This window comes from Melopsittacus undulatus, chromosome 3 (assembly GCF_012275295.1).
Source record: "Melopsittacus undulatus isolate bMelUnd1 chromosome 3, bMelUnd1.mat.Z, whole genome shotgun sequence".
Lineage (NCBI taxonomy): Eukaryota > Metazoa > Chordata > Aves > Psittaciformes > Psittaculidae > Melopsittacus > Melopsittacus undulatus.
The window spans coordinates 117,011,980-117,084,068 of record NC_047529.1 but is presented as its reverse complement, the minus strand read 5'-3'; the positions used below and the strand labels follow the sequence as shown (position 1 = coordinate 117,084,068).

The window sequence follows — 72,089 nt, the reverse complement described above, 5'->3', positions numbered from 1 at the left end:
CTGTATCCCAGTTGGAAATCTGTGGAGTCCCAAAGTCAGCAGAAGGAAAGTGCTGCTGGAAATAATGTTTTCCAGTTTCTCACTCATTTATTCCTGAATGCAGAGTTACACACTGAGTGGTATTGGGCCAAATCATTCGCTTCAAGAGTCAGGTTTATGATCCTGGTCCAACAACTGCAGACTTGAGGGTATCTGGTAGATCACTCTTACCAGATGTAGTCCTGCAGTCTCTGTCAGAGGGCCCAGGCTGTCTTTCCTATGAGGAGCTAAATAACAGTCACAGATTATTTACACCAGTGCCAACAACTTGATAATGGAAACCTTAATATAGAAAAGTCGGGTGTTTAATGTCCTAACAAGGAACACTTTGTGTGAGAAACTAATCGGAATGGACGTGAAGTTGCAAATCTCATTGGCAGTGCTCACAAAACTGCTGCCAACAATTCCTAGGGTAAGTTGTAAACTGATATCCCAAATCACTAAACCTCATTACAGTTCTTAGCCATCTTTCCATGGCTGGAGCAGTAACATCTTTGGGAGATGCTTCAGAGGTTGTGTTTTAATGTCAGTGCAATGGGTTAGAGCTTTTATCTGTTTGCCTCTTTGTTTCAGCATCGCCACACCTGATGTTTTGCTTGCCTATAAGTAATCCACAAGGGTAGGATACCCTAGAAGTGGACATCAAACTGCTTCCTTTTGGGATTTTCATAAGGCTCCTGGTTAAAACACCCATTAACATAAACCAGAACCAAACACACACAGAACGTCAGGTCTGTGGGAGTATTGAGCTGTCTGTTTTCATTCCAGCCTGAAATACAACCAGAGGAAAGCCACACTCACACACAGGGAGGTGTGGGTGCATGCACAGACACCCCCCCTTGGAACACACCATTAAGTACAACTGCAAGAAAGAACCAAATGTTCAAACTGAAAGTCTTTATATTGATAAAATCAAGATGGTTCATTTAAATGTCAATATTATGTTCAAATACCCCATGAAGTCAAAAGGCTTGGGATTAAAAGCTCTTTTCCTCAAACGAAAGCTCTTGCACATGCTTTGTATTTCGCCCCCCTCCCCAGTGGCATTCTCTGTCTTCATTAACATAGCCTCTTTAGTCATAGCTGGTTTAATACTAAGATTATGGCTAAGGTGGAAGAGAAAATCCAAATAGGTTTGGCATGGATCATGCCTTAAATGTGCAAAGAATCCATTTACAGCAAGGGTCAGAGAACTCAGAACTGTGAATTAACCTCACATAAAGTGTTTGCTGCTTCTGAGAGAAATCAGTGCAGAGTTCTACTCAGAAAAAGCAAGTAATTCTATAGAATTTAAGCATACACAAACATACACAAAAATGTACATAAACAATGGCACTGAGGGATATTAAACAGATCTGGTCTTAAAATGGAATGATTTCCCATTTTATGTATTATATTATTATATATATTATATATAAATATATATAGCTATTATATCTTTATATATCTTTATGTATATATTATGTATATGTTATATAGAGAGAATTTCCCATTATATATATACATATATATACATATGCATGCACACACATAAAAAAGTGGTACATGTTCCATCCCTGGCAGTGTTCAAGACCATGTAGGACAGAGCCTTGGGTGACATGGTCTAGCATCAGATGTCCCTGACAATGGCAGGGGGTTTGAAAAGCAATGATCTTAAAGTCCTTTCCAACCCAAACCATTCCGTGATTCTATGATTCTATAGATAACTATACTATACCTCGTACATACACTTCCATTCTATTACTGTACTTGTCTTTCCTTTAACTGGGAGCTTCATGTTCTTTAATGTATTTGCCTTCCTACGGCCCTCAAAGTTTCCAGCAGCTTTCAATTGCCAAAGTGGCTCCACATTGGTGCTATGGGAGAAGTTCCTCCTGTGTAGATAGTTTGTTGAGACCTTCAGAGCTTAGGGGATAAAGTTCATCTAATACATGTCATTTAGTTGTACGGCTGCTGGCAAATCTGCTGTCGCAAGGGGTGACAGGAAACTGTTGTTAACCTGTGCATAGTTTGTATATTACTGACTTATCCCTTCTATGAAGGTCTCATTGAGCTGCAGTCACGTTTGTGTGCAGCTGTCTGCAAATGGCAGACTCATAGGATCGCATGTAAGTGCTATCAGCAGAATGGGTTTAGTAGGAAGCCTACGACACATCTGAGCGGATCAGCTGCACTCCCTGTATGCAGGGGAAGGATGAAGCTGTAGCTCACACTGTCACAATGACACCATGGGAACAAAACAGAAATAGTCGAGATTTGGAAGTTTGCTCAAGATCTGTCCCTCCTGGTAGCATAGAAAACTGAGGCTCTTGTGGTGGTTGTGGGCAGGAGGATCTGATGCTTCAATAGAGCTTAGACATTTTAAACATGTGCTTGTGAAACTACAGCACAAATAGAACTGATCTGATTCAGCACAGCTCTGCAAAGTCGTGGTTTGCTTCCTCATGCATGTTTTTCGTGCCATTTCCTTACTGATGTGTTTGCTCCTCATGGCCTGAAACTGGCTTTCCAAAGCACTACTTTGGGGGAAAATCACTGCTTTTGTGTTTGGAAAATGAACAGCCGGACAAAGAGTTCTGATTGTAATGTCACTAATTCACAGACATTCACTCCTCACCCTCAAAAAGGGTTTGCCCAATGATCCAGACTCCTGCATCCCACTCTGTTAACTGCATCCAGGAATCAGACACGTGGTGACATGGGAGACTCTGCAAAGGTTTGAATGGCAAACTTGAAGACAATTTGAATGGCAAACTTGAAGACAACTTGAATGGCAGTCCATACACATCCACACAAACCTATTTGTGTGTACGAACAGGTTTGGTTTCCCTCTAGCTTCAAATGCTGCCTGGGCTTTCGTACCCAGCAACAGAACTGAACATCCATCCTCTGTGCTCAGTGTGCTGCTGGTTTTGCTACTGGGAGGTGAGGAGGAGGAGGGTTGAGGCTGGACCGGGTGCGAGGGAGCTGAGGAAGAGCTATGGGAAACCACCCACCCCCAAAACCACATCCCCTGTATAAAGTACTGCAGGTTCATTAATCCCTTCTCATTCCTTCAACCCCTTTTAGCATTAAATTCACTTTCAGAGGTTTTTGAAGGCTGCTGTAAATTCGAAGGTGTTAAAGCCTTCTGAAGACACATGGAGTGCTTGTGTTTGTGGCTCCGTGTGACAGGTTATTTCACCCCCAAAACCATGGGGAAAGCAGCTGCTACAGCTGCACAATGTTACAGTCAGACATGGAGGCCACCAGACCTGAGATTTATGGTGTCTTTATTCACCACAGCATCCCGATTCACCCTCAGATGCCATCTGCCTTGTGCAAGAGTCAGATGTACGATGGGAGCAAGAGAAGTGTGCGAGTGTGCAGCAGCATCGTGTTGTGATGTGTCCCCGGTGCCAAGGAGCAAGTGAAGCCTACATGGGTCATTTTAACGCTGACATTTCCCATCTTCCTGCTGCTTTACTTAGCACAAGTGAGGGGCTGCCCCATGGCAGGGTTAGATGGAGCTGAGGAACAATCCCTGCCCCACAGGATGCTCAGGGCAGGGCTGCAGTCACCATCACACCCCATAGAGACGAGGCCCCATTGCCATGGCTTAGGGGTGATGCTACCGGTACCACTGCCCCCCGAGGGCCGGGGCGGCGGCTCCGCTGTGTCTGCGGGCGGAGCCATGCTCGGAGCCCTCCCCTCCGCCTCCGCCCCACGCTCCCGTCTCCGGGCCCGGCCGCGCCGGGAGCTGCGTGCGCGGCGCTTGGTCCTGCCCACCGCGGATCATGGCGATTGACGGTAAGTAGGCCAATAACGGGCGCCCCTCGCCCCCCATCGCCCCCTTCCGCTCCCTCTCCTCCCCCGGGCACGGTGAGGGGGGCGGGTTCGCACCGAGCCGGGCATCGGCCGCCGCTTGTCTCCGGTCCCTCCGCATCCCGGCGGCTGCAGCGGAGGGGCCGTGCGGTGCGAGGGGGAAGGCGGATGCTGCTGCTCCCTGCGGGCATCCATCCCTCCATCCATCCCTCCATCCATCCCTCCATCCATCCATGTATCCATCTATCCATCCATCCCTCCATCCATGCATCCATCCATGTATCCATCTATCCATCCCTCCCTCCCTCCATGCATCCATCCATGCATCCATCCATCCATCCTTCCTTCCTTCCTTCCCTCCTTTCTCCGTGGGGGCGGCGGGGGCTGAGCCGGCTCGGCTCCGATACGGACGGCCCGAGGGGTGTCCGGAGCAGCCCGCAGCTCGGCTGCGGATACAGAACGTGCGCAGCGATGTCCATCCTTGTAACCCGGAGAGGCTTTGGAGCTGCTCTGAAACGGAGCATCCCTACCCGGCCCGGAGCCTCGGAGCGGTGATGCCCCGAGCGGTTGTTGTCCGGTTGTCCGGTTGTTAACAGGCTGTGCTTGTGTCCGCAGATCTTTCTAGTCATCATCACAGCAACAAAGCAGCAGTGAGCTGTGATAGACACTTGTTGGGGTTGTTTGGAGATGATGGTTTCAATAGAGAGGGTTAGAATCATTGCACGGTTAGGGTTGGAAAGGACCTTAAGGTCATCCGGTTCCAGCCCTTTTGCCATGGGCTGGTTTCTGAGCTTCGTTTTGCAGCTTTCCCCCTCGATTCTGTGTTTTTACACCTCGTTAAAATTCCTCTTTTTAAAGCAAAAATAAACCCCCAGAACTTAATTTCCATCCAAAGAAGGTCCTGAAGTGTGCAGCTTCCTCCACTTGGTTTCTTCCTAAAGCATCTGTTGTTGTAACCTGAGGAACGCAGGAAAACGGGGGAAGAATCCAACTGTGCTTGTTTGTTTTGCATGTGGGATGCTCCTGTGCTGTCAGTATCCTTGAATTAGCAATTCGGGCCTCTGTAAGGAGAAGTTGCACTGCGCAAGCAGAGCTGTGTGTTCATCCTGCTTGGAAGCTGTGCACTTAGAGAAGTGCGTAGTGTACAGTGAGATGTGGAGTGGGATTGAAAGGAAGGATCCAGTTGTGCAAGTGAGCTGGTAGGTTTTGGCTTAGTGCTGAAGACAGGAAATGCTGTAGGCTGTAGGCAGGTGTGCAGCATCCTCTGTTTTCAACCCATAGCTGGTTGCTGTAGGTTTGTTAGGGGGTATTACAGGTTTTGTTCCATCTCCCGGTGTTCTCTCCCTCCTTGGTTGTACTGTTTAGCAGTGCTGTTTCATGGCCAGCAGTGTTTAGAGCTATGAGTTTCATTTGGGTGAATACTGACTCTTGAAATCAGGATTGAACCAGAGGGCTCATAGTCTAAAGTGTCAAAATACAGACTTTCCATTGTGTCCAAGGACGTTTGTAAACACATTTAAGTAAGCAGAAAATACTCTAAGTCTTTTAAGACCCTGCAGTTGTCCAGATTATTTTTTAATCGCTTTTTGGGGTAATTTTAATGGGAAATGAGTAAGAGTGAAAACTTCTGATTGAAGAATAAATATGAAGTGTGAAGCTCCCCTCAGTGACATGGTTTAGTGGTGGTCTTCACCGTCCTGGAGTAATGGCTGGGCTTGGTAATCTTAAAGGTCTTTTCCCATGTAGTTGATTCTACAGTTCTAATTCAGTTCTGGCTCAAAGGAGACTGAAGAATTGTACTTCCAGTTCTTATTCCTGTGTATTTATCTCCCAAAACATAATGTTTTAAGATGTGAGGTTATTTGTTGGTTAATATTTCCACTTTTTCACAGGGAAAGGTTAAATTCATCTAATACAGGCAGTATGAGCATGGGAAGGATGGCAAATATGGTAGAGTAAGGCTGAACTGGAAGCAGTAGTAAGACCAGACTGATAGACAATCTGAGGTTAAGTGCATGCTTTCTCTGAGGCAGAGTTGCACATTTTGCACTTGAACATGGTTTAATGTGGTTTTGGCTATAGAGAAGTGTAAGTTTCTCAAGGAGGGGAATACATTTAGAGTTGAACCTTCACAGACTGAGTTAATTCTTGTTGGTCCTGAGCTTTCTGACAAGGTTTTCCTCCTCCTCATTCCCAGCTCTTTGGTTGGGAGCAGGGAGCTGTGGCTGCTTGTGCTGTGCAGGGGTTTAGGGGCTGCTTGGCTGACCATGTGTTTGGTGGGGCCTGTGTATCACATGTGTGTCTCATACATTGAATCTGACCTGGGGAGCAGTTTTAGCTTGACTCCCCAGTTACCTGGGATGTTCAGGTGTCACTGCCGCAGGTACTAGAAGGGTGTAAGATAATACAGAGATCCTCAAGTTAGCACTGACCTGAATTGTCAGTAGTGCTTCTGAATGCAGGTTGGTAAGGGCTGAGCAGCAGCAGCAGCATGAAATAAAGCCTGAACATAAGAAGCTGTATTTCATACTTATACCCACTTTTAAACACATTTGTTAAAGGGGGGTGGATCAAATGTCAGGATATCAGAATCTGTTTAATGCTGCCTCATGCTCATTCGCTGTCTGTAGTGAAAACTCCTCAGTACCTGCTATGAATTGGCATCACAAGGATGATTCCCTGCATTATTTGCTGATGAGAGTAAAACCCTGTGCCATATGCAAACCCACCAGTCTTCTGATGGGATTTGTGTTACACAACCATCACTGTCATGTTATAGATCTACTGAAATAAAGGAAACTAGATGATCTGTAAGGTCCCTTCCACCCTAACCATTCCATGCAGAAAGCTGTCAGGTCTGTTATTTCCTTCTAGAACACAGAGTAGGCTACCTCTAGAAAGGAAATCATCTAACCTCTAATGCTTTACAGACTTCTTTTTGACAAGCTCCCTGTGGGCTGAGATGGAACTATCATACTTGATTGAAGAACAGTTGATGTGTTCACATTGAAATGCTTCTTGAATTCTGCTCATGTTTAATGCTTAGTGCTTCTGCAGATTGGAGCTCTTGGTGTTCAGGATGGGCATGAGGAAAGCAAACACACAGTCACTACCTGATTGAAAACACAGATCCTCATCAGTGTGTAGAGAGGAAAGTCTTACTGTCTTGTGGACAACTTTGAGCTGCTTTAACCATTGGGTCATGTCTTCTCTTCACCTTACTCACAGCCTAATTCAACTACAGCTCTTCTGGCTTTTGTAATGAATGCTTCTCAGTATTGTTGGTTCTGGTGCTGACAAATATCATTAAAATGAGATGTTTTCCATGTGAAAAAGAAGTTAATGTCTGTTGTGACTTCCATGGTCAGCTAACAAAGTGTTGTCAGCTGAAGTGAGGACAGGTGGATGGCTTCATCCTTGGGGTAAGAAGTTACTGGCTAGCAATGGTTTTCAATGGTGCTAGCAGGAGGAGTTGTGCTGAGAGCTGATTGCTGACTTTTACTCTTGAAAACTTCTGGTCTTGAGCACATCTGCTGCTGATTTGGTGCTTATTTCTGTTATTAATGGGTTAGACAGTAAATGACTGTTCTTAATTCACCTGCTTACATCCACCATCTGTTGCATCTGTGTTTGCAAGTGTCTCATTCTATGAAAGCACTTGTCATATGGAACCCATTTGTGTTTTAAACTCTTTTTATTGACTTTTTTTGGCCTTTCTCTGGGACTTCTGTGGTGGGACAGAATTGCACAAAACTGACAAGATGTGGGCACATAATAAACACATAAAGCAGCAAATCTGATTTAACGTGTTTTTCCTAGGAAATTCAAGCATTGTTTGCTTTTTCATTTGCTTTTTGACTCCTTCCAAGCATTCAGCTTTAACCATTTCATGTTTTACATATGCAATATCCTTTGTAGAATACATTGTGAAGAGGGTACTAAAGGATGTGGAGGTCTTTCACCCCCTGGGTGAGGATGGGCTGATGAGTATGTTGGGTATGCTGTTCTGTGGAAGTCTTTCCAGTTGGCTCTCTGCTCATTGAAACCCAGATTCATTCTTTAAAGTCACTTCATGGTATGAGGCACTATTTCATGGACTGTATTTGTTGCTATAAGTAAGCCAGAACACTTTCATTATGGTTGTCTTTTAGAATAGGTTTGTGATATGTGAAACAGCCTGAGAATGGGTTTCCTAAGTATCTTGTGTTCACAGCAAAAGCGTTAGTGTTTCCACATGCTCCGGACATGTTAACATTGAGAGCACCCTCACAGGGAACAGCTTCTGCCTTAGATCTAACCTGAACTTGCCCTGTTTCACTCTGAACCCATCACCCCTTGTCCTATCACTATATGGCCTTCTGGATGAGTTGAACACGGACCAGCCCTGTGCCTCTGCCCTGTATCCAGTGGTCTTAACCCAGTATGGGGGAGATGAACAAACTGGAGAGACTCCATCAGAGCACTGCCTGTGCTGCTGGGGGGCTGGAATACATGTGTAAGGGTATCTAAGAGGTGAAGGTGTGTTCTTCAGGTGTCAGCTACCATATTGGGTTTGCATGGAAAGGTCTTTGGGGGGGGGGAGGCTGCAGAGGTGGCTTCTGTGTCCCACAGAGCCAGTGGGCTGGCTCCAAGCACTGGCCAAGGCTGAGCCAGATGGCAATGATGGCAATGGTGGCAATGGTGGCAATGATGGCAGGGCCTTTGGGATAATATACCTGGAAAAGGTGGGGGAAAACTGCTGTGTAACACCAGCAGCAGTGGGAAGAGAAGGGGGAGAATATGGGAGAGAAACACCTTGCAGCCCATGGGGAGGCAGCCATGCCCCACAGCCCATGGAGGTTAATGGGGGAGCAGATCTCCACCTGCAGCTCATTAAGGTTAATGGGGGAGCAGATCTCCACCTGCAGCTCATGAAGGAGCCGAAAGGAGGGTGTGACTGTTGGAGGGTTCATTTGGAAGGGATTCGTGCAGGATTGTCTCCTATGGAGGTTCCCCATGCTGGAGCAGGGAGGAGTGTGAGGAGTCCTCTCCTGAGGAGGAAGGAGCAGCAGAGACAAGGTGGGATGTACCATCCACAGCCCCCATTCCCATTCCCATCCTGTGGCACTCAGGGGGAGGAGATGGAGGACTCAGGAGTGAAGTTGAGCCTGGGAAGAAGGGAAGGGTGGGAGGAAGGTGTGTTAAGATTTGGTTCATCTCTCATTCCCCTGCTGTGGTTTGCTCGGTAACAATTTAATGTCCCCCAGTGGGGTCTGTTCTGCCTGTGCTGGTAACTGGTGAGTGTCTCTCCCTGTCCTTGTCTCGACCCACAGCCTTTTGGTGTATTTGCTCTGCCCTGTCTGGCTGAGGAGGGCAGTGACACAGCAGCAATGGGGGGCACCTGGTGGGGGTACCAAGGGGTGTCCTGACTGGCAGTGAGAAGTGCTCTGGGTGAGAAGGGTGAAACTTGATGTGTTTCAGCTGCCTCTGTAAAACATGTGGCTGTTCTGTTTGTGCCAAGTGGTTGAGTTTGATTGTAGGGCCACAAAGTGGTGGTTCTTGCTCAGGAAAACCCATAAGTTGTGTTGGATGTGCTATTCTGAAAGGATTCTGTTTTCCATTGTTTCTTGTGTTACTTCTGTTTGAAATGGTGAAGAGCTGTATGTCCTCAGCTGGGTTTTTGTGTTCTCTGATTGCATTTTGGACAAGTATTACATAGGTTTATATGCAGAGTCACCTGGAGCTTTAAACTGTTAAGGAAGAGATTATGTTCATAGTCAAGATGGGATAGAATTAATTACAATTTGTATCTAAATCAAATGTTAACTAACTATTAGAGTGAACTACCACTGTAGTCAAATCACTTAAAGTAACATTCAAAGCCTGCAATAGTTAAGGTGTTCGTGTCACTGAACCATTGAGATTTGGGGGCTAAATGGCACAAAACCAGGCTTTTCAGACCAAAATGCTGCATTAGCAGTTGACCTCTTGCTATCATGCAAAATGCTTTCATGTTTCCAGTTTAGCTTCTTTCAGTGACCAGGTTATTCAAAGCTGAGGGACCTCTTGGCAATTGGAAAGATGGAAAACCTTGGGTTTGTTAATCTGTAGTAAAAGTGGGGTGTCAATAGTGTGTTTAGAAAAGCACTAGGGAAGAGAAGAATCTGCCCAGGTCACTTGAGGATAATATTTCATGTGTTTCATAAATGGGTTGATTTAAAAGAGAAGAGATATTGTCTTGAACTTTGTGTTCAGAACACATAGGTCAGTTGGTGTGTTTTTATCTAACCACTGATTTCCATCCCAAAGCAAAAAAACCCAGTAGGAAGCAATGTAAATCTAACCCTAAAATGAGTTGTTTATGATGAGATTTCAAGCTGGTGGATTTCACTGTGTGCAATATATAGTTAAAACCTAAAGCTGCTGCTGTTCTTAGTCATTTCCAGGTGAATCTGTATTTTTAACTGTCTCGGATCTGTGTAATGAAAGAATCCTGTATTTCAGTCATTTTAATCCTTTCTTCATTGCTGGTTTTAAGCCTGTTGGGGGAAGAAAATGTAGGGAGAGAAGTTGCAGTCACTTCTAGTTTCTCTTCTGTAGCCTGCAGGTCATGGCAGTGACTTTAAAGAAGATTGGAATCTTCTCCCAAAGGTTGGGGTGTATTTAAAATGCTTTGTTGTAAACACAGGTGTTTGTAATTGTTTTTACTTAGTTTCTGTTATGTTTTCATTCCAATATGTTTCCTGAATGGAAATGATATTGTCAGTTGCTTAAATACACTGAAAAGAGAGAATTATTGTATGGGTGTTGTAATGGCAATGACTACGAAACTCACAGGATACTCAGTGTCACTAAGACTTGATTTCCCATTCAGGAGTCTCTTTGAGGCCTGTATTTTACATGACTGAGCATGAAAAAGGTATGCTGTCATAAAATGAGGAGTATTTTAACTTCAGACCTCACAGACATTTGATTTTGGAATAAGTACATTTTACTCCCCTTTATTTGACACCTTTTGCCTTTTTTTTTTTCCTTTAATACATTAATTTCCTACACTTCTTGAAAACATAAATCTGGCTACAAATACACTTCCACAACACTGTTATCAATTATGAGTTTTGAGTACTACTTTATGTTATAATAGCCCTTACTGTATGGCACAATCGCCTTATTACAGAATGAAGGAGAGTAATAAGAGCTAAATAATGTATTTCCATGGTTTTGAGGTGGAAGGGATTTTGTTATCTAAGGCTTGTTTTAGTGTGTTGTGAAGTGTTTGGAGCCTACTAGTGATTCATACATATGGAATTTAAATGTATGATTGTGGGGTGCATCATTAAAGAGGATCATGAATACTCTAAATGTATTCAATGTAAAGTCATCTTAATGAAGAAAGCAACTCTTCCAATAATTTGTAGATGTCATTAAAAGAATCTCTTGAGCAGTTCTTTGCCTGTTCCTTCTTCTACAGTGCTTAGCAAGAGCTTGTTTCCTGTCCCTTTCTGTATCACGCCTTCCTCTTTCCACATGGTTGGCTCTTTCCTTTGTGGACCCATTCATTGTCCTCACTGGGTGTGATATGTGTTGGTGTTTGTTTAATAGCTCTAATGCTAACATTAAAATGGTTTTTATTAAAACATTTTTCTAGCATCAATTTTATTATGGCTTCCATTTATTTGTTTGTCTTGTGATTTTTATCTGTAGAGATTCCATGTGAAACTCTTCAACCTGCACCATCATTAGTGGTATTAAGCCAAAGGTACATGTATTGTGTTCTCCAAAAGATAGAATGTATACAGGGAAAATGTGTTAAATCAGTCTTTTCGGTTTAATGAATGGCATGGCTTGACAGCTTTTGCCATTCTGCTCTTCATCAGCCTTATCAAGAAGCCAAATACTGACTTACTAAGAAGCCAGTCTGATACTCTCTTCTAATGATTTCTTTCCTCACAGGTGGAGAACGAACTTGTGGTGTACATGAGCTGATCTGCATACGAAAAGGTAAGCAATGATATGGGAAAGTGAACTTGTTAACCTTGTGGGTAGTCCTGATGAGAAACCTGCTGTGTAATGGTTCTTGATCTTAGTTCTGTATCTTTGTGTTGTGAAATCTTTTTGATCCTGATGCTGTCAATGAAACAAAAAGAATGAAATGAAATGTGAAATTCCAAAATCAAGTTTGGTTCAAAAGAAGGAGAAATGTGCTCGTCAAATATTCATTGAATTGTATGGAAGCTTGTAATGTTCAGCTGCCATAGGAAACCACAACAGTTTGATCTTTGCCTTGTCCAGATATCTGTAGGCTTCTTACTTTTGGTAGTAGGAGCTGTGTGGATATTTAAATGACTGCTGTGAAGGACTGGCAATCTCTGCCTGTGCCTTCACTTGATATCCTAATGACAATTTGTTGAAAGCAACTGTATCAGTAATGAAACCAGGAGCTGGCAGAGCATGAACCAGAGCTGTGCTCAAGAGAGGACTTTCATAGGTTTAAAGCTGAGCTACAATGACTGAAGTTGGGGTTTGACAGAACAGCTCTGGTGATACAATGATTAGGTACAGTTGTGGTTTGCATCCCTTTTGCAGCCCTATCCCCCTTTCTGCATCATTGCTGTTGAATCTCTGTGATCTGAAAGCTGATCTTAACCAAACCCCAGAAAGGTTCTTTGAGGATTGGTTCCTTGAACTGACTCTCCCTTAGTGACAGTGCTTGCAAAAGGTGTGCTTGGAGAGGAGGAAGACTCTTGACAGTAACTGTTAGCCTGGCTCAACAGTGTTGTCAAACCACATCATACCTGGGAGGGAGAAGTTTTGTTTGACTTCTGAATAGAGCTCAGTTTCTATTGCATTCACTTAGGTTTTAGTAAAATAATGTTATGTTTGAGCTCCATTTGTCATTGATACAATACTCTGTTTTGTTTGGACAACATGAACCTGGTGTTTTACATTGGTGGTTATAAATTAACCTAAGGATAAGTGAGTAAAAGAGAAATGTCCCCCTAGTCCCATTTATACCTGCAATATGTTGGTTTCCTTTTTTCCTTCATATGAGTTTCCATGTGGATTCTAACCTATGCCCAGTCATGTTACTGGTGAATTTCCCCTTGTAGTGTGGGGAGCGGATGGGTTCTTCTGTCCTCTCTCCTTACTTGAGGTATATGTATAAAGCAGAAGGTGCTTGCCATTGTACTACAAATCTTCCAGTCATGTAGTGTTCTGGTTCTTTTATCTAAGACTTTACATCACCTGATAGGCATTTCAAGATGTTTTATTGTCTGCTCAATGGCTGGGCTGCTCGGATCAGATGTTGCAGCTCTGTCCTTAATGCCACTGGATACTCATTTCAAACTTATGCCGGGTCGAGTTGAAAGGTTTTGTGGTGTGGAGATGTTCCTCTTTGCCATCTCTTGGTTGTGCTGTGAAAGCTGAGCCTTTTGTTTTGCAGAGATTACTCAGTTAAAGGTTTGCCCCTTTTTTGGCTATTTTCCTAATACAGGGATGTTTTTGAGTCAGGAGAGTTCCCTTAAGGTGTTCGTCTGGTTACTTGCTATGGACATTGAAAGAATTTGGGGAACTTGGGATCAGGCTTTGGGAGAAGTATCTTTTCTTGGCTATGTAGTGCTCTGTAGCTAGGTGCCAGTCTGCCTTGGAACTGGCTTTTGGTAGGTGCACCAATACTTTAATTCAAGCTGTTTTCAGGTTCTGCTTATAGAGACAAGAGAGACTTGTGATGAGTGTTTACAATATTGAGCTATAACCGAAGAAAACCCTTTTATAACACATTCTGACCCACATAGTACTCAGTGTATGGCATGGAAGTGGCACTGAAGCAGAAAATGCATAGCCATATTGTTTATAGTGTTCTCTCACCTTTCCTAGTTGAGTGTTTTGGAAACAATGCAAAGTGATGCTTCCAACTCAGCAATGTGTTTCTTATTTAATACATGGAGATGGAGCTGAGTAAGGTCTGAGTTGCCCAGAGTTTTAGAAATGATTTATTAAGCCTTTTTTCTTCTGCAAGATGCTCTTTCTATTCTCGTGACAGCCTCACATAGGAAACTATTCAGCAAACTGCCTTTGTGCCTAATACTGGAACAGAAGTGCTCTTCAATATGCAAAAGAAAGAAGTTGCAAAAAGACAATGTCTTTGGCTGCCAGCAAAAGATGTCACTAGTAATAATAGCTGTGAAAAGATAAGAAGGTGTGAATTCTTGTTTTGGCAGAGGTGTGTTTTGAGTAGAACTATGTCCTCTTTAATGTTCTGGTCAACTGTCCTCATTCATTTGCATGTATTGGAATGTGAAGTTGCCAACTGAATTTAATTCAAATGCAAAGAAAATCATATTTATTCATGAGTTTCATTTTATAAGTGGGAACATTGTTTTATTGAAAGTCAGCTGTCTCATATTCAAGTTCTATTACTGGTTTCATGATGGTCTACACTAAGGAAGTGCTTCTGCAAAAGAAACAAACCAGATTTCCCCCTTTTTCCTGTCATTCAGTGGGCAGAACATCAGGAGAAAGGTAATACCACAGACTGTAGCAAATTTAAGTAGGTAACCTCCCATTGGTGTAAAACGTGATAAATAGATGTTGTTTCTACTCATTGAAGGGTTCAGATCTGGACAGTCAAAAGTGAAAGCACACTTTTGTCAGAGATAGGAATAAAACCTTCATTTCAAAGTATACACAATTAAAGCTACTTTAGTAATACATGCAGAAAATAGCAATTTGTTCATAAGTGTGCACTAGTTAATTTGAAATAGGTAAATATGTGGTTTTCTGCCCAGACTAGCAGAAACTCGGTGTCCTTTATCCCATTAACACCAAACTGGATAGATTTAGGAGATACAATAAAAGTATGGCTACATGTTAACTTTGAAAGTATATATACTAAATATATATACTATATATTGATTGATGGCTTGGCTTCGTGAATGAAGATTTGGGAAGGGTTTACCCACAATTACTACAAGTGCAATGAGGACTAAAAGGGCAATGTGGGATATATAATTTATATATACTAAATGTATATCCTAAGTATATACTAACTTCTGCCCTCTGTTGAAGAGCTGACCTGTGTTTATACATTTCAGACTAGAAAAAGACTTAGTATGAAGTAAGTATATTTCTTTGAGATTACTGATGCCCATACAGGAAGCACAGTTATGTTTCTGTGTGTCCTGGAGTCTTCTGGAAAGCTCCTGGGCTCAGTAACTCCAACTATGGTAGTCCCTTCCATAGCAAGTCTTGTGTGTAGGAATTTTGCTATATCCAAAGTCTTTCTTAGACCGTGGATGTTTTGGAGCTCAGGGCTCCTCTTTCTCTGCATCTAAACTGATCTCCAGAAGACGGTTTCAGCATGGTATTTAAACAGGAATGGGAAGGAATCCTGTAAATGACAATCTGCAGAGGCAGTGCTAGAGTTGCTGCAAGGGGTTTTTGCTGTTTATGGATGTGATGAGTTAACTTGCTGAACCCAGCCCTTTTTAACGCAAACTATAATATATGGAGTATATTGAACTCTGTTTGATGTAAATATTTAGTCAAGTAATTGAATTGCTCTTAGTAAAATGAAATAAATTGAATTTTTACAATTAAAATGCATTGTAGACTTTCTTCCTGTGTGGAGGAAGTCCTGGAATCCAGATGTTAAAACACTTTGGTTTTCTATTAGTCCTGGTTATTAGATATTAAGGGGGAAAAGAAGTTCTCATTTATCTCTGTAGCACTGCAGATTATCCTTCAGCCAGTGTGAAATGACACAGGCCAGGTGGCTTTTATTCCTGATAACCTTCCACTGGAGTAAAAGTGCCACAGTAGCCAGACCAGTGTAGTTATCATGATACAGTAATACCAGTCAAGTTTTCCATGGACAAAACCACATTTATTTTTTTACTTAATGTCAGGTATATGACATTTTCTTTATAAATTCACCTTTAAATGGCATCATTTATCACTTCAGAGAATGAGTTTTCTGTTTTCTCCAGTATTCCTTTGCAAGGTTTATAAATAGGATCTCGAAAGGGCATCGTTATTCCAAATAGAAAGTGAAATGAGCCCTTCCATCCTGATTTCACTCTGTCAGTCTTTCCAGACTTCTGAAAGGTTCCTGTTGCTAAAACTGGCTCCTAAGTTTCTTATTTAGGAAATGCAGTGCTCTTTTCAGTTCTGTTTTGGAATTCAGTGGCTGTTTCTGTCTATGTTCTTTGAGAACTGTATATCAGAGTAGCATAGTGGATATCGAAAGTGCTGAGATACAGGTAGCTTATGGAACATGTGCTTGTGCTGGAGAGTGCATTATCTTGCTGCGTAGCAGTGCAAGATGCAGGAGAAACAAACACATAGGAACTTCATAAGACAAGCACTGTAAGGTATATTTAACACAATATGCTGACAACCGTAGTCATTGTCAGTGGGCTAAGTTAAGAAGTCTCTGCTGCAGAAGAAGGGCAAAATACAGTTGGAATTGAGGGGGTAGCATCTTTAGACAGAACGGTTTCAGTTTTTATGTTACCTAAATGTAGCTAAAAATACAAAACATTCATAGATGAGATGTAATCACACATCTGAGCCAAACCACTTGGCCTGATGCTTGTTTTGGCCCAATAGGAAAGAAGCAGGTACATTTGTGAGGAGGAATTACACAGCCTGCAGGTTGTATATGAGAGAAAGAAGGATGAATGCAAAGTAAACCAGTAAGTACAGGAAATACGTTTGTGAATTTGTCTTTTGTCATGTTTAATCAAATGGTTAGAGGGAGTTTTCAGTTCACTGTCATTGATTTTTTGCAGAAACATTAGGTAGACAATTTCTGTGGTGAAGGTTCTTCTGGTTTTATATGGGAAAGTATCCCAATAACAATGTCAGCTGCCACATAGAGTTTATCTTGGTTGTAAAACAGTGCAGTTGGTCAAGAATCAAGTCTTCTAACACAACTCTGGATGAAATATTACCCCTTGTAGGTACTTTTGTCCAGCTCTGTTCACATGAACTACGACAGCAAACAGGCAGATAACTGCTAAATCATGGTGACACTTGGTGTATTGAGTTTACCTTGTCACAGAAAAGCTGTTTAGAAAGAGCCATGAATCTTAGGTAGCCTTCAAGTTGCTCTTAGAAAAGAGACCATCCTGTATAAGTAGTCGTGAAAGAAAAAGATGTCCACACTTGAACTGATGCCCATGAAATACAGTGCTTATTCCTGATGAGCAGTCAGTCAGACCTGAGTATTTCACTTCTGAGCTGGTATCAGAGGGGTTGACTTGTTCATTTCCATTATGACATGAGTTGTCTGTGAGAAATAAAGATGTGCTGTGAGGAGATAAATAACTGGAGCATGGAGAAAAGGCAGCCCAGGCGTGAACCTTATGTTTTGGCTCAGTAACCTGTTCAGCTCCATGAAAACACCTTATCCTCTTGTGCAAGCTGGGAAGTTACCAAGCGACAAGCAGCAGTGAAGGGTGTTTGGATGAAACTGAGTCGGACAGCACAGGTTGTGTTCATGTAATGTCAAGATGTAATGGGGTGAAAACTAAGAACAATCAATAGTTCTTCCTTGGAGCTAAATCCAAAGCAACAGGCCTCATTATTTAAAAGATCTTAAAGTCTAAAATATCTTAGATCAAGTTGTAAAAAACAACCACCCCAAAAAGGGTTATAAATAAAAACATGGTTACATTTGTCATTTCAAGTGGTTTTGTGCTCAGATCTTGAAGGTGACAGGTTCTTTTGGTCATAGCCCTGGATGCTTAATTTGTGCACAGGAGAGATACTGTTGCATTTGTAAATGAATAATTAAAACCTCCCTAAGATAACTGTGTGGCTTTGGACATCGCTGCCTAATTCAGCAGTGTGATGTGGAGGGTGAGCGCTCCAGGAATAATTGACTGGATATTCAGTATAACTGGGGGGATAGATCCATATTAAAAACATTAAATGCTTTTAATTTAATATTTAAAAGATTCAATGCTTTTAATGTGCCTGGGGATGTTATTTGGGTGATTTGTGTTTAAAGCTGCTGTTATTTTCTGAAGAGTTTGAAACATCCTTTGGAAAAGAGAAACTGTTTAATAACAGGGGAGTTGTTGTCTGAAAGAAGATGCTAATTTGATGCTTGAGATGAGGCAATGGTAAGTTTCTGTGTTCTAATAATTCTAACCCTAGTGCTGATGCTGATAAAAGGGAGTTAGAGTGATGTTAATGTAATACCTCTGTGATGAGTATAACTTTTCCATAGCCACTCATTCAATTAGCCTTAATAACTTTGTAGGAAGACATTTGGTCTTTTAGTACTCCTAAAACTGGGTTATGTTATTATGAATTTCAAACGTTCATTGCTGGTTTTCTTCAGAACTGAGGGTAATGATGAAGTTGATAAATTGAACATTTGAATTGGAGAAATGACTTTGAGGAACTCTTGCCTTTCTACTGGGTTATGATTGTGGGAGAAACCACTGGGAACCTCGGAGGGTTTTCAAGCTGCTTTTCATGGTGCAATCAATGCTCAAACTGATTGGAATTTATGACAGTGTGTTTTGAATCAACATAATTCCTCTGTGGCTCAGATGTATTTTATATGCACAAAAAAGACCTTTCTGTTTCCCTGTCTGCGAAGTGGAACTGCTCGATGCTTCGACTGTGAGAAACTAATTGAAGGCCTAATGTGATGTGTAAAACCTTCATTCGTAGCTGGGAATCTGTACCCATTTACATGTGGCAAATTGAAGTCCAATTTGATTTATTTTTTCCTTCTGGCTTTATAATGGTAATACATTAAAGGGTTTTAACTTAATAATATACTTAATGTGTGAACAAGCATCCTGAAAGTCTTTACATGGATGCAAATTGATATGGAAATGTAATTTTGGAGTCCTGTGTTCACACTGAATTGCATCAATAATTAAGTAGTCTCGCTGCAGCTAGAGTTTCATTCTTTTTGTAAGGTACCAGCCAATGCTGGGTTTTACACTCCAGAAAGATGTCATCAGATACTGTGTTTCCATAGGGAATGATGCAGTTTGCATACAGTGTCTTTTTTAACTACTTAGGACCCAGGAAGCACTCAAGCCCCAAAAGCATTGTGTTTTCAATGATGCTGAATTCAGGCCCAGTGCCTTAGGACAGCCTGCTCCAACAATAAAGCAGTTGTCTTCATAGATCAACTTCTGTGATCCCATTTTCTTTATCTGCCTGGTCTTCCTCATGTGTCCTCACACTTTCTTCCTCCTGCCTTTTCTGCTGCTGCCTCTGTCTTTGATAGGCGTTACAGAGGAATGGAGATTCTCCTGCTCTTAGCCCAGTCTCTAGGCTCATTTGGGTTAGAATCAATAATTCAAAGAACACTGGATGTTGTTCCACTAGCTCCAGACATTCCCTGTTGTCCGTATGCAGCCTTGGGAGGGGAAGGAGCCTCCCTGATGGCAGCAGAACCCTGGGAGACTTCATCTGTTAAACCTTGGGGTCACAAATGAGTGTACACAAACAGAGGTGTTTGGCCCATCTCAGAGCTTTCCTGTATTTAGGGAGATTACATGAAAATGGTAAATGGACAATGGACCACAGCTAAATGAACACCTGACACATGCCAGATGTGCCTCACTTTATCAGGGAGCACTAAGTGCTTTTAAAGAACTAAAGAACACCACTTAAGTGGTGAGGTTTCTTCCTTCAGCTTGTGCTTGGTCATGCCTTAACTGTTGTGTTGAAACTTAAAACCAAGCAAAACCCCTTCAAAGCAAGGCAGAATTGCCATAAAGTTCAGCTGTTACAAGTGATTTGAATGAAATTACGGGCAACTCCAAGCAGATTCCTGCAGGGAATATCAGGTACTCTTAGTAGGACCTGTAACCAACGTCTTTTGTGAACAAAGGGATTTCCCCCCACGCTATTTATTCATAATAACAAAGAAGTTTTAGCTTCCTTTCCACTCTGGTGCAGAATAGAATTGCACTTTCCTCCCCTTGTTGCTCTGCTTGGTGCATCAGGACATCTCCATCCTAAAGGACTGGTGAGGAGCTCTTGAACTCTATGGAGTTCTGTATTTCTTCTGTACTGTCTGAGACTGAAAATACCAGAGGCGTGCTCCTCCCTGCTGTACTGTTTGTTCTGGCCCTATTGAGCAGTTATGCTGTGTTATATTTCATGTTCTTTCTTGGACTTTAGTGGGTTGGAAGGTAAAGGTCACATCTTGAAGGTTTCCAATTATTTCTGGCTTTGCCTTCAGTTCTTCAGAAGATGGTTTTTCCAACCTAACCCAGTTGAGAATTGCTTGTGCTTTTCCTAGTTTTCTGATATGATCCAACCAAATAAGGAAAGCTTTCACTCAAGCTTGGTTTTGACTAAGTAGAGGCTCAGTTTTATCCTTTCGGGACATCTTTGATTGCTATTCTGGCATTTCCTCAGTCCTTTTGTCAGAATGGGTAGTTCACAGTTATCGGAAGGCTCCTTTTTGTGTGAGAATGGTCAGGGTTCTAGGCACAATGTTACGTGATCTCTTCTGCTCAGAGGTAAAAAACAAAGCAAATCATCAGTTTCAGATAGGTCTGGGTGTCCAGTTCAAAACAGAAGTGTGGACCTGACCAATTCCTTATAAGGATTGGGAAAGGTTTCTTTTCCAGGTGTTAAAATGCACCTGTACACTCATTTATGGCCAGCATCACAAGCGCAAACGTTCCCTGTCCTCCCACAGCACAAGCTGAGGAGGTTGTGGAGCTGTGTGTGTTTCTCAGTCAGCCCTTCTACAGATGCATGAGTCCAGATTTACAAAGGGAATATGCAGACTAATTTCATTTGGAAGGCTCATGGGAAAGTAATTCACACAGTTGAGCCCTCTGTTCAAAGCAGGACTAACATTAAGGTTGGATTCTAGAATAGATCTAAGCAATCTGTTTCAGTGATAAACCCCTCCCAGTCTGGGATATTTTCCCTCTCGTCTCCAACTGGAATTTTCCTTGTTGCCACTTTGGACCTGTGCCTCTCGTCCTTTTGTATTTGTATTGCATCTCTGAGAATGCAGAAGCTGTTGCCAAGTGTTGTTTAATCCCACTCCCTTTTACATGGTGAAAGATGGTGTCGCACAGCATTGTACTCCTCAAGGGAAGTGCCAAGATCTTGGCAAATGGAATTCATAAATCTGATAAATCCTCATAAATCTTTTATAAATAGAAAAATTTCAACCCCCACAATGGGATTTATGATAGGGAGTAGAGGCTAGCAGGAATGGCAGGAGGAAGTGATGTGTGAAATCCTGGCTTTCATCCAGGTGAATACAGCCACTTTCGATGCTGCAAGATGCATGTCTGTGTGTTGAGGCCCCCAAAACCACTTTAATATTAAGGTGTCTGTCCCTCTTTAGAATGCAGGTTTGAGACATGTCTGATATAGGAGGCTATACAGTTTACTAATTGATCAGCACGTTATTAATAAACCAAATAACAGATTGATTGCCTGATACATATACCACTGTGAATCACAGTTCTATAATGCCTTGCCCTACTGTTAATTGCAACCATACATTGAGTTCTATCTCTTTTTCTTATAAATTGCACCCAAATGTTATTAAAGTAGAGATCTATAACACTTTGCTTTAACCTCTCACACAAATTTACAACTCTGTTGCCTTCCAACACCTCACATCAAGTCTTTCAGATGTAGTCCAGTGGGTTGCCAAAGGTAGTCAAACCTCCAGCCCCTTCCAGGAAGGATGGATGGATGGATGCTCTTGGCTTCTCTCCAGTGTGCTCCATCAAAAACCAGCCTTGGTATCTGATGATAATCCCTCCATCTTCTGCAGAGACCTTGCCTTGTTACGGGTCCTCCCTTAGGTTAGGACCAGATACCTTTCTGTTCTTTGGAAAGAGGATTAAACATTAACTCAAACTTAAGGGGCGTGGGGTTTTTAGTTGTATCTTGCACATATATTTGGAACTTCAGTAGTGTTTATTAATGATCAATTCTGATAATATAACTTCTACAAGACTTCTGAAAATGTGTTTCTTTCTGTTTCTTTTAGTATCTCCTGAAGCAATCGGATTCCTGTCTGCTGTCGGAGTGTTCATTGTTCTCATGCTGCTACTTTTCCTATATATCAATAAGAAGATGTGTTTTGAAAACGTTAGTGGTTTCCCAGATCTTGATTCAGGATACACTACAAGAAAGAACTCACAAGAGAAACTTTGTAAGTATCTGAAATGCTCTGTACTAAACTTAATTCTGAGAACACATTACAAGGATGTGTAGAAATACACAAATGATCACTTGACTCAAGTGATGAAAACACGGAATGTTGACTTTTCCCATGACTCTGTAGTATGTGGAAAAGGCAGAAACCACAGAAATTCAACGTCTGTATAACCAAAGGGTTGACATTTACTTATGGGAAGTTACTTCTCTTGCACTATGAGAAGACTCTTGAATGGATTTTGGGCATTCCATAATTGGGTACATGAAATCTTCTCAAGTGCATTTGTGAATGGGATTATTTGTTTTTCACTCAACCTGTTCAAAGCCTTCACCAACCTATTGGAGAATGGGTATTTGGGGGTGAAGAAGTTCCCATAAAGTGTGTTTTAGGGCAGCTATTATGTTAAAAGCTTGTTTTAGTGTGACATTAATGGAAGGACGTAATATAAATGTCTCACAACTTCTTCCTTGCAGGTTAGAATTAAACCCCCATATTTCCACCTCACACAGTTGTCTTATGTCTGAAAGTAATGAATTCTGTAATGGCTAGTTGATGCTCCAGTCGATGAACGACTATGGTTTTGCTGTTCATTTCAAGACACTTAGCTGCTTTCGTTTTATTTTCAATGCATATTGAATGGAAAAAGCAAAGCTGCAGCTTCCTCTGTTAAATGTGTGGAGTTTGAGATGGGAGCAGCACTAAGCTCTGAAGTTGAACTTGGAGAAACAGGGTTGATCCGTTTGTGAAGCGCAGAACCTTTCGGGATTAGAAGTGGTGCAGAATAGGTTGGACAAATGGCATTTTTCAGACAGCTCCACCAAAACCTGAGCCTTCCCTCTGTGTCTTCTCTGGTGGACACGCTCAGCAGTGCTGTGGATGATCTGACCAGCGCTGTGGGAGAGGTCGGCTACAGCGTGGCTGATTCAGTCACAGAGCAAGTGACAAACATGCTAAATGGCCTTCGTGCAGAAGGTGAAAGCACCAAGACACAGACTGATAAACCTGTGGAAGAGGAACATACACCATCGTCAACTCATTCTGAGGAAAGCCTTGTGAAAGGGAAGAGAGGTACTGCAGAACACACAGAGACTCATTATTCTAGCTCATTAGATTTTGTAGTAGAAGATACAGGTCAGGATGGAGTATCTGACCATGGCATGGACAAAAACCAGTGCAAATTAAAAGGTACAGATAGCAATAATCATTTACATGGTACAGAAGTATCTCAGGATCTGAAGACAGTAGGAGGACCTTTTAAAAGGGGAGCAGTAGGAGGAAAGGAGTGTTTTCTAAATGATAAGTACTTAAAGGATAATAACCTGAAAAGTAATAAGTTTCCTATGGTGCAACCCGTTGAGGAACAAGGTAATTCCCTACATGCAGTACCAGCTAATTCTCAGAATCACTTGAATAGAAAAAGCAAAGCTCGGTCAGGTGGAGTGAATGCTGAGGATTCTGACCAAGTGCACGCTATGAATGCTCCCCACGATTCAGAAACAAAACTTGAAGTACAGAAGCAGACACTAGCAGGCTCCAGCTTGATGAAGATGCACAATGAGCACCCCAATGGCATTAATGAAGGCAAAGAAAAGAAACCAGAAGCCTTTTTGGGCAGAAAAGGAAAATCCCTATCGAAGGGTGAAGAGAGTGTGGCAACCCCAACTGCAACAGCGGGTCAGAAGAAAAGCTCAAAGCAATCAGGCAGAGGGCTGTGTAATAAGAAGACAGCAGGAAAAGGTGAGGAGGCCGCCAGCAAACTGCATTCTTCAGCCTTTCCTGAGACTTCTGATACTTACTACTTTCTTCCCCTCATTTACACATCTAATAATAGTGCTTCCTGTGGATGAATGTAGGCTGTTTTGTCAGTACTTCTTTCTCTAATTATATTGCTGTTTCTTGGAAGTTAACTACTTTTTAAAGTATGATTTAAAGGAGCTGGTTAAGAACTGCCTTTCCTATGTTCTAACTTCTCTATATACAGTTTTCCTCACTTTTCTCTGCAGCGCCTGGTGTGGTTTCTTTTGAGACCTATGGATTAATACTGGACATGGACACTTGTTCTGTGGAAGTGGTTTTCATTTGTGTGTTTTAAAAGCACTGCAAAAGAAATAACTTCCGTTGCATTGATGTTGTGGTAGATGTGCAGAATGTGTTTCTGGGATATGCAAGATAATGATTTCAAGACACAAAACTCAATGGGAAGAGGCAATTAAGTGATTTGAAGTATAGAAAGAACTGAATGAGGCTTGTCTTAAAGTTGCAGTCTTACAAAGAAAACCTGTGTGTTGTTGATATGGATACTGTGCACTGGCTTCAACACCCAAGCTTAAACAATATGACAGTGGAATTGCAATAGTAGTTTGTAAGTAAGGAGTAAAACCGTGCATTTTTACACAGTTGTTGTGCAGGCTGTGTAGTGAAGTTTTAGAAAGCAGCACAGGCTTCTCCAGAGATGCTGTTTCTGCAGAGAAATGACTGATTTTTGTAATACAAAGGGGTTTTTAATTTGATTTAAGAGGTGGTTTCTGTGTTTGTGTGGTAAGCTGGGATCAGATCTGTTGTTTCTTCATGTAATACAGTATTTGTGAGGTGTATTTTTTCCTTGTGTGTTTCAGGAACTGGGGGTTGGACTAAATGACCTTGAAGGTCCCTTCCAATCCAAGATGTTCTATGATTCTATATTCTCTTATCAAAAATGGCATTTGACACCCCATAATAAGCAAATGAATAGCTTTCAATAGGTTAATAATTACATACAACCTGTGTTAGCCAAGTAAAGGGAAGGTTTTACTAACAAAGTGAGTTCTCTTAGGCAGGATTCCAGCTGAGATGACAAAATCAAAAGACAAATGGAGAGGTTTAAAACCCTAAGGGTTTATTTTAGTCTGTAGGGAGCTGTTTTTCCCTAAGAGACGATTTCTATTGTTCATTTAAAACATGCTTGCATGGATAGATCGTGTTTTAGCTTTAATGGGGTTGAAGTTAAGGTGTGTCTCAGGATTTGGAATGACCGTATGCATCCTTCTTCTTGTTTTATGCTAGGAACTGGATCAGAAATACCTGGTGTCACTGAGAACTTCTGAATACTTACATATGTCAGTGTATTATTAGAGACAGGACTTTCAGCACTTCTTCCACACATGTTGCTACCCTGTTTTGTGCTGTTCTGTTTTTATGCAGACTGATTCATGAACCCCATTTCCTATTTGTGAATGTATCTTTTTGTCATAATAAATAATGCATTAATACTGATGGCACTAGATTTTATTCCTGCTATGCCCTGCTTTAATTATAGTTGTGGAAATCTGTAGGAGCTTCCTAGGTTGCAGGTTGTAGCCCATTGAGGGCAATATGAGATAGAGGATTTTACTCTTGTACCAGCAAAGGAGGCTTCTTTTTCTGGGCAGCTTCTTTCAATGAATCTGATAGCCAGAGGATATATCCTGCTTGGTGTGATATTTTCTATAAGCAATCAGTGAAACTGAACTTGCTTTGTAGTCATCCATGCAATGGGAAGAACCATATCTGTTACACTTGAATCCAAGTTGAAAGATGGAGCTGCTCTTTTAAGTCGCCAGTTTTCCTACAAAGACTAAATCAGGATTCCATACACATTGCATGTAGAACTGGTAGCACCATCTGCAGTTGAGCTTTCCTGACGCTTTCCATTCCAAGACTGTATTTTCAGTTTCCTGAAACTATTTGCCCAACTTGAAATACTTGGGATGAAATTTGGCATGCTTTCTGTCTGAGATCCTTTTGGTGGGGGGGTTTGTTGTTTGTAAACCTGTTTCCAGGAATAGAATATGGGATAAACATGCTGGTTATCAGTGTAAAAAATACATAGGTTTCGCGTCTGCTTCATTAAGATGCTGTGGCACCTTTGTATGTTGGAATATGTACTTGAAATGTGGGAGAGCCCTTTTCCCAGCTCAGAGATGCCTGTGTTCTCCTATGGAAAAAAGGTCTGAGTTGTAAATCTTTGCAAGCTTTGCTGTTTGTAAAGGCAGAGTTAAACACTTGTTATAATTTGCTTATTATGTTCACTGACTGTTCCATTTGCACTCATGTGCTTCATTGTAGGAGTGGAAGAACAGAGTAAGGTCTTATCCTGCTTTATGATACTTAGTTTCTGGTCAAGCTTCCAGTGTCCTTTAGTAGGGTTGAGAATAAACATGACTTCTATGAGGACAGAAACGTCCTAAACAAATGTGACACGATGCAAGTGGTAGGCTGAGATTTGAAGTAGGCTGAGTGACAGCTATGAAGAGAACTGATAACATCTGAAGGTGGAGAGACTAAGGGTGAAGGACTAAGGTTACACGAGTAGTTGGTTAGGTGCAAGTAAACAGAATCTGTGATTGAATAGACAAGGAGAATAAAGAGGAAATCCCCAGAAGAGACCTAAAGTGGATGCTTGGAGCAGGAACCTGGAGTATGGGGAAAGGAGACGTGAATTTAGGATAAGATTCTACTCATATAAGTGTAATTTTGCTAAACATGTCTTACCTAAACTTTCAGCAGAGACTTTTCTTTGTGAGTTCATGGGAAAAATAGACCTCAGTGGGAAGTGATTTTACTCATCTACTCTAGAGGCTTCCCTAAAAGTGGGAAGAACCTCTGTAGTAGGAAGAGGCAAACCCTTGACTGCCATAGGCTGAGTTACTTAAATCTTAAATGGCTGAATTATGGACAAGGTGAATTTCTCCTTTACTTGAGCAGAAATAAAACTGCAGCTGAGTCTTTGACTTGGGGAGGAAGTCATACTGGAGATGTAGTTGGAGCAAGTTGGCAGCAGGAATGGGCATTATGGAGCAGGTATCAAAGAATTAACTAGATAGATTCCTCTGTGTGATTTTTGCTGTTGCCAGATGTCTGCAATGAGAATCTTTGTTAATGTCAGTTATGGAACAAGTGGCTGTTTATTGTAAGTTAAATAATGTTGTGCATGAAAACATCTTTCATGAGCATTTTCCTGTTTGTTACTGTGAGTTTAAGCACTACTGACATAAATATCCTAAGATGACTTTGTTGAAGGCTTCTGATTGTCAATTGGTTTCATTTCTGTGTTGCATGCTGGCAGCAAAAACCAGCTGGGAATGGAGGATCAGGAGCTGCCTTTTTCCTACATTAGATATCCAAATGTAATGTTGGGTAGTGTTGGATTTCCTTTACATAAAGTATTTTAAGCATTTTCTTACTGAAGGTCTTCAAGAACTTGAGTGTGTGCTGCCTTGTGTAAATTGATCCATTTTCTCTTGAATAAGTTTCAGAATGGTTTTTTGGGGCTTAATGAATTTTCAGTTTGTCTAGAAAATGAAAATAGCTCTCACCAGTTACAGAATCACATAATACTTGTAATTACAATGAGATGATCTTTTAAAAATATGAAGCAATTTTAATTGAAATAGCTTAAATATCTTCAGTTATAACCTTTTATGGTTATTTTCTTGTACCCTGTTTTGAGCTGTAGTCGATTTGCTTTATTTTATTCAAACAGACAACTCTTATATGAGTAAAGACCAGCATGGTTCATCATCTGAGAGTGAAGATGAAGCACTGGGTAAATATCATGAGGCCTTGTCTAGAACCCAGAGTTCCAGGCTGCCAGTGGTGGATGGCAGACAGCAAAAAAACTATGTATGGGAAACCAGACAAAAGTATAGTCCCCTGTCTGCAGAATATGATGGATACAGTAGTGAAGCCTCAATAGATGAAGGTAAGAGTGATTTAAAAGCATTCCTTTTATTCCAAAGTTCAGAATGATGTTCTGGATAAGTAAGTCCTAGAGACACGTACAGCTTGACTTGTAAATAGTCAATGTCTGTAAGACATATCCAGATACCTTTTACATTTGTGCATGCTCAAAACAAAGTGGCAGAGACTTGTGCACATTGATGCAAGTGATGTAGTACCTTGTTATATGAAGTTTTATGCGATTTTATCATCAGTAATTCTGTTTTGGGGGGAATTTAAAGTGGTTTTGATTTAGGAAGGAAATATGGCAACTCTTGATGAGTTCTGTGGTATTATAAATACAAAGGCAACCTGTTACTCATCTACTGATAAGCTGTCATCACAGCAGAGTAACTGGGACTGGTTATTGGTTACGGTGCATATGGTCCTTGCAGTGTGCATTACTGAAATGTTCTGTATCTTTCCTTCTTTTGAAATCACAGGAAGAAATTATCCCAAGTATTAGATTAATATCTTTTTTCCATGGCATTAATAACTCTGGTTGTTCCCTTTGTGGTGTATATTTCTTGATATTAAGTTAGGGTGACAATCTGATATAGAGGAGAGGAATTCTGCTGTCAGTATTTTGTCAATATGCTTTCTGTGCTTGAAAATATGTGAGAACTGTGTCTATAGCCATTTCCTACGATGAAAAGTGAGCTTTTGTTATGTAAAAGTCAGATTCTGATATGGATGCTGTGTTATAGTAAGATATTTGTTGGGCTTCTTTTAATATGTTAAAATGCCAAGGTTTTTACTAATTGATATTTTCATGTAATATGATACATGTAATCAAAAGATACCTGTCTTTAAATGTCCTATACAGTCCGGAAGTGCTTGCAAATGTCAAAGTTCCTACCATGTGATGTAATAAAATGATATAAAGGTCTGTTTGCCACTGACATTTGAAATCAGGCCATGCTCATTCGTGCTTCCAAGTTAAGACTCAAAGGATATGAAAGCATAATTGAAGTAAGTTGCAGAGTAAGAGGATTATTTCCTGATCATCATTGATGGTTTCCTTTGCTGTGATCTCGTAGGAAGGCTGGGAGTCTGAGCTCCAGCAAATAGGGAAGGAGGTGAGAGGAGGTGGTAAGATCTGATCCTTGGACGCTGTGATGGACAAGGACAGCAAGGAAGAGGGATAATGAAAGGATCATGTTTGTGTTTCATATCTACTGAGATCTATCAACAGCATTGCTGGGGTAATATGAAAGATAGTGATTTTTCTGTGGCTTATGTCACGCCTCGGAAAGAATGGTGATGTGTATTAGCAGGAGATGGAAGACTCAGTTGGATTTATTAGCAGATAATACCAGATTGAATGGCTGCCCCATCCCTGGCAGTGTTCAAGGCCAGGTTGGATGGGCATTGGGCAACATGCTCTAGTGGAAGGTGTTAAGTCAATTACATCTCATTGTAATCGATGATCTTAAGGTCCTTTCTAACCCAAACCATTCTATTATTCTATGTCATAGAATCTAAGACAGAAGGACCCTGATGTCAAGTCCAAGTATTGCATCAGGAAAGTTACAACTGTTTCCCCTCCTGCTCCTCTTTCATTTTCTCTTGTATTGCTAAAGATATCTGCTGCCAGCTGCTATCCCTTCTCAGCACTCTTTCCATTCAGGAAGCTGGCTGGATGTTCAACCCATTTTTATATATGCACACACATATTCACTCTAAAATTAGTATGCAAATTAAATTTAGTATAATGAGAGAACATTCAGGGTTGGGAAAAAGAAACCTTGCGAAGCAAAAACTATCAAAACATTCTAACTTAGAAACTTGTAAATTCTGAACCACATGCTTCTCCTTGCAGAAAGCTTTACTAATGTCAGTGTTTTGCTTTTCCTGCTGCTTCTCTTCCCATGTTTTACAAGGAGTGGAGAATCAGCAATGTTATTTGATAGCCTGCAACCGTTCTGCAGTGTTCTGCAGAATGCTTGCAAATCAGAGCAGTGATTTAGTCTCATGTTTGTAATCCATTAATCTCAACAAAATTATGTCCAATATGATTAAGAACTTTGTTGTATTGGATGGAGAAACAGATGCACAGCCTGGTATTTGTCACTCCTCAGTGACCTGAAGGTGGCACACTAGAATAATTAGTGGTAGTACTCTTTATGTTCCTAAATGACTTCAAACATGAGAGAAAGAATCTTTGCACAATGATAAAAACCTGTTAGAATAGAGGAAAAGACGGAGTATGCCTTGTTATGTTATAACCATTACAAAGGGAAAGCTGCCCAAACCAGAACTGTGATGAAAAGGGAAGGTGGAAACCACATGAACAGAAAACCTGCAGTCAGAACTAAATGAGAGACTGACTTTCACTACCAAACAGTTCATCTGTGTTCAGAGAAAGAGTTCACTGAACAACTGAGGTTAAAAACCCCTGATTCCAAATGGAGAGCATCAATGCTGTATGTGTTTTCTAGGTGTAACTTTAAAACTCAAAGCTTTACTGTTCCTTGAAGTTGAGGCTAAAATCTGTAGAAGACTTGATGCCATAGGAATCCTGAAATCTTTCATGACATACTTGGACATACTATGACATATAGGAAGTATAAAGACAAATGATAGAACCATTTCTTACTTCTCTGTAGAGGAGGGGGAGCAAACAGTGTGTTCCTGTGTACTTATTTCATCTCAGAAACAACTGACAAATACATGTGCCTTTGTGTGCTTCTATTTCCTCATATACTTCAGCATTTCTACTTCCAAGACTTAAACATTGCAGCTGTACTTCCCACTTAAGGCTCTGCTCAGTCCCTATGGTGAGCAAGGCTTAACAGTGTTACAGTGAAGTGATGAGAGGGCAGAATTCACTTTTGTCCATCTCTTTTCCCCCTGCTCATTGCTCGTCAGTCAGCCTCTGATGGTACCATTAAGATACCATTAAGACTTCCACCAAAGGTAGAGTAATATAACTTCATTTTCAGGAAGATCTGGGTTATTTTCTCTCCCGAGTTAATCTCTATCACATGCTGTATGTTGCAACAATGTCTGTGTTTGCGAAGGGGCCAATAAGCAGTTTTACTAATAACTGTTTACTCTGCACTTCACTCTTCACCCTTTAAATCTGTTTGTTCAGAGTGTCTGTACTTACCAGTGCACACACACAAGTTAAGGAGACAAAAATACCATCTTGTCTTTATTAACACACCCTCTAAGCTTTTCTTGCAATGCTCAAAACACGTCAATTAATATGTTTGCATTACTAAGACCATAAGAATGTCTGATCGTATTATTTCAAGGTTCAATTGTTACCAATTACATAATGAGTTTATTACATCTATTTTTTGGCTGCATGCCTCTCAAAATGTTTAATTCTGAAGCCTGATACTGTGTGTGGTATGTTTTCACATCATTCTTTTCTCCTCTAGATGGCCATATTAATCTTCCTTTTCAGCATATTCATATAGAAGTGACATAGCGCTTTCTAAGATGGTTTTTATAGTTGAATGAAGAAAGCAGGACCTTTTGTGGGGTTCGTTGGTAGATTTGGGTGATGGAATGTACCAGTAGCACTTTAGTTCATTCTAAGAAATTTAGAGTGTTAAATGTTGGTTCACAAATACCTGCTTATAACCACTGTCTGATCCACTTGATATAACTTAAGCGGTGAGCTCCTCATGGACAGGTGTAATTGCAGAGTGTGTCTAAAGGAAAAGCTAAAGCATTAGAAAAACAAGATGATGACAAGTGAACCTATCTCCTGCACCATTTTTACACCTGAGATTTCCAATTCTTGCACAAATGACCCAAAACTGTTAAGCACAGAAGAGAGAAACCTGTATAACTATAGTATTTCTTGGTATCTGTGTGCGGAGTTAAGCCAGTACCTGTGCTCAGGCCCAGACTTCCAGTTTCAGCTCAAGGTTAGAAATCTTATTTAATGCAATAATATTCTCTGTGTTCTCTCTCATGTTAAACAGTAACATATGGATACTTCCTGACATCACTTTTCCTTCCCCCTGACACATATCCTGACAAATTTCCTTTTCAGTTTTATAGTGTGCATCTTACTTCTATTAATTCTGTGCCATTTCAAAGGCTGTTATTACCTTGTTGAATATGTAGTATTGCCTTTATGTGCTCCAGTTATTTATCATATTTGGAAGAGGGGATTAATATAGGCTCTGATATTACACATGTGTTTCAGAAAAGAACAAAAATCAGGGAAAACCCCCACAAAAACAAAACCATGTTTCTGCTAACAAAGAGGTTAAAACTGATCTTTAGTTTACCAGTTCAATACAACCCCAGCTTCCATCTCTAACCTATTTTAAAGTCTTTCTGTATCTCCTCAATTGACAAAGCCCCATGGCTGAAGACGTGTTTGTTCAGAGGCTCTGTTTCTGAGATTGGCCCAAGCGCCTTCCATTTCACAAGGTTTTTTGGAAACATATGGAAGCACTAAAAGACTGCAGTGAGAAAACATAAGTTGTCTTAAATGAGAATCTGCTGCTCTAGCAGGCATATGCTACTGGATTGTATCCATCTTTTCCATATTGTGAAGGTAGAGGATGATGTTATTTTTGTAGTTTCTCTTCTCCACTTTTATTCTTCTCTAGGCTTTCGGCACTTTATGTTGATGTGTCTGTTGGACATATGTTTGCCTTGCTCCTCAGTGTCAATCTTTGCACGTGAAGGCGACTGTTCTTCTGGAATCGCTTGGAGCAGATTCTTTATGCAGCTCTTTTTTGCCTTCCTTTCTCTCTGGTTTGTTTTCATGGCTTGGGAAATGTCTTCACTGGACTCCTGGAAATACACATGGAGATTTTCTTTCAGTATCTTCCCAACATAGACACCAAAACCTCTTTCATCAGCAGCCCAACACGGGGACACAGGTGAATCTCCCCCAGTTTGGGGCAGTTTTCCTCAGTCAATACCTTCTGTAAAGCAGGGTCCTGCTTCTTCAGACTTACCAAGGTAAGGTGAAAGGCACTGGACAGGAAGAATGGATTACTCAGTGAATCCCTTGATATCCGTGTGTTGTCCAGTTTAGTTTCCCTTGCATATAAGCAGATCCATTTTCAAGCCATATGTGAGTAAAAACTTACTGTTTCAAAATCACAGAGTGAGGGCCTCAGGATGGTTGTATCATATAGAGCAAAGTAAGTCCACAAAGTTCTCTCAGCATTGGTCTATCTCCCTGTTCATTTCAGATGCAAAGAATTGCAGTAGAAGATGTGGAATAGGAACTCTGAACTAGGATTCGGACTGGAAGACTGAATACTAGATCATAACTATTTTTTTCTCTTTTTCCACTAATGTGCTTTAAAGAAAGGAGTGAGAAATACAGTTTAGGAAGAAGGGAGCCACCCATTTTTCTCTGATGTGTCTTTTATCACATTACCTGTGAGGTTTCTCTGGTATAATACCTATTGGAACAAAAATACTCTCCTTGGCCTGTGGTTTTGGATGGACCCAGGTCTTACATGGTACTTTCATCAAGATACTTCGAAGGGGTCTTCAGTAAAGATGCTTTAAAACAAGTCTTAAGTAATCGTCAGAGCAGTGTTTCCCAAACATTTCACAGTGTATTTTGAAGGCTGAGTCATGTTACAGCTATGAAATATTCCAGATCTTCACACTCTTGTAACTCAGCTGATAATACTTTGGTAATTCGAGGGTCTGCAGAATAGTGTCCAGAGCTGACTTGATTTGTGTTGCTTTCTGCTTGGTTTCTGTGGTGCTGTGGTTTGGGTTTTTTTAATGGTGGTTAAAAATGAAGTCATAGAATCATAGAATAGTTGGGGTTGGAAAGGACCTTAAGATCATCCAGTTCCAACCCCCTGCCATGGGCAGGGACACTTCACACTAACCCATGGCACCCAAGGCTTCATCCAACCTAGCCTTGAACACTGAGCATTGCAGAGATGAAGGTGATAGAAAGACTAACTTTGCCTCTGTCTTACTTCATAGCATTCAGATCTTTCTGGTTTTTACTTCCCAAGAAAGTGATACCCTTTGTCTCTTGAAAAGTTCCTGATAGCAGGAAATTCTATGGCAGTAATTCATGTATTAGTCTATGATTGTGTTATGGTGATGGTTCTTAACCTGCATGAATGGCGAACAAGTGTAGTGTTTAGAAGCCTGGATACCTGGAATGGACAGAATTGCTGGACTTGCTCCATGATTAGCAGCAAAGGTGCTGGAAAAAGGTGTTGTTAAAAGGTGCATGTCATCTAATGCTGAGAGAAGGAAACTGGTAACTGAGTCAAAGTTAGTAGTGATGCCAAGATTTCAACAGGAGAATTCCTTTTCCAGCTAGACCAACTCCAGAGAGGAGGAAAAACTGTTTTCCAATGGGAAAGAGCTTTTCTTTCCTGATGTGCACAAGTGAGCAAAGCAATGTCACAAATTGGGTTCCTCCTGCCAGCGTTTTGAAGTCTTTAAAGAAATACCCTTCGCATTGATATGAAGGCTTTGAAGAAAGTCACCCTTAGCAATGTGATGTCTCTGAAGTGGTGTAAATCATACATTAATAATTACAGGAAAGTCTCCATTTTATTGTAAACATGCTATTTTAAGAAGTCTCTCTTCTGTTTGAATCTGGAGTTTATGAAACGATCAAGATCTGTCATTAAGTAGGAAGGGTTCACATAGATATTTGTGGCTGAAATAGTTCCTTGTGGCATTGTATTTGGTATAGATGTTCTGTATAACATCTACATAACATCTACCTGATTTTCTTTATATGAACACAAGGTATGTTACTGTATCAGCAGAAAAGATCACTTCCTTGATGAACCTACTACTTCTGCTGATTCTGAATGCTCACACTGAACACTGGCTATTTCTTGTACTAATCCTGATCTAAAAACTATGAGGGTATAGGCATTCTTTTTTCTTTACATTATGGTATAATGTAGTGATATAAGGGAGCAGTTTCTTGATCTTTATGTATGTATATACCCTGAGACATGACTTGTTTTGAAAGGTTCCCACAGAATAGACAAAGGAAGGTAGTTTTTGTTCATCTTAACCCTAATCACAGAGATCCCATGGATGGAGTGACTGAGAAACAGGATTGAACAGTGGACTGGAAACCTCTGGGTAGGCTTTTATTAGGTGCATTGATAAGACTTTTACCCTGCATAGACCCAGTACTCGACTGCTGCTTGTTCAGCAGAATGGAGCAGTACTTGTTACATAAATGAGAATTACAAACATTGTAACTTTCCATAGGAATATTACAGATGATCAATTGATCAGTTCTTCCTCCATAGTACCTGGGGATAAATGGATAGTTCTTGTCACCTTTCAAGGTTCAAGTCAAAAGGTTTTTAACTCTAGAGACTAATGTGTGTCTCCCAGTTGTGCTTTTCCCCCTAGGTTGAAGAGCAGTTACCATTAGCACTGTTTTTTATCATCTGATCACATCCCATTTCAACCATCTCTTTGGTTGGTAGTAGTAATTGTAGATTATTTTCCTTATGCATATGTATCAATGTCACAGGCACACTGTAAGTCGTATCATAAGTATTCTCTGGAGTTATTTAATGAATAGTCTGTCCTTGTACAAGATGAGCAATGTTACCAATTGTAGCTAATAATGTGTTATTTTATTGTTAGGATGGCTGTTTTCAGAGCTGCTTTAATTGTGTATATTATTTATTGGGACTGTATCATATCCGAGTAAACAACGTGAAATCATGTCTGTAGCTACATAGAGGCAAAGATCTGCCTTTATGTTTATTTTCTTGCTAAAATAACTGTTACCTGCTACTTACAGCACTTTTGTGTTACCAAGTTAGGATAACTTAGGAATTACTGGATGTTTTCCTTGGGGGAAAGGGAAAGCATGATCTGTTATATTGTACAGCTTGATGTCCTTTTATTGTGAGTGTTCTTTTGGTTTGGCAGGGAGTGCTGGGGTGTGTTTTTGTTTCCAGTTATCTTTACTGTATTTAGAAATAAGCTGGAAATAGATGCTTAGTAGTGTAATTGCCACTCTTCTGGTCATTTCAGTGTGGCTGAAGGTGATCTGTGCTTTGGAATCGTGGTCTCCTGAAAGCGCACAGGAAAAATCATAGGGAAAATGATTCTATTATGGAAATACTGCTTCTGGTCCTTAGAGAGAAGGGAGCAGACATGCTTAACTGGGTGTGTGATGTTGTGGGGAATCACCTGTGCCCTATTCAATTACAGCTTGATCTTTGAATCTGTGACTAGGCAGTCCTGCTACATTGACCTTCCACACCACTTAATATGCTGCCAGCATGTGGGTTTATGTATATATTTGTACATGTACTTAAACACCCAGCTTTCTGCTGGAAACCTTTGCACTCAGTCTTGTTGAACCAGTCTAAATTTTGTCCTTACGAGTGTTTTTCAGTTATTGTGATTTTCTGATTTGTTTTAATTTTTTAAGAAGATTTATGACATTCCTTTGCACATACATCAATTTGTTGGATAAAGGTTAAAAATGAGCTACATTTTATTCATGTTAAAGTCACACCCAGCTTATTTAAAGGCAGCTTTGACTTAGAGTTGCAAGCCTGAGGATATTGATTTGAATTATGCATGACTGTCTGGTATGCAGTTCCATTAGCCTGCTGGATGGATAATGTAAACATGTTCAGAATTTTAAGTATCCTATATGAGCAGCAGGTTAAAAATAGAGCCGATAAGAGCATGTGTATCTGAAAAACCCAAATCTGGGAGAAGGCAACTACAAAAGGTTCATCTCTTCAAGAGACTGACTTCAGGTGTGATATTCTTCTCTTTGCAAAGAACAAACACAGCTCAGGTACATGACTTGACACGGTCGCTAGTGTTTACTGCAGAGAGTTGACATCTGTACCACAAAACACACTTGGAACCGAAAGGTCAGAGGCAGCTCTGCATCTGTTGGCATAAAGAGAGATGCAGTGTCTGTTCCTGTTTAAATTGGTCGAGATTAGACGGATTAGAGTCATTTGTTCATATCTTCAGGGGATTTTGTTGACTTGATTCTGCTCAAACTTTCTGTGGCTTCCAGTATCTCACAGTTCCTGTGACTGTCATATCTGATCTGTTGTTTGCTTATCACTGTATTTTAGCAGCCGGTGGTTTAGGAGTAGTACGTGTAATGACTTCTGAAACTTGGGTTTTAAATCCTCAGCACTAAACCCACCGTGTTGCTAGGATGTAAAACAGGTAGTGTCTTTTAGGTGTTTTGTCCAAGTTCCTATGAATCTTTATAGGAAACAGACAACTCTGAAATGAGGACAATGCCACTGTCTGTGAAGTTTTATGGTACGTCGAAGCATTTCTGTTGCATATGTTGCCTTTGTAGCAATATAATGAGCTGAGAGAAAATCAAAACTCTGGTACAGAAATAGTCCTAGGACAATTTGCAAGTAAATGTTCTTGAACATGATGCGAGTGTTCAAGGCCATGTTGGACAGAGCCTTGGGTGATGTGGTCTACTGGAAGGTGTCCCTGCCTGTGGCAGGGGGTTGGAACTGGGTGATCTTATGGTCCTCTCTAACCCAAACCAGTCTGGGATTGTATGAAGCTGATTGTACTATTCTGATATATCTTGTTTTTCTTTTCCTGTCAAATCTCAGGTCATGAATTGTACACCACACAGAATCTGGCCGATAGGTAGCTCTTGAGTAGATCTGGTATTATCTAAACAGCTGTTTCAAGTTGATGGTCATTTCACCTTGTAACTGAGACCAATGTCTAATGCTGTCCTTCCGAGAAACTCATCACCCTGTTTGACAATAGCTGTTATCTTTGAGTGTTTGCAGAACAAAATTCCTTTCACCAGCAATGAGAACCCCTGCTCTGAATCCTCTGCTTTTCCTGGTGCCTTTCCCTTCCTGTTAACAAGATGGGGCTGTAAAAGCAGAGAATCTCTGGAAATAAACCCAATAGTTGTCTTAAGTGTTAAAGTCTTTTGGCCTCGAGATGTAGGGAACAACAGTGGCAATTTCCAGACAACTGGAGATTCTGTGAAGGAAGAACTTCACCCTTTTTATGAAGGATGGTATCAGTGGTGGTTACTTCTTGAAAGGTACTGGTTTGCACTTGGGTTGTCCTCAGAGAGGAATGGAGCATCTCTTGAGTGCTTTTGTGCACAGTGCAGATAATACAGGAGGATATTGGACAGAGGAGAAATTATTGTACATGTAATGGCAAGAGTACAGAGGCATTGTGTAAGTATCTCCACTCTTCCAGATGCTCAGGGGTTTTTGTGAGTGGCTCCAATATGAAACTATAGAATCAGTAATACTTTGATAATACAGATGACTTACATTAATAGCACAATGTAGCAGTTAATTTTGAGTTCCTTGGCATTGTTCTCTAGCTTCCAGCTACCTTGAAAAGAGGTTTAGTTCTAGTCAAATGTGCACAGTAAAACCATTTTATGGATGGGTTTCATCTGCAGATGGAAGCATCATAACCTGAGACATTTCAAAGTGAAAGTTAAAAGTTAAATGCCTCATAGGAAATCCATACAAACTGAAGGCTGATACTGTTAGAAAAATGAAAATACTTAATATATCTTTAGTTCATATGTGCTTGTAGAAAACTGTCCAAAATGATAACAGCTATTTCATGTTCGTACAAACGAGGGTAAGAGTCTGGGGTTTATGCTTCAATGTTTCTGGTTCAGATACTATGCTTCATAATCTATTTTAAAGCAGGGCTGACCTTGTTGGTCAACAAGTCAGGTAAGTGTTTTTGTTGAGTGTTTTGCTGTAATTCTAAGAGAATTCTAGATAAATAAGGGGGGAAAAGGCCAGAGCAGCATTTGCCTGCCTGCTTTTCTCTGGCTCGCTAGCTCTCAGTTGCCGTAATGGCACTTACGTGTGCAGCTGATGTCTTCAGTGATTTAGTGCATTGAAAGTTTGGAGATGGTTCTGAATGAGTTTGGATCGAGTTCAGATTACAATAATTTATTGTTCCTTCTGGTTATTCCCCTTTTCATACATTAATTCAGATTATATTTATATCATCACTTGGGTTTTGAATCCTGTGTAAGTTTTGCTGTCTGAGTAGGAGAGTCCTTTGTTTTTAAGAGGTCAGAAAACAGAAACATAATGGGAAAATCAGTTCAGTAACTGCCCTCTTCTTCACTGATTAGTACCAATCATTCCCAGCTTTTGGAATGCAGTTTGCATTTGAAAATGCCCATAATAAATTGATATAAAGAGGCTAAGCAATTTCTGTTAAAGGGAGCTTTATTTACCCTATTAATGTGCAATCTTGGTGTTGCATACAGTGTTCCCACAGCTCCTTTCTGAAGTGTGTGCTGAAATTTGTTGTATTTTACATCTCCAGTGGCTATACTGATCTAGAAGTACTTAAATTCTCTCAACTCAGAATATTAACAGCAAACTCAGAATGATTCTATGTACTCCCATTTCCATTCAAACACTTGGAGGGTCGGTCAGAGTAAATGGGTTTACATCTGCACTGTTTTTCATTGTTCCCCTTGAGCAAAAGTACTAGGTTTCAGATAGAAAAGAACCTGCTTGTTTCATTACAGAGGTTGGTATCTGGCATACCTCATTTTTCCCCTTGTTTGTGGGGGGGAAATAGGAACACTTTAAGGGGTTAGATATTCATCTTGTATTGATGGCTCAGATTCCTACTGTGTCACTTTTCTGGTGTTTGATAAGGCACACAAAGCAGTTGTGGGAGAAAGCATATCACTTGTATCCATGGTAACTTGAAAGATACTTTGGAACTCAAAAGGATAGAATAAGCCAGAGTAATAGGTCTCATTATAAGGGCAAAATACATAAAAGGTTCAGGCATATGCTTTTAATTAGTTGCCAAAAATAGCTAGATTCAGGGATGATGCAATGAAACAATAACTTGCAGTGTTAGAAAGGAGCAACATTTGAAACCTAAAGATATGCTCAAGTGAAAAGCTTTTATGTTACCATCTTTTGGGTATTCGGTCCATGAATATTAATAGATTTGCTGTGGTTTCTTAATCATGCTTAGGACATGAGAGCACACGCTGATGAAAGCCAGTGCAAGTCTCATACGACTCCAAGTTTCAGAAGTTCCATACTGATGTTAATTCTCATGGCTGGGATGCAGCTTCTTATTGATAGCATGTGCAAAGCATTCTCTGTGTTTTATAGGTGCACTGCTGGCAAAATCAATGTGAGGAGTGCTTCTAGGTAGGGATAATAAGAAAAGGAGTGAAAATGCAGATTACTTTGAGATGGAAGATACTGTATGTTCCAGAATAAGTCACTTTAATTAATTTTGAAATAGGAAGGTAAGCAATGGGCAAAGTGTGAAAATGTAGTATGAAACCTGAATGGATAGACTAGAATTGAATCCTGGAGAAGGAAAATAGAACAGCGTGTGAAGTACAAGGCTTAGGGTATTTGAATACCCCTTTTAATAGAAACGCTTTAATACAGTGCATGATTTTAAAGTTTTCTATTTGAGCAGCAGTGTTTGTAAGGAATCCATCTTGTATTGCAGTGCATTTCTCCACATTATTTCCTCTGTTGCTATAGAAACTAATTCGAGTGCAGCTGTGATCGCTTATCAAAATTCTAATGTTTCAATACCCATTTCTTATTTGGAGTTATTTAAATAGCCTTGTCTTACTTCGTATCAAACTGCACATTTCATCACTGCCGAATTGTTGACTGGTCAAAATGGTAATGCAAAGCAATGGCAAATGCTGGGGGTTTGTTTCTTTCTGCCATCTAAGCAGACTCGTTAAAGTTTGAATAACAAGCAAATTAAGGCTTTTTCACTCGATAAATTATGAAGATCAATATTTGTTGTCTAACAGCAGCATTTGTAATGGGTATTGCTTCCTCAATGTACTCTTAATTATACTGAATATCTCATAAAACTGCTGTTGTTCCTGTCACGCATGGCCATGGGGGTGTGTTTGTATGTATATGTGTGCTTACCTGTATGTCCATGTGTGCATTAACTATTGGGTGATGTTTTTAACTTAAGTCTGTATCTTGGCATGTTCATTTTAGCAAAGTAAAAATGTGAATGAGATTACATTGTCTAAAACTAGTCAGCCACAAGGTGCACTGCAGTAGAGCATCTCTAGTTTGCAAAGTATTCCAAATCTCTTTTGCTGCTTGGATTATGTGTTCCTTTGGGGTTGAGGTTTTTTGTGGTGTTTTGGGGGGTTGCATTGTTCTTAGCAATGGAAGTACTATGCTGGTAGGTATATGCGTTTAATGCAGGATGCACAAGGCAAGTAGCTTATGCAGAGGAGTTGTACTCGCCAGTGAATTGTTACACTGCTGTGTTATAGAAGGAGCTTTATAGATACCTGTATTTATCCTTCCTCACTACAGTACTGAACTGAGGTTTTCAGTACATATTATAGAACCAGTGAATAGCAGGTCATTGCAAAGGACCTGTGGAGGTCATCTGGATGAGAGCTGACTTTGAAGTTAAACCAGGTTGCTCAGGTCCCTAAACCCTTCAAGGCTGTTGATTACTCAGCCTTTCTGGGTAACCTCTTCCATTCCATTTGTTGCATTTAAGGTTACTTTCTGATGCGGTAGCATAGTTCCTGATGTGTTCCAGTAGTACTTTTCAGGTTAATCACTGACTCTAATGAGTGTACGCTAATTTCATATAGAGTGAAATAAATCATTTTCAAATTTGAGATTATCATACAAACATTTTGCAGCTGTAGCTGTCAGACTTTGATTGCTAATTAACTGCTGTGCATCACCTTTCAGGCTCTTGCTCAACAAGCAGCATCAAACAGCGATATCAAACTGGGGATATAAATTCTTGCTAGTGTAAGGAAGGTCTGTGGGAAGCAGGTTTTGATGGCTATACATGTTTTTCCTCTGTCACGATGGTTAATGTGTTTCATATCATAGGCATAACAGCACAATCATGATTTTGCAGTTAGTATTTGGGGAAGTTAAATGGGTTGAGGCTCTGATTCTTGGTTGTTCAGTACTGTTGTTTCGTTAGGTGGATGACATGGAAGATCAGTTCCTGTCCTGCTGGTGATTGTGGACTGAAGCATCATTCCATAGACTTCATGAGCCCTCTGTCTGCAGTATGCAGCGTGGCCACTGTTCTGTTATCCACGTAATGGCCTCACACTGAAACAGGGCAAGTTCAGGTTAGATCTAAGACAGAAGCTGTTCCCTGTGAGGGTGCTGAGGCCTTGGTGCAAGCTGCCCAAAGAAGGGGTAAATGCCCCATCCCCGCTAGTGTTCGAAGCCAGGTTGGACAGTCTTATGTGACCTGGTCTAGGGTGAGGCATCCCTGCCCATGGCAGGAGGTTGGAACTGGATGATCTCAAGGTCTTTTCCAACCCTGACTATTCTCTGATTCTATAAGCTCTTGCATAGCTCTTGTGACTGGTGCTATGGCTGACTGAAAATACCTTCACCACTCAGACTCCTATTCATCTGCTCCCGTCAACATGCACAAAATGGCCTGCTTTATGAATTATGTGACAGCTATGGGAACATAGCAACAACTACATCATCTATTACATGTAAGCCTAGTAAAGCAGCTCATCTGTGACAGTGGCTTAATCCATGCCTTCTCTCAGTATTTGTAGCCTTCTTACGGAGTGTGCGAGGGAAAGATAGCTTGCTTTCGAGATGTGCTTATTGCCTGTGGTTTCACAGTGCCTGTTTGGTCTTCTTCTGGACAGTTGGCCTTAAAAGTGGTACTAGTGCCATTGTTGCTAAGCATACACTGATATCTAAAAGGTTTTAGATGAGTTCTTGAGCATATATAGACAATTTTCTCCTGTTGGTGCAGTTATTCCTGCAGGCTGAGATTGTCCTGGATTTTCCTGGGTTCTAGCTGCTTTTTTGTTGGGGCAAGTTATGATAACTGCATCAAACAGAAGAAAAACTGAGTTTTCTAGAATCCTTTTTGCAGGAATACTCAATGTACTGCAGGAAATACAGCCTGGTTTACTAAAGCAACCCGCTGAGCCAGTGTGGCAAGGAAAGAAGGGAAAAGTGCCTGAATGGAGAAGAGAAATCAAAGCCCTTTGGAATGTTAGGAACTGGACAAATAATTACCACTGTCTCCCCACTCAAAAGGGAAAATAGTAATAGGTCTAACATAGAAACACAAAAATAAGTGCTTGTTCTGAGGAATGTCTTGCTTCTCCAGGACTGTCACTAGCTATGCTCTGTAGATGGTGCAGATTGTTGCCTGCTAATACAGCTATTCCCACCCATCAGATACCACTGATGTCTTTTCATCTCTTTGCTCTGTTGAGGTTGTTTTTCCTCAGCTCTGAACCACTCCTTGGTGTGTCACGAGTTGTTTTATTTTCCCCAGTCCTTCACCTTTCTTCTTCTGATGCTTGTGCTTTGTTATTTTAGCTGTTTGTGATTCTCATCCCTGCTTACAGCTTGTCTGTTCTTTAGTCCTCTCTCCGCTCTTCCTTTCATTTCCTATGCACATCTACCAAACTTCTCTCCCTTTATTTCTTCCCTTTGTTCATTTACCACCAACCTATCACTTCTTTCTGAATCATTGCATCTGCTTTGTCCTTTGCCTTTTCAGTTGTGTTTTGTTGGGGTTTTTTGTGCACAGTTGGCTTTTGGGTTTGGTTTTCTGTTTCCCTTTTTTCCCCCACCCTAATATTGTATTTTGTTCTCTCTTCCTTCTTTTCCACTACAGAGCTGATGCTAATGGGAAATCCTGTGGGGGTATATCTTAAGAAGCTAGGGGCTTGGAGGTTTCCATGTTGGTGGTGGTTCACAATTCAGGTGACTTTTAGATTAATAATAACTTAAAAGGCTTGAAGTGAAAATAAGAAGAATAAACCCCAAAAGAGACAGTTTAGGGTGCTGATCTAAAGACTTGGGTTTAGTTCCACACTGCATTGGAAGCTTACTGTGATCATGAGCTAGATTCACAGCAATCTTTACCTCTTATTTAAACTTGTACTTTAGTTCTCAGTCTGCAAAATGCTGAACAGGTTAACTCCTCCTGTGATGGTCATACTGTTATCCACCATAATATACATTTCACTTACATGGATTAACTGGTACCAAATTGGGATCACAGCATTATCTTAAGGAGATGGGCAGATTTAATGCGTGACCTACCAAAATGCATTATGCAGAGTCATTGTGCTGCTCTGTGTTAGTGACTCACTTAGCAGAGTATCCCTTGAAATTGCTGTGAAAATAAGGCAAAAGAATCAAAGTAAGCCTTGTGTTCTTGTTCTGGAAGCAGTTCTTGGTGGAAAATACCTTTCCTGGTTCATTTTCACTAGCTAGTATAGTAATAAGTGCCTAAAATACTAGGGAACTTTACATAATGGTTTTGAACAAAAAGACAAACTGCAGCTGGTTTTTGGGGATGGTGAAGTTACTGTGTTTAAGTTGCAGAAGGAGTTCTTACTAAAAGGAAGTAATTGTATCTTATTTAGAGTAACAATGGGAAAAGGAATAATGGCATTCTAACAGTTAAGCAGCGCATTTAAGTGCAGTTTATAGTGCTGAATGGAGCTGTTTATATCATCAAATGAGTAATTATTGAGATCTTAGAGGGGGTTCCTGTATTGCTTAGAAAACTTTGTATTCTTTTTTCTTCTTTGTCAAAAAGAAAAAGAAATGGGGCTCAAATGAGCTGCAAAATATGAAATGTTCAAGAAAATTACACACATAACACATTCCTCTTGCTTTCTAACCGTTCTTGCCTTCCTCATTTGAGGCCAAATAGAATGAGAGCAGGAACATTGCAGGAGTATTAGCTGTGTGTTACAATGCTTCACTGGGGATTGATTCTAGACCTCTGTGGGATCCTTTACACCCTTTCAGCACTTATCCTGCTGCTCGATTCCCATGCTTAATGCTGCAGCTGTACTAGGATTAAACTGACCTGGAATTTGCAACTGTAATTTAATATGAGAATTGTACTCAAATGAAGCATAGCAATAACAGGGAAGTATTTCCTAAGCCCACATCTACCTGCTGCTGTTCCAGAGGTATGAGGTGATGCTGGTGCATGCACACTGATGAGAAGTGGGATTCTTGAGGCCTGAGATGGTTTACAGTGGGCAGTTTTCAAAGCAATGAGTTTCTGTTAAGCACCTGTAAATGCTGGTGAGATAGTAAAATTTGGGTGAATTTTCACAGAGATGATAAAAGGCATTTCCTTGTCACCAAGATGCTCTTAGGATTTCAAAGCTGCTTGTCAATCAGCTTCAGCAAGCAGGACTTCAAGTGCTTTTTAAGAGAGAAAGGGGGAAATAAAAAGGAAGATTCTATGAATTCATTTAACTGACTGTCTTTTGGAAGTGGTATTTTTATAACAATTGTGATAACATGGACAAAATGAACTGGTGCAGGGCCTGGAGCACAGTGTGATGGGGAACGGCTGAGGGAGCTGGGGGGTTCAGATGGAGAAGAGAAGGCTCAGGGGGACCTGATGGCTCCCTACAAGTGCCTGACAGGAGGATGGAGCCAGGAGAGGCTGGGCTCTGCTCCCAAGGAACAAGGGATGGGACAAGAGGAAATGGCCTCAAGCTGCACCAGGGCAGGTTTAGATGGAGCTGAGGAACAATTCCTGCCCCACAGGGTGCTCAGGCATTGGAACAGGCTGCCCAGGGCAGGGCTGCAGGCACCGGCCCTGCAAGTGTTCACACAGCGTGGAGACGAGGCCTCAGTGCCATGGGGCAGTGGTGGCCTTGGCAGGGCTGGGAATGGTTGGACTGGATGAGCTTAAAGGGCTTTTCCAGCCTCATTGATTCTGTGATTCTATGATCTGAAAAGTAGCGTAAAGTTTGGTGCTTATAAGCAGTAAAGGTGAAACGAGCATCTAATTGGACCAGAAAATAAGTTTTTCTCCCCAAAAAGTTGAATGAGCACACTCAGTACAAATGTTTTACCTAAGGAAATAACAGAAGTGAAAGCAAACAGCTGTACCATTTCACTTTGTAAAGACCACGGCTTCCTAAAAGCTTTAGAGCCAGAGGTAGTCTCAGAAAAGGAGTTTCTGAAGTCTGCTTTTGAAAGGCTAAATAAATAAGTGTGTGTCCTGGAAAGCTTGGTTGGTTGCTGTTTGCATCAATAGGACATTAAACATTCCAGCAGTGTTTAGATTTATTCTGTACAGGTGGAAAGTGTAACTCCAGAACCAGGTAGCACCATTCCTTCCTGCCCAAATTAGTAGAGACGTTATAAGGAAGCAGAGAACGATACTTAAATTGAAAGCAAATGAATTCAAGAGATGCTAATGTGTAATTTTCGTTTAAAGACGACCAAAATATTTGGGAAGGAAACAAAGGACTGTCTTTGACAGTTAGTTCACTATAATGCTTTAATAATGTATTTGTAGCCTAAATGTTCTAATTTGGGCTCATTTTGGAGCACGAAAGCTTGGGATTTTTCACCAGTGCGGTGCTTTTCTGTAGTGCTCTGTAAAACAGACCAGGAATTCTTCTGCTCTCCAACGTGCAGAGAAAGGCAAATTCCTATTGCCAGGCAGCAAAACCAAAGTGTGGTTCTGCAGGCTCCTGGTGTCAGCAGGAAACGAGAACTGGCAAATCACTGCATGAACATCGTGAACTTGAATTGATTTTAGACCTTTCCTGGGAAAGAAATGGAACCTTTAAGGACTGGACATAGAGATAATTCAATGTTTCTTTTATTAGTTTTATTAAAAACAAATGCCCCAAACCAGAACAAAAGAGAACCTTTGTCTTGAGTAAATGACCAGTAGAATTAACCTGAGAAGGTGAGGAAAGTGCAGTGCTAAGAGCTCACTGTGAAGTCTCATGGCAACAGAGGTGGTTTGGTTTGCACAGGTCTGGGATTAAGCTCAGAGTGCCTGGAATTTTGTAAGTATTAGGAAACCAAAGAGAATTATTTTTAGTGGGAAAACAAACCCCAAAACTGCAAATAATGCCAAGAATAAAACAGAGATGATAACTTTTCATCTTTACTGGTGAATTGCTTCATGTAGAAGAGAGTTGAGCTGTGACTGAAAGTCTAAAACGTGGCAAATCCAAAAGGAAAGTTCATTTAAGGTGTTTTTCTATGGTTCATAACAACCCCATATCACTCCTATATTCCCTTTCTTTCTTTAAGCACGACTTATGGAAAGGTAGAATAATGCCCAGGTAATTTGTTGTATTGTGAAATAATATGGGTTTTTTTTCCCCTCACAAAGATGTGTGTAAGCTTTTCATTGGAAAGGAAGGAGAGCCCTGAGGTTTCATTCAATATTTAATGTTTGTATTTTATACTCCTTGTAATATGGGCCAATTCAGTCAATGTAATACTTTTGGCTAGTAGAGAAGTTGAAACATGAGAATTCCATTTGGGCTGCGTGGATCGGGACTCTGGAAGGGTATTTAATCATTCAGAACAAGAAAGGTTTCTTTAATTTTTAACCATGTTTCATTTTATGTTTTATTTAAAGTGTCTTTAACATTTACATAGAGCCCCTTGAAGGCTCAAACTTGAGGTTTGCATTAGGTTTAAAGAAGAAATAATTACGAAGCATTAGTGTATGTGGAGATCTATTGGAGGACGAAAGGTACTACTGGAGTATAAAGATACTCTGATAATTACAGAATAGGACTTGCTAAAATGATTCATTTATATAGTGATTATTTGTTCTAAAGGACCTGGAAACCAGATTGCCAATGAAGTTTTGTTGCCTCCCACAATAGTATGAATATTTAAAGAAGCCATATATATGAGAGACTCCAAGTTGCAAACGCGTTGTTAATTACTGCTGCTGAGAGGGGAATTAAAGCGAAAAGGATAGTTTATATTCCCATACATTGAGATGGATGTTCTTGGAATGACTCAGGAAACACAGGCTAAAGACAGCTTGGTTTGTGCTGCTGAGAACCTTGGGGAAAAGCAATTAAAATAGCCAAGTCTAAGCACTGTAAACGTGGAAAGGACCATTACCAGCTTCATGGTGGACCACACATAGCTAGTGTGGTCCACAGTGGACCAGGACAGAGAGGGGAAATGAGGAGCATTGGAAATAGAAAGTTCAAATAGAATCATAGATGGATATAATGCTTTGGGTTGAAAAGGACCTTAAGAGCATCCAATTCCAATCTCTTGCCATGCCACTGAAAGTCCCTGTGTCCAACCTGGCCTTGAGCACTGCCAGGGATGGGGCAGCCACAGCTTCTCTGGGCACCCTGTGCCAGCGCCTCAGCACCCTCACAGGGAACAGCTTCTGCCTTAGATCTAACCTGAACTTGCCCTGGTTCACTCTGAACCCATCACCCCTTGTCCTATGGCTGCAGTCCCTGATGAAGAGTCCCTCTCCAGCATCCTTGTAGCCCCCTTCAGACACTGGAAGCTGCTCTGAGGTCTCCATGGCCTAGGTTGCTGTGTCAGATCTCACTGATAGCCCCGTAAGGTTGATAGCAAGATGTGTGTCACCTCCCCTGGGCTTTGAGTCAGTGCAGGGACTTGGGAAAACAGGTTAATCTTAGTTGTTTAGCACACAGTAGTGAAGAGAAGGTATTTATTTACTTCTGACTTAAATGTGCTAATGACAGTTTACATGCTGTAATTTCCAGCAAGGTGCTAATCTGCTTGTGTTTGGTGTTTCACTTCTAGTTCTGGTTTCTTCAGCAAGGACTTTACTGTTATCACTATGAGTGTTTTCCCAGCCTACTAAAGAGGGGTGAAAATGTTACCTAAAGCAGTTAACCCTTAAAAGATTGAGTATTCCAGTCTGCCTGTGGACAGCAATGAACAGGGTTGTCTATTTAGAGTGTATTAAATACTTGTTGCTAAACAACTTAGTTTAATAACAATAATTTATGAGAATACGAAGGCATTTCACATACTTTGGGTCGAAAACTGAATGTGGGATCTTTCTAATTTGTCTTTCCTTTGTTCTGGCATTTTCTGGCTCAGACTAAACCCAGTTTGGATTGTCTGTGATTATTTCCTCCAGGTTTGGGTTATATTTTGGCTTGGTTTTGTCTAGTTCAAACTGGGATGGTAATTTAATATGATTAATTTAACTGGGGGAATGGGCAAAATGCATTTTCTGTCTGGTTTGAGAGTGGAAAGTTTCTTGAGAAACCTGCATAGAAACGATGAAACAAATCAGTTTAGATGTTCACTGTAACCATTTGCTAGTTAAGAGTAACTCTCTAGCAGTTGTTATTAGCACATTCAGTGGTCGTTGGAGTGCATTCTTTGGCTTTGTCAGTGTGCAAGTACGTGCAAGTGTAGTTGTGTCTAAGTTTTCACCTTAAATGAATGGTGCAAGGTATTGGTTCTACACGTAGACATGCTAGTGCTTCAGAACATGCTTTCCTTTCAGCTCCAAATGTTTCTCCAATACAGTCACTTAGGCCAGCACATATTAGCAGTGGTTGTGTATTTTTATACGTTCAACTTGAATAACTTCTTATGTAAATGATGTTCAAAACCATTTTCTGCCTGTTTAGACAGGGGTGTCCTTAGATTGATAAACCAGGTTGTTTGGTTTAAGAGTTTGCCTGCTTTGTTTGGTTTCCCAACTCCATAGTTAAACCCTGCCCCAGTGTTTCAGTCTGTTCTGAGAGTTTGGAATCACAGCTGCTTAATAAGAATTGTCTTTTCTTCGTTTTTCTCCCACCTACATTAAAAGTACCTTTTCTGCCACACAGCCTGTGTAGTTTTCCCATAGGGACGTGTAATGGAGTTCATCAAAGTGAAGAAAGTGAGTCACACCATCATTTATTTACTCCTGTAAGACAATAATGGTGTTGATAGTTACCCAGACACACTTTCATTGCGTTAGATTGTGCAGAAAGCTGGGAGTTTAAAAGCCTTTGTAGGCTTGACTGCAGGGGAAAAGAAATAAACTACATAGCTACTACATGGTGGTTACTGTCTCATTTAATGCTGTTTGTTGCCTTTTAGCTGCAACGAGCAGAAATGTTGTTGCTCTAAATTTGCTAGAGTATTTCATTACAGAAATGACGAGAAGGAAGTCCTGGTTTTATGGTATAGAACTAAAGGAGATTATTATGATTAAAGTAGCAGTTTAGATGCTAAAACTTAGTCTACCTAATTTCGTAGGCACAAGTCATCTAATACAAAAAACTAACAGCACAACCTCAGCAAAACCCCCAAAGCAAAGTGCTTTCCCATCTATGGTTTGTAAATAAAGCTTTCTCACTATTGCTGCCTGGCGATTCCAAGATCCTGACTGCCCCATTTCACTCTATTTCCTATATAAGGTTTTATGTCTATCTGCTAGACTGATGACTATGTTTCAAGTATAGGATCCCCTGCCTGCTCTGCTTTCCTTCCCAGCCCTTGAACTGGGGTTTCAAGAGTTAGTGGCACTGGGCTAACACCTATCAGCAGAAGACCTTTTACAGGTGCACTGTAACAGTAATTTGGACTCGCTGTAAATGGCAGGCTGGCTCTGATGGGTTTGTCAAAGACGAGAGGATTCTTGACAGCAGTGTCATCTGTAAGAGTGTTTTAATTACTGATTTGCCTTAACTAAAGCTAAGAGGGGTTCCATTAGGAGCCCAGTGAAGGAGAGAAAAGCCCTGCATTCCCTAGTTATATATTTATCCATGCAGTAGATATGCTCCATAGTAAACTGTCCTTCAGTTGCCCAGCCCTGGGCATGTTGGCTTCCTTCTAGCCAATGTACCTGGGTTTCCTTCCCATGGACGGTATGCACTGAAACAACGATGGTTTGGGTTTCCAGCATCCCAGTTGATGTATAATGTTCCAGTATATCCACAGTTGGATACAGCCCAGACTTCCAAAGGAGAGGAGAGCAAAAGGGAGCCACAGACTGTTCATTTCTCAAGAGAGCCATACTATTGTCTTTCCAGCCTTGTTCCCTAAAGGGTAGCTCTTAAGCATCCTCTGTTTGTGTGACAGGCTGAACAATTGGCAGTTGCCTCTGAAGCAGTTAAAGGGTTTATTTCCTTGATGAGAATTTAGGACATAGACAGGGCAATCCTATATACAAAGGATTGATGATGAGGCCAAAATGTGCCACCTTTTTCATGTGGGAAAGAAGTTCTTCATTCTGAGATGAATCTGAAACCAAAGCTTGTATTGTTCCAATGTTGATACTTTTGTTAGCTTCCTTGTTTGGCAGATTTTTCTGTGGGGGAAAGTGATGTGTCTGACACCAGAAAACATTGTTGCTCTAAAACGTTTGTGTATATGGTAATTCTGGGTGTGAGGGACATTAAGTCTTCATTAAAATATCTACAGAAGGTGTAGATGAACTATGATACAGGTTTTTACCTGTTCTTGGTATTCCTTTCATTTCAACTACTGCATGCCTTGCTGTCTTCTCCCAAATCCAGCAGCTGTGTAATGCTGCATAGCACAATATGAGATTATAATAATGCTGCATAGCACAATACGAGATCAAAATTGGAAATGTAATTATTTTGAATTACCTTTCTATATCTATAGCCATGCATCAGGTTTATTTTCTGAGGAGATGTATAACCACGTTGCTCTCTGCCTAGTGTGAGAAGCAAAGATGGGCAGCATCAAGTATTCATCCCAAGCACAAGATTGCTCATGATCCTTGTTCTGCTGCCTTTAGTGACTGGGTCTGGTGTCTAACTTCTAGACACCAGATACATACCCTTTAGCTGTCCTTAACAAGTAATAAGGAATCAGAGACACTGCTTCACATGTTAGATTCACCAGTGAGCAGAGTTCACGTGTGTGAAAATGCTTCTGTCTGCCTTTGTTGGGACCTTATCTGTCTTCAGAGTTTAATATCTCCCTGGGTGAGCAACTGCATGGGAGGTAATCAGAAGTTCGATATCATGGCCTTAGGGAGTGCATTTTATGTCCTTAATTGGTCTACATTCCACCTGCACAGACTCTGACTTAAGATATCCACAGGTTTCTGCAAGGTAAGCATCCCTGAAATACAAGCTTAGAAATCTTGTCATGTCATATTTGTGCTATATCTGCTTTACAAAATCCATTGTATCCATGTACTTAATACTTGGCTTATATCTGCATCTCTTTCATCTGGAGATCATTCATTTCCATCTTTTAGCAAGCATTTCAGTAGTGTTTTTTATCTCATTTGAAATGTAAAGCAAAAATGAAAGGATATGTATAGTTTTCTAACCACTGTCCAGCTCTTTACAGTGACCATTTTCCACAGACGTATTTCACCAGTAAATAAGCAGAAAGTAAGTAAAGAATTTTCACTTCTTCTCAGCAAACTGCATTCAGAGGATGAGAAGAACACCTCCACTGGATGAACTACAGCCGCCTCCCTACCAGGATGATAGTGGTTCTCCTCATCTTTCGTGCACGCCTTCGGAAGTTGGGGATAGTAAATGTGAATTCTCCCAGTGTAGCAACAGTCCAAGATGCTCATACAAGTGCCCAAGCGAGGGAAGCACGGGACACGAAATAGAGAGCTTTCATAACAAAGGATATGAAGAGGATGTACCGAGTGATAGCACAGCTGTCCTTAGTCCAGAGGTAAATAAAACCAGCTGAGTGTTCTGAAGTGTCATGCAATGCAACCTTGTCAGAGCTCTTTTGTTATCTAAAGATGACTGCACCGAACACTGGTATTGCACCTCATTCCTTTAGTTTGTTAGTAATTATTAAATAGGATTTCAGCTTGCTCTTCATAGTGTTGTGTATGGCAGAAAACTTCATTGCACTCTAATGACTGTAGTCAAAATTCGTCCTCTTCCACATGATTTTTCAAATCACCAAATAAAAACCCAACAAAAATAGTCTGTTAACACCTTTCAAACTGAACACCCCATAATGTAAAACATCTTTTGGGGGGGAGGGAAGTGTTACAAAGACTTCTTTTCAGCTGTTAATGGTAGTATGGAGATTTGATCCACTTAATTGGCTTTTTCTCTGCTATGAACTGAAAAGATACCTATTTATTTTTACTACGAGGAAATCGTATTTTCTGACATGTGCTTCCTTGAAAAGTCTTTTAACAGCCAGTTTCTGCACTGATACCCATGGTAAGGCTACATTAGTGATGTCATGTGCAGAAGAGGCTCTTTTTGGTACACGTTTGTCTTTTGCCTCTACCTGAAGATTTGAAGTGCATATTAAGGCTCAGTCCTGATGTGTCAGCAGTTGTTTCTGTTCAGTTTCTGAAGCTGATGTTGCATACCTGGGGTGTTGATGCAGCATCTGGAAGGTGCAGCTGCGACTTCCTCCAGTAGCTAGTACTCTGTATGTACCTGCTGATGAGCTAGGACCAGAATCTGTATGTATGATCTCCATTACTGGGGAAGAAGCATGTGTACATATGGTCCTCAAACCCCGACAGATTGCAGCAAATCTAATCCTAGTTCTTCCCGTTTTGTGTCACACCAGTCATTAATGTAAGCACACTCCATAAGAGCTGAGAATACTGCCAGCCTTTTTTTACAGCCACTCAACAACTTGAAGAATGAAGCTTTCAGAGGAACAAATATCTATGGCAATGTAGAATTGGTTTAAAATAAAAACATGGCATTTTTAAATCCAGAAGGTTTTATTATGATATCTATTAATGTGCATGAACCAGCGTATCTTTGATAATACACAGGAAATACATTTGGTTTACATACTTGGAATAGCTTATGAACAGTAGGGTGACCTGCACTCGGAGGTATTATGTGTTTCAGTATCACTATCAAACTACCTGTTGTGACAATGTAGAGCATCTGCATTTTGTTCAAAGTTTGAAGTGACAATAAACATTCTGAATTCTACGGTTGAAATGCAGTTTTAGGGCTGATGCTGTTTGCAGAAGGTTCAGGAGTTGTGTTCAGGACAGATGCATCTTAACACTGTTCCAGTAAAAGTCCATTAAGAAAACCATGCTAATTTTTGGCACGTTCATAGAATGCTTGTGGAGTGCAACAAGAGCTACATGTGCAAGTAGGTGTTGGTATTCCTGTATTCATTCCTGGGTCTCACCATGCTCTCAAATCGGTAGTCATCTCTTAAGCCACTCTAATAATAATGTTCACTTCACTGTGCATCCTGGCACTGAAATGAGGTAGTTCTATCTTGTGGCAAATGTATATGCATTTTAACATGTACAGGGGAGATCAGAAGTGGATCCCAGTTTAATCTGAGCTCTCTCTGACTGGCTCCTGGCTTTTGATAGTATTGGCCAGGTAAAGGCTTTTGAATTTTTCTTGGCTGCTAGTTGGCTGTCTCCTTTCAGTGTTTAAGTGCATAGTGTATGAAAGGAATGAGATGATCATAGTCCCTTCATATTGCTTAGGGAAAGCCATATATTTCCATGGTAGATTTAATAATAGAATACAATAAATAAATAAATAGCCATTTTTTTTCCCTTCCTCTTCTTCAGGATATGTCAGCTCGAGGATCGTCTTCGCAGCTCCCTAAACCTTTTGATCCTGAGCCAGTAGCTAAATACGGCACACTGGATGTGACTTTTGACTATGACTCACAGGAACAGAAGCTTTTGGTGACAGTGACAGCTGTCACAGACATTCCCACTTACAGCAGGACAGGTGGAAGCTCGTGGCAAGTACACCTCGTTCTTCTCCCTATAAAGAAGCAGAGAGCAAAAACCAGCATCCAGCGGGGACCGTGCCCTGTCTTCACAGAGACATTCAAATTCAATCACGTGGAGTCAGAGATGATTGGGAATTACGCGGTTCGCTTCAGACTCTACAGCGTACGGCGCATGAAAAAGGAGAGGGTTGTGGGAGAAAAGGTCTTTTACTTAACCAAATTGAACCTTCAAGGGAAGATGTCAGTGCCAGTGATACTGGAGCCTTCTTACAGTCTGTCTGTGAGTATTAAATGAGGCACAATGAGAATGCAGTGCTGTACAGTGTCCTGAATTCTGGGAGAATAGTGTGTATTTATAGAGTCATCACATCTGCTCTATTTTCTTCGACAGTGGTGGCACTGTATTAGCACAAGGATCATTTCCTTAGAGCTTCTGTAAGTACATTCACTTTCCAGCTGCAAAAGCTTCCTGTATTTTTCCTTTTAATTACTCAGAAATTTCCAGTCCATAAATATGGACATAGTGGGGAATATAGGTATGTATATCAACACGCAATTACATATGTATTTAGTAGTATAATCTTTACTCTGCTACCCATAGCATCTCAATTGGAAAATAAAAATAGGATAGAGGGGAAAGAAAAAATCCATGCTAGTGAGTGCGCTCCGTGTGTTGCAATTAAATCTTGGTTGCAATAGGTATTTTCCATTCCAGAAAGAAAGACAGGAAAGGGGAATTGTGGAAGCACAGAGCTGGTTTTAATAACTTCAGACTAGAACCTTGTAAATAATTGATTCCTGGTTCTAAAGTGAATGATAGTGTGAGAAGCAGTTCAAACTGAAAAGGAGTTTTGTTGGCTGAAAAACCCCTGCCTACCTGATGAGCAGCATCTTTTGTCCCTGCAGATAATGTAATGTTTTTACTAAAGCAAAGCAGCAGTAAGGGTAAACTTTGGTTTTACTGTCCAGACACTTAGAGCTCTATAAGGGCAATGATCAGCATCTCCTCTTTCTTTGTTGTGGATATTTAAGCATGCTTCTGTCCAGAAAGAGGGTGTTTGTGATGTTGTTGTCAGGGCTTCCCACAGTAGGACTGCTTGAAGGCTCATGGCTTAGGAGCTGCATATGTGCTAAATAATGGAGTTTTGAGGGGAAGAGAAGGTGATTTAGCAAGAACAGCCTTATTTGGGCATTGTATGTGGTTTATGTGAGGTTTTTAAACTATCAATAAAAGGGGAGAAGGGAAAGAAAGGAAATTTGGGTTTTTTTTTAGGTGAAATAACGCAAAACAATGCAAAAAGGTTGGATCAGTTGTAATGGCAATTCTATTGAAGCTGAGTATTGCAAAAGGCACTCAAAATAAAATGCCATTTTATTTAATGCAAAAAATATTAATTAGAATTAGTAAAAGCTGAGACTAAAACCTGGATCTGAAAGAGGATCAGCTGACAATAGCACAGTTTTTTTATGATACCTTAAGTACAAATGGGTGTATTCCAAGGCTGAAGTGGTTCACCTACCTGGTGTGAATGCCCCTAATGCTGAGGTTGCTGGTTTCACAGCGAGGAAATAAGCACCCCATGAAGCAAACCATTGAATATTCCAAATGGACTCGCTAAATTTGTGTGTGTTGTCAATAGATGCTTGTAGGAGATATACCAAAGTCCTCAAAAGAGGCCAGAGAATGGGCCAGGCTGTTGACTGATTGCTGTATCCTCTATGTGCTTTGTGTATTCTGAATTATTTTCTTGAGCCTCTGTGGTAGGGAGAGTTAAAACAGATTCCAGAAGGCATCGAAGATAAGAAACTTGATATTTATGTTCTGTGATAGTGAAGATGCCACATCTGCACTTTTTTCCCCCTCATTTTTGAGGGGAAGGAATAAGGTTATTGATAAGAAGTGAAAGGATCTCCCAAAGTTTGTTGCTGTAATGGGGTTTATGGAGGTCTGCTTTAGCCCTACCTATTACCAGAAAGGAACCTTCATTGTCTGGATAGCTTGAATTAGGATCTATGGGGTTTTGTGAACCTTTGAAAACTCATTCACATCCGAGTTCATAGGTATTTTTCTATTATTATTATAGCCTGTATTATATTTTTTGATGAGCAGATTTATAACAGGGTTTGACATATAGTTATTTTCCAAGAGTGTTAAAATGCATTGCGTTTTTAGGATGTGTGACTTGTATTCAAGCCCTTGTTCTTGCAAACAGCCAGGTCATCCTCTTGGGTATTTTCATCTGAAAACATGAGGTTGTTTCATTTCTAACCTGAATTCCTTCACAGCCATGCACAAAGCAGCGTGGCTAAAGCTAAAACAAGGCAGTGTGGTTTGAGCTAAAACAGTGCAATATGGTTAGAGGCAGACCAGGGAGTTTGATGCCTTTCAAACACAGGGGCATGCTCACGGGAGCAGGGCCAGCAACTCTGGTTGCTGTTAAAATGTGGGCAAGTGCACATCATGGGGAGCATGTAGCACTTGTGTGCTCCTTATATAGGTTTCACAGCTACACATGGCTTCGGATTCACAAGTATATTCAGCAGCCTTCCTCACTCGATGTCACCCTGTTCCTCACCTTCCTACATTGTGTATAATGTCTTGCATTAGCAGCTATTATCCCCATCTGCAGTTCTCCCACATAACAGGGAATTCCTCCTCAGCTCCCTTACGTTTATCACACTCTCTTCCAAGTTCAGCATATGTTTGAGTGAGGAGGAAACAGGACCAGTAAGGGCTAGCCAAAGTGCATGTCACTGTTACCTGAGACCGTCTCCCTCTTAGGTGTGATAGAAATGAGCTGTTGCATCCAAAGTTCATAGGAGGTGTGTGCGTTGTGGTTTTGCATGTGTGTAGTTTACTTAGGAAGATGCTTTCAGAGACGTTTTCCTTTTAGTACAATGGCAGACAAATTTTCATTCACTTGTGTTGGAGCTTAGAATCATTTTTGATGCTTATTTTCCTTCAGGAAGTCTCTGTGGGGCTGTTTTCAGTTGTTCCTCATTCCTCTCATCTGAAGACATTTTCCTGACAGTGAACAACAGCCTCCAGTGTGAAGTGGTTATAAAAACACAGAAGCAGTTTACTGAGTGCAATCTGTTTGGAAAAGATCAGAGGAACAAGCATCATCCTCTTCACCATCCCAGAGGTTGCTTTTTGAAGCAACAATCAGTCCTGGGTTTTGGTTTTGGTTGGTTTTGGAAGTATCAGGTCTTGGAAGTTGGATGACCACAGCATACCTCTTCCTGCTCAACAAGTCTAGGAAGTGTTCATAAGTGCATAAAGGATTATTTCCTATGTCTTTACTGTAAATATCCAGAGTGTCTGAGCATTATTTTGATTACAACTTTTTCCATGAAGGCATTTATGAATTGAATGTATAAAAATACTCTTGGGCACACACGTGTGTACTCTCCACTTTGAGGGCAATGGTTATCACCTGGTATATGTTAGCTTATGCATTGTGTTTCAGACATGATGTTACTATATTGAACATTAGGGTGATGCTTTTCAGTCTCCAAACTGTCCCCAGTCAAATGAGGGGCTGTGAATAACTGTTCTAAATTAAATAAGTAACTCTTTTGAGCAATACTCTCTTTTCAGAAAGTGACAAACATTGTCTAAAATTACATGTTTGGTTTTGATCACCTTTACAAAAATAAAATGCAAGAAGCTCACATATATATATGTATATATATATATATATATATAAATCAAGAGTTTCCTCAGGTATCTGTGAGATCCTCAGACTGTGGTTCTCTGTGGTGTGATTCTCTCCCAACCACTCCTGCAGTTCTAATGAGCAGGAAGGAAGGTAATCCTGCTGTAAAAGCATACTGTGGATTTCCCAGCAGTGGCTTTGTCGTAGCTACAAGTAAAGGTTTTCAAGGTTGTCACTAGCATGAAATTTCCACATCTGAAGGTTATGCACTGTTTAAATCCTTCTTGATCAACTCTTTCAGTGGAGAAACATTCCTTAACTCAGGAATCCGGCTGAAATACCTGTTTCCTTTAGAGTTAACTGAATTTCCTGACTGTTTTGTGTGTTAATAATCTGAATGGTTTGCATGCATGTGCATGCAGACATTTCACTTTTGTTACTATCCTTCAAGTAACCAAGAAAAAGGCAAACACAGAAAGGTTCTGTTTGCAGGTTTGAGCACCCTTCAGCAAAAGCCATGTACTGGTTTCCTCCTGTTTATTTCCACTGGGGGAAATTCCTATCAGAGACATTGCACAGACAGATGAAGTTATTACTCTGAAGGTTTATAACTTGTTTGTGGAGCTTCTATGGTTTTGATTTACTTACTGGGTGATGATTCTTCTCATGGGTTTTGCAGTGTGACGTAAATGTTCTTCATTAGCATTGCTTGTTTTAAACTAGACCTCCAGGTAATCACTTCCTTTGTATATTCAAGCAGCCTGTATTTGATATCAGATATGCATTCCTGTTAATAGGTTGTCTTTAGGAAAGGATCCTTTTAGTTTTAGTGAGTTAGCCTCTTGTCAGGCTTGGCTCTCAGGTTGTCAGACCTTGTGCAGCATCTTTCACAGCCTCTGTCCTTTGATTTGGGTTAATCACCTGTCAGCTGGCACTAGCAGAATCCAACTCTTGCCCTTCTTTGTGATGTGTATGATAGCTCTGAGAACTGAAGCAGATCCCTTTCAACAGCAAGCACCTGTAGAACCTCTTGGATCATGAGGTTAAACATGACCTGAACAAATCAAAAGGGGTCCCACCAGCAGATCAAAATAGAGCTGGATGAACTGTTAATCACAAATAGTTTTACTGACAAATGCATTATAAACGTATCTTAATGTTATGGATTAGTGAAAAATAATTGCATGAATGTTTATGCAATCAAATACTAGTCCATAGATTGCCTATAAATTATGCCTGCTGCTTGATCACTGAATCTCCTTCTCTTTAACCAGTTTGAAAGAGCATAATCAAGAGAGAAGGGAGAAAAATGGGCCATTGATCTCCCCAACAAGCATAGAGGATAAGTGCATCTGGATAGCACACTGTCATTTAAAGAAGTCTGTGTCCTTGGAAGCTGTCCCATAGTAACATCCCCGTTGTCTTACAAGGTTGACAGGAGTAAGGAGAGGGGGAGGTGGGAGTGGGTCTGGGTAGGAGCTGTTAATGTGGCTTCCTCAGGAGTGCAGGTTGAAACGTCTGCATTTTGTGTCAGATGTGCTCAACTCAATTGCCAGCGCAGGCATCTAACAGCTTTTAGTGCTTGAATGTTTCTTTATGCTACATGTCTTATCTCAGGAAACAGAATGCAATAATAAAAGGCCTCTTCTCCTCCTTGCCCATGGCAGTATAAAAAGCTGGTAGACTTTTGTGATGTAAAACCAGCACTTTTGTAAATGCTGTGAATTCCCCTGTATGTTCATTTCCAGGTTTGCCCCCGCTACTGCTCGGGTGCGCTCTGCGAGTTTCAAGCCTGTGAAGTCTATGAAACTACTAAATGACCTTTTGTCATGAGATAGGGAAGGCAAAGGAGTCATTTAAATGTAGTCAAGAAGAAGTTATAAAACCCTTTAAGTGTTTCCCTTTCGATAGAGGTTTCATGTTTTCTGTGCAGAGCTGATCACATTAAAAACTTGTAGTGCTAATAGCTACTGAAATAGGAAAAGCAGCATAGAAACCTTGCTGTGAACTTGGTCAAAATCCTGTGGAGAAGCAGCATTTTGGTTAAAACTTAGTATTTTTTAAGTATTTAATTTTATGATGAAATTATGATGTCCTGAAGTTTGAGAGCAAACCTGATTCAATAATACTGTATTGTTCTTAGAAAACCCACAAGGGTTTTAATTCTTAATATTACTTCAAAAAGGGTTAGTACCATCATGTATCTAAGGAAGGCTTATAGGTTTGTACATGATAGTATCTCCAGTAAATTAAAGCTGCGCATAGAACTGTTAAGGTTTTAAGCCCTTCATTGTAGTGAATTAAGGAATTCTTACTTTTCATTTTGTCTCCATCTTTCCATGTTTCATCTGTGAGAAAACAGCATGGTTTGTAAAATTCTGCATCCAGAAGCCTTTTTTTCCCCTCGAGAGTAAAGAATAAGTCAGAGCAGAAGCTTCTGATGAGAAATGGGAATTTGTAGCACTTCAGCTAATCTGATATTCAACAACATTAATAATAGCTTAATAATCAGAATAAGTCTATACTGGATGTGAGTAAAATCAATATAGAATGGATCTATTTGCTAAGGAGTTTGAAATCTGAATTTGTGACTAGGAAATCCTGGTAATTTTTAAAGCATGTCACTCCCCCTGAATAAATGTGTTTGTTTCCTAAAATCAAGTTGCATAAGGAAAAAATCATTTCAGTATTTCCTTGACTGTCTGTAATTTAACTTGGCTTAGACGTCAGTGCTGTGAAGTGTTCAGTACAGGAATAAAAATGTGCCTTGTACTGAAATGTGCATTGTGTTAATTGGAACATCTTTCCTAGATGTTATTATTAGTCCTAGTAATAAGAACTGTTACTTAATTTGTCATTTAGTTTGATCACTAAATCTTTTTAACCAGTTTGAAGGAGCAGAATAAAAGAGAAAAATGAAATGATTTACCCCTGATCTCTCTAACAAACACAGGGAGTAACTCCATCTGGACAGAGCATTGTCATTTAACAAGGCTGTGGCCTTGTTATGTAAAATATTGATCATATTAATTTGAGGATCGTGTGACCCCTGAGGTTCACCTTTAGAAACAAACAGTTGTTACATCCTGTAGGTATCAGCATACAAGAGGAGTATCAATTGTTTAATACAAGCAACTGGCTTGAGTATCGATCCTTGCAGCTCTTCTGTGACTTAGTGGAAACAGAAGCCGAAGTGATGAGGACCTGAGGCTGACATCTTTGTAAAAGCAAAAGTGTCCAGTACAGCACATAAGTTGGATTTAGATGCCGGAATTCAGCTTTATAGAGCTCCATTCTTTGACATTCCTAATGATTTTGCATCCCTGTGTTTTCAGGGCTGATTTCAGGTGGTTTTAGTTCTCTTTCCCAGGAATGATCTTGGTTTATTTTTCCCCAGAAGTTATTGTAGCTTTGAAACTTGTTAGAAAGCATTGAGTGCTTTAGCCCCTAATGAGGGATGTGGAGCCTCTAGGTTTGTTCTCAGTGCAGGAGCAGAGGATGGGCTCCAGGCTAAGAGCTGGTCTGGAGCCTGCTTGGTGCCTGGGTGCTCTCATCACTTCAGCAAGCTTTGCCTTAAAGTGGAACAGTAGCTTCAGGGTTCAGCATTGGTGATTAAGAGAGAGAAATACTTTTATCTGAAATGCTGGAGACCTGGATTCAGTTCTCTGTTTTTCCTACTGGGATTCAGATTTCCTTCCCTAACCTCTCAGTTGTATCGATACAGAAGTAGAAGAAAGTAATGTGCAAAAAAAAGTCCTTGAAGAGGTTCATGGTATAACATTAACATTTAGGATTTGAGAGAGGCATTTTGACAAGCAACATGCTGTGAATCAGATTTTCGTTGGTGAAGGATTGTCAGCAAGGTTTCATCTTTCCGGTGTGTATTTTGGAAAGCCAAGAGAAATCAGATGGTCTTGCTATGTAAGCCTATGGAGGCATGATTTTAACCTGTGCATTGAGGAGAAACGGACTTTTAACTGCCCTCAGAGCATGGGCACATTATTCTCTGTGCTTAACTCCAGTTGGCTTAAGAGCAGAGTTTAGGAGCAGAACTTCAGTCTATAGAAAAATAACAGTAGGACATGAATATGTAAGTAACAAATACCCTGTTTCCATGGAATTTTGGTGAGGGAAGACAAATAAGTACATTTTACATATATTATCATTGTTGGAAATAGAGGATTCTCTGTGTTGTAAGAAGGCAAAGAAGACGATTACTGAAAGTCCTTAGGGGCTGAGGTCTGACAGGATGTATTGTGTGTGTTCACTTCCATTGGCACTAGGGGAAAAAATAAAGTGTTCTTTTTTGATTGCCAACTTTTGTACAATAGGAACATGTAAAACCCAAATACCACTTAATGGGAATGGTTTTATCATATATTCATTTGAAAGTGATGTTTCCTCCCCACACAGTGTGTGCAGAGAAGTCACCAAGGATGACAGTAGCTTGGAGAATTAATAGCTAAGGTGTTGTAGAATAACACATATTCCATTTATGATCCAGTGTAAAGCAGTGATTCTGGTAAGTGTTGGTCAAATAAAGTCCACCTGATTTTGTAATGAAGCACTGCCCTGTGGTGTATAAGGGGAATATTTAGGTCCTCTGCACAAAGCTCTTTGTTGGGAATTAAAAAATCGTGATTTACTGTATTTAAACCAAATATTTAGAATAGAGTTTGCTAAATATTTGTTCACTTGTATTTCCTGTTGATAGCTTCTGTTGTTGTTATGGCTGAATTGACAAAAATGGGTTAGAGAGTTGGCATTAATATACTGGAGACAAACTCGAGAGACAATTCCTTGCACTGTGGCCAGATCATCAGTACCTTGACAGTTCATCTAAGTTCTTAAAACTGTGCATTTAAGACTTTACTGTGGTTCTTACTGGGCTATTCTGGTGCCTCACTGCCCTTGAAAGGCTTTTGCAATTAGGGAACCTTAGTCTCCTTTTACTCCTGCTTATTAAAATACACAGTGTTTATAGAGGAAGAGAAGGAGGACTTATAAAATAAACTGGGATACACAGAATGTTTCAAACAAGTAGTAATTCTGGTCTAAATACTCTGTTTCCCCCAATGAAGCTCCAGCATCAGTGTGTTCTGCAGATAGTTACAGATAGATTGAATGCAGATCTGTGAGGAGATGAGAAGCATCTGGTAGCACTGTGATGTTGTCATGAGATGAAAGCTTCATTGTAGCTAAGTTTATATCCATGTTGTAGCAATTAGCAATTCCAGTGTTAATATTTCACAGTTTGGCACAATTTGAAGCTTCTGTTTTGAGCAGGTAAAAATGTAACTTCTTGTCTTTTTTTCTTGAGTTTGGTAGCTCTCCTCTTGAATTTGGACTAGAAACAGGAAAAAGACCCTCTCAACAGGCTTGAAAACCTGTTGTTATTCACTTCTAATGCACCTTACAGGGTTAACGTCAGGCTACTTACCGATAGTCATGATCATCAGGGAATGGCTTACATAAAACAGTGGATGGATTTCCACAATGTGAACAATTAACTCTGTGCTCAGAGAAAATGCTTTTGGGAAGACATCTGCTAATACTCAGTATCCCTGATTTTAACTTTGTTGTGCAATGAAAAGACTTGCTTCAGTTACTGACCTGAGCCTTGCTGATTTCAGCTGTCTCTTTACCTTCCCTGATCCCTGTTTCTCCTTTTCTTCCTCTTAAGATCTGTTTTCTTCCAGAAGCAAACTGACAAACTACAACCTCACCTTCCCCTCAGCATGACACTGAATGGCTTGGGGTGTTTTTTTATGTCAAATGGAAAACAAAGTATGGTTTAGATTCTTTCTTGGGTGAATTTGGTTGCTTTATTTTAATGCCATTAAACTTTTGTCACCGCAGCATTTGGTAGGAAGGAGGTTCCTAAGTTTATTACACACTAAGGATTAAATATGCTTTTGCTTGTTTCAAACCTGCCACCTGGCTCAAAACAAAAGGCAAAATGTTTTGGTTTAGGAATTGTTGTAGCAATGTATTTAAGTGCAACCTTCTCGTTTCCATCAGGACTGCATCTACCTGTTCTTTCTGTGCAGCAGTTGTAAGGTACAGTGGCTGAGTTGCATTTCCATCTGCTTACTACAAAGCATCCCTTGGGTCTTCTCATCCCACCTGGTCAGCTTGTTTTCTCTGGCCTTAACATACATAGTGTTGTCTGTCCACTCAGGATTCTGCTGGAAGGGAATGATATTCCTAGCCTATCCTTATGTAACTTTGTAATATCACACTTGGTTCATTTTTCTGTTGTTTCCCCTCTATTCTGTTAAATCACACAGAAACTACTTCCTTTCGAGGTACACTTCAGGATTCATCCCCACTCAGTCATCGCTCATTTACTATTTACTGTTTCTAGCGTTTTAGAAGTCATTCTTACACCCACTGTGACCAGTTTAACTCTGTCACAAACCTGTTTAGATCGGATTCCTATTTGAACATCAGTAAACTGCATAAGAAAGTCGCCATCAGGAAGGAGTGCTGTCATCACCTTCTCTGGGTACAGATGTCAAAGCCCTTTGAGGTTTTCACGTGGGGAGAGCATTACCCAGCTGCTCACTTTGTCTTATGTCTTTTTTGTGGACATGCAGCATAATCACAGTCAAATTTGAGACCTAAGGGAATTTTGTTGAGGTGGCTCTTTAATAGTAAGAATACATTTACTACCAACAATGTTTATTAATGAGGAACTGCATTGAGCCTTCTGTCCAGCCTCTTGGAAATACTCTATTGAGAAGAACTAGGTAAAAGTGTGAAGGATATTATTGTAGGTTCATAGTTTCTTCTTGTAGGTATTGTGTCTTCTATAATTTGAGGTTCTGTAATGCATTTGACATCTATGTGTCAGATGAAGTTACTTGCTTTTAAAGTTAACTTTCCTCTTGATGAGGATTTGTGCCTATGTCAGCTCTTGCTGAACATGATGGAGATACTTGGAATCTGGAAGAATCCTCTTCACAAAACCATCGTGACTCCTTGGAATTGTGCTGCCAGATTCCCAAACCATTTAAGCCATATTGGAAAAATCTGTGGATCCAAAGGACCCCTTTTCCGAGAGGGATGTACATCCTAAAGGGATGTACTGGTAATTCAAAAGTCTTTTCTTAGCTAGTGAGCAAATTGCTGTACCAATGGCGAGGTTCTGTCCACTTCCTTGTTTTCAGAAGGGCAACTCTATGTGCCAGTGCATGAAAGCAAGGAGTAAAGATGGGAACAACTAGGGGATGACTAGTGTGTCAGCATAAAGAAAGTACAATTTTCTTTTAAGGCAAATAATGAGGGGTTAGAATGAGTATCAGAAGCTCCCGTCACGGATGGAATGTGATGAGAATACATGAGAGAGCTGAACTTTTTTGGAAGCTTCCAAGGTGGGAATTAAAGCATCACTTGCGGAGCTTCAGGATGGCATCCTTCCTTTCCCACCCAAGACAAAGGGTCTATTGCAGTTCCGTATCTCTGGCTCAATTCAGTTCCTTATGAGCTAATTTATTCTAGACAGTGCATTTTTCTACATGCATGTGTTCTGTTGTTTTGCTACTTGTAAATTCTCAGTCTTGAGAATAACCTTTACGAGAGAGGAATAAGAATTTCCTGAATTTTATTATCTTCAAAGTCCCACTAGTGTTTTCCAGTTTGGGAAAGTAAAAGATCCAGTGTTTAATGTTCTCCAGGATGCTGAGAAATGATGTTACAGGTCCTACCTTAGCAATTGAAGGTAACTGGGACCACAAAGGCTGCTCTTCATCTTCTGCTTGTATTTCTCCTGAATTATGAAGCAAAGAAACACAAATTGTGGGTTTTTTTTGATTCCAAACTGCTTTAGTCTTTGTTAGCTTCAACATGTGCAAATGGAGTGTATATTTAGCGTGTACATTCCTTATTGGGTGATTGAATGAAACTTCTGTTAGTGTCAGGAAGTTGCTTTCCTAGTTTTCTATGCGTAAGTCTAAAAACTGACTTCCCAGTAACATTATTCCACAAAATACATTGGACTTTGTGTCTGTTTTCTAGGGTTGTGACTCTCAAATGAGCATGTCAGAAGTGTCCTGCAGCGAAAGTACCTCCTCTTGTCAGTCTCTGGTACATGGCTCAGCTCCAGAAATCCTCCTTGGCCTCCTTTATAACGCTACAACTGGAAGATTATCAGCAGAAGTGATAAAAGGCAGCCACTTCAAAAACCTGGCAGCGAACAGACCACCCAGTGAGTACAAATCTTTATGCATCCTAATGCTTCTGGACTGGTGGGGCTCTCAGTAGCAAGGACTTCAATGCTATCATTTAGTTGTACCCAATCAGAATGCAATAGAGCAATCATCAACTAATCTGTTTCATGTTTGATATTTGCAGTCAGTCGGGAAATAGCAAAACTCTCAGCTTCAAAATATTAATTGTAAGTTGACAAGACTGCTTAAATTTTTCATGATGACTGACTAATAAATTACCTTTATCATAATGATTAATTGCTAAATTACTAATGCCTGGCATCACAGGCCAAGAATAAAACCTCAGTGTTTAAAGAGAAAGTACATGCCAGCTAATATTAATATAAACATTCTGAGCAGTTAGTGCTTTTCCTAGAGGAGTTGATACTGCAGACTGTAATTGCTTTTGTGCCTCTGTAGAGGTGGTGGTTGTATATGTAGCTTGGGAATGTCAGTGAAGACAACAGAGAAGCAAATCGAGACCTTTGGCATGTGGTGCAGAAGGAATATTCACCATCAGAAAGGACTTGAAATATGTGCTCAAGCGTTTGTTCAAAAATACATTTGTCTGAAATATCTGTGAACTCTATATACTTCTAAATTGGAGGCAGATGGGATGTCACACACAGAATGTTTTTACTGTCTAATTCTTTGATGTAGCTTGAGAAAGTTCAGTGATGAACTCGTACCACATTTATTTTGCATTGGTTTTTACATGATGAGGCTGATGGGCATAAGGTGTAGCCAGACCTACCTGCCTGTTCCTCTTGATTTAGGCTGAGGGCTCAGGTTTTAGCCTTCTGTTTCTTAAGCCCCAGATTTGTATGGCGCTAGCAGATTATCTGGCATTACTAGGTTATGTAGCAGGCTGCCAACACTTCATAAGTGGTTTGCACATCTCACTTCAGAGTTCAGGAAGTAAGCCAAACAACTTGAGACTGGTGCTTTCCTCTTTCTTTCTTGACCCATGTTTTCTTCTGTTCAGTAATTACATTTGGCTCAGCCTTAATCTGCTTTGCTTTCTCTATTCTTTTCATGCTGATGGAGCCAGACTTTGTTAACGTGGCCAAAGAAGGAAAGTGAAAGAATCTCCTATACTTTCATATAGTTAGGTAGCTGTCCCAGAGTCACCTATTTGGAGACAGAGCATAGGAATAGCTGGGGAGAGCCAAGAAGGCACAAGGACACTGGGGTGAGGGAAGGAAGGAATGAACAGGAAGGAAAACCGGGAGAGAAGGGACCATGTGTCCCTTAGAGAAGAAACAGTAGGTGGCTTATGCTTGTCTTTGTAGAATCTCTACAGATAGCCAAGTTCTTCTTGATGTTTAGAGTAGGCAAGTGTTTGGTCAGGACTTGTTTTGAAGGGAGGTACATATCTTTGTTTCTCTGTGTGGCAGTTAATATTTTGCCTGAAAGATGCTTCTTAGTATTCTTCCATTAGGGAGAAACGGGGTGCAAGCTTTTGCACATCACATGAACGTGTGTGTATGCATGCACATGCACATTAAACCCATAAATACATGGATTCAAACAAGTGAGATCTTTACGTTTTAAATAGAGGCTCAGAGCTGAATTTCAGATGTAAGCATCCCTCAGCTATTTTTAGAGGTTAGATCAGAATCATTCTTGTGCCCAAGTCTGTCACTACTCAAGAACTGAAGTATTGCAATCAAATATATGAAACTATAAAAGTTAAGGGCAAAACCAGCTTAGTTTTCAGTTCAGTGACTTCATTTTATTGCTTTTTATATATGAAGTAAAACTACTGTGTGCAGTTTTTCTTAATATGCTGGAGTTTGCATGAAAAAGCATAAGGCTTGATAAAAGCTACAGTGATTTTTTCTTTACCCAGTCTTCTATTGCCTAGTCATTTGCATGATTCTTTCTATGTTGAGTGTGCTGTAGAAGCCAGTAACTATCAGTGCTAAGGTATTCCATTATGTAAGAAGTGTAATTTTTGTTAAAGATTACACAAAAACTGCACAAAAGTTTCATTTCATGAGATTTTACCCATCAATCCTTTTGTTCGGTCCTTTTTCTGCTCTATGCTACTAAGGTTTTGTGGTCTTCTACTCCAGTGAATAGTGTTTCCTCTTAAACTTTAACCTTTGATCCTCTCTCACCCAACTACTGACATCTGGTCATTATTTCTTTTACTGCTTTCCACCCCCCGTTGTCAGACGGACTGTTCTGTTGTCTAAAACACTTGATAGGTGGACAGGTTTATATAATCCGAGGTGAGTTCTTGTAGAAACTAACTGAATGTTGTCTTTTTCATGCAAAAGCAAACTTGCCAGCAGTAAAGCTATGCACAGCTGCCTACCATATCGGTTTATAAAAGTATGTGTTTCTTATTTGTGGCACTCTGTAACGCACAAGCTGCATCTATCTCTGATTATGGATGTTGGGATTTCAGTGTATCTGCAAAGTGAAAATATTCCTTTCTTTTTACAGAAATCTTCCATCAAATCTACATAAAATCACTCCAGTCTTCTAATACTATTATTCATTAACATGAACGTGACAGATATAAAGAATGAAACACCAGATTGTTTTATACAGCTCTATATTTCTTAAAATGAGTGAATGTCATGGAATACACATCCTTCTGTTGGAGCATGGCTCGGTGCCGTTCTAGTCAAATGAAAGTAGAGCTTTAAAAATAAGGGTTTCTGCCCAAATACTAACACCCAGTGTGTGCTAACCCCACCTGCATCAGCTTCTTAAACGTACCTCCTAGGAGCAGTGTACAAGTGATGCAAAACCTTATTTCTCTTTAAAGGTGTATTAACTGTGTTCCTTCGTGAAGGTACAGATTAATAGGGTTGTTTGTATTGTGTAAACTTCCACCTTTACGTGCACTTTGCTACATTTAGGTCTTTAAAATATCTCAAATTGACAAGCCCAAAGTGAGAGCCACATCCATGCAGAGATTATTCTTAAGCATTTCATTCTGGCTGTTTTACCAACATTATTTCTTTAATCTTCATTACTTGCCTTCGTTGCATTTTCTTTTTTCCTGTTCTCTGGAAGTTCAGTGGTATGCTTCACAGTGTTGTGGCTAGTTGGAGCTTGCTACGTGTTAATGCAATGTAAGTTTGTTTAGTACAAATAAGAGGGGTTGATGGGAAGAGGATTATGAGGTATACCTTTAACCCATTTACATGGTACTGAAGCTAATTAATTTGTTAGTGTGTTTGTAATATTTTGCTTACTCGTCATCTTCCCGTGTGTCTAAACTAAGCCGTGTTTAGTCAGCCTGGTATACACCATATCCTTGTGTCTTGTAAACCTCTCACTCTCAAAAGCTTTGGTTCTGAGATACCTGACACCCCACAATATGATTTCTTTTGTAGATACGTATGTGAAGTTAACACTGCTGAACTCGATGGGGCAAGAGATGTCCAAATGCAAAACGTCAATCCGCCGAGGACAGCCGAATCCAGTATACAAAGAAACCTTTGTTTTCCAAGTGGCACTGTTTCAGCTTTCAGATGTGACACTCATACTGTCTGTGTATAATAAGCGCAGCATGAAGCGAAAAGAGATGATAGGGTGGATTTCCTTAGGTCTCAACAGCTCAGGAGAAGATGAACTCAATCACTGGACTGAAATGAAAGAATCCAAAGGACAGCAAGTATGTAGATGGCATACTCTACTAGAATCGTAATGGATAGTACAAAGTGCAGTTGTGGTTCTAAGAGATTTTGGTCTCCAGAAGATGATCTTTGCTGGCAATGATCAACAGATCCGCTGTGGAAGTGAAAAATGAAAACTGAGCTCAACATTCCATCATAAAGAATGCACAACAGGCAAACTGGTGGGATTTAATAGATAATCTTCACTTAGAGTCCTGCGTACGCTTCCTTGGTGACAGAGAAGCCTTGCTGTACACAGATACGTTAGTGGTCCCTCTCCCATCTACCTGATGCTGTATTTGTTTGGGTTTGTTTTGTGGTTTTGGATTCAGAAACGTTTTATGTAAGGTTCTCCAAATCAGTGTAAGCTCCTCCTTGTGTAATTTTGTATTGCTCTAACACTGTAGCTTCTGACCTGCCTGTGTTCAGATTAAAGGTCAATACTTTGCACTTTGACAAAAATCGAATCATCTCTAGAGCAAAATTCAAACCCACCGATGGAGAACACTTGGTAACATAGCAAATAATTCGATACTGTTGGTTTACACTGAGTTTCTTTCCAGGAGCTGAGTACAAATAAGTCTTCATTTTTTGATACGCAGTTGGTTTGAAAACTCTTAGCATTTGGGCAACAGGTGAACTCTGGCATCAAACTAATGTTTCTTCCATCTGTGACAGGAACGAGCTCTATCTATGGCATAAATTGGGTTTTTCCCTTTTGCCTGTACTTCTGCCTCATCCAAAGAGACCAGATCATTAGTTTGGTCCCTTCCAAATCTCCTTAGACAGGTTGTACTGTAAAACTGTGTAACTTTCTGTTGAAAGCACTTCCTGTATTCGTGTATTCCAATGTAGGAAGCTCATAGAGCACGACTTTACTAAACTATTTTTTCAGTAAACAAATGGATACAGGTTTCTTTAAGATGTCAACAGTCGGAAGGTAGGTTGAAAGACATGAAGGAAGTAGCAGATGAGCTGCTCTGAATGCAAAGTACTGTGGCTTTGATTGAAATGGGTCTCCGTTTGAATCTCTTCGGAGCTGTTTTAGGGAATACCATATGCTTTGTGTTGGAAGTAGAGAGCAGACGAGGAGTTTTTACCTTTCTTCTTGGAGAAGAGAACCCTCAGTAAGTTATTTTTCTAGAGATTTGCCAGCAATTGAATGAATGTTCACACTCAAAGTAGAAGTTTGCCTTGCTTATGTTCACGTTGGGAAACACAGCTTTCTAATGATACAACTGAGAAGCCACAGTATCCCAAGAAAGCTTGCCATCAGATAAACCCTCATGGCTTCCAGTGAAATTGGGGAAATACCAGTGCTTCTGAGATTCCCATTTGTCCCAGATATGTAAATGGGAATCATGCTGATTTACTGGCTGCTGAATATAATTCATGTTCTATTCACTGTGGTTTATTGAGACAACATTTTTTTAAAGAGCTTCCCAATTCAAATACTCTTTTCCTGTGTCGTTCTAAGTTTCCTTTTGTTGTTGCTGTATGGAAAGCAAGAGATTTCTTTTCTTATAAATGATGGTGATGTCTTGCTAATATGGGATCTCAGTGACTGCTGTAGGACTTGGTGGTTAGAAGGGTGAAATTTTGGATTGTGTTGAGAGAATTAGTACTAGCCTAGAGCGTTCTCATTAGGACAAGTGTTTTTGTCTTGATTTTCTATATAACACTTGTAAGCAATCCTGGCTTTAGGGTATACAGACAGTCAAGTACAGTGAGATCGAGACCGTGAGTATTCAACAGTAAAGATATATCACGTGGGTCTCACATTCTCACACTGATTAACAACTTCATGAAGTCCTTTTTGATAGACACTGTAATTCCACTTCATGGTTTCTTTGGTGCCTTTGGAGGGGTTTGTTTGCAGAGCCAGGCTTTCAGTTGTTATTGATTTAGAGATTTAAAACGTTATTCCAGGCCTTTTTGGGTTTTTCTCCCCTGGTATGGCGCTGCTGCTTCATTTACAGAAGCTCTGTTTACAGGTAATGCAAAAACTGTCTTTAACCAGGTATGGTCTTGCAGTAATACAGTGCAAGTTATCTCTCTCAGTCCTTTTTGTTGCTTAGTTTGTGAGGTGTAATGTTGAGTGTAGAGTTTAATAAAGAAATCAACATTAATTTTATATGCATAAGGAGAACGCTCAGATTTTCCCAATCCTTTCAGCTTTCCATATAATAGAAACACTGACATAGACGCTCTTCAATAGCGGTTTTTTAATGGGTGTGGAAGTGTTTTTACTCATTCTATCTGTGGATATTTGGATACTCTTTCCTAAAGCCAAAAGCTGTCTCTTGATGGTTGTACAGGTTTTGCTGTATGAAATAACGTACAGTATTTAACAGCAAGAACTGAACAGGTTCATTCCAGTGGAGAAT

General features: G+C 40.4%; 1 protein-coding gene across 3 annotated transcripts; it reads left to right on the top strand.

Annotated features, from left to right (window-relative positions):
- The first annotated feature begins 11,776 nt into the window (after positions 1-11,776).
- On the top strand, positions 11,777-70,164 carry SYT14 (synaptotagmin 14). 3 transcript variants are annotated; one of them, XM_034060729.1, is made up of 7 exons: positions 11,777-11,823; positions 21,836-22,000; positions 27,507-27,725; positions 51,899-52,167; positions 54,026-54,475; positions 65,874-66,063; positions 69,421-70,164. In XM_034060729.1, exons 2-7 carry the CDS (start codon positions 21,889-21,891, stop codon positions 69,732-69,734), a joined length of 1,554 nt encoding a protein of 517 aa, XP_033916620.1. In that variant the 5' UTR covers positions 11,777-11,823; positions 21,836-21,888; the 3' UTR covers positions 69,735-70,164. The 3 variants fall into 3 exon arrangements, with proteins under 3 accessions (XP_033916620.1, XP_033916618.1, XP_033916619.1); XM_034060727.1 differs by lacking the exon at positions 27,507-27,725; XM_034060728.1 differs by lacking the exons at positions 11,777-11,823; positions 21,836-22,000 and adding an exon at positions 23,366-23,743.
- Positions 70,165-72,089: the final 1,925 nt, after the last annotated feature.

Bases quoted from the DNA above. Each gene is read 5' to 3' on its own strand.
- SYT14 (XM_034060728.1), top strand. From the start codon at position 23,479: ATGAATGCTCCCCACGATTCAGAAACAAAACTTGAAGTACAGAAGCAG. The intron at 52,168-54,025 runs GTAAATAAAACC...CCTCTTCTTCAG, and splicing joins CAGCTGTCCTTAGTCCAGAG to GATATGTCAGCTCGAGGATC. The intron at 54,476-65,873 runs GTGAGTATTAAA...TCTGTTTTCTAG, and splicing joins AGCCTTCTTACAGTCTGTCT to GGTTGTGACTCTCAAATGAG.